The sequence below is a fragment of the Syngnathoides biaculeatus genome, chromosome 13 (genome assembly GCF_019802595.1).
Source record: "Syngnathoides biaculeatus isolate LvHL_M chromosome 13, ASM1980259v1, whole genome shotgun sequence".
Lineage (NCBI taxonomy): Eukaryota > Metazoa > Chordata > Actinopteri > Syngnathiformes > Syngnathidae > Syngnathoides > Syngnathoides biaculeatus.
Window position 1 is genome coordinate 27,730,834 of NC_084652.1, and position 72,089 is coordinate 27,802,922.

A 72,089-nucleotide genomic window follows, 5' to 3' on the forward strand; every position below is an offset into this window, starting at 1 on the left:
CCAGTCCTGTTGAGAGGGGTTGGGCTCTCTTAAACTCTGGAGTTGCATATGATGAGAGGCGCTGATTAGGTATGGGTATATTTATTGCTCCCCAGATCAGCGCCTGTACATTAGGCTTCGGACTGGTGGACGAGAGGGTCGCCACCCTGCGCCTTCGAGTCGGGGGACGGGTCCTGACTGTTATTTTGTGCTTATGCACTTATGCCCTGTGGGACTCCTGAGACAGTGATTTGTATCACCTGACCAATCAGAATGCTGCTTTGGTGGTCGCTGAAGCAAAATCTTGGGCATAGGAAGAGTTCGATGAGGTGGCTTTGAGGAAATTCTGGTCCATCATCCGGCATCTCAGTAGGGGGAAGCGCTGCATCGTCAATACTGTGGATTGTGAGGATGGAGTGCGGCTGACATCGACTTGGGCCGTTGTGAGTCCGTGGGGAGAATGCTTTGAAGACCTCGTAATTTCCACTGACATGCCTTCCCATGAGGAAGCAGTGTCTGGGTTCTCTGAGGCGGGCTCTCCGATCTCTGCGGTTGAGGTCACTGAGGTGTTAAAAAGCTCTTGATGTTATGGGGCTGTCCTGGTTGACATGCTTCTGTAACCTTGCAATGACATCAAGGACAATGGCTCTATATTGTCAGACTGAGGTGGTCATCCCCCTTTTTAAGAAAAGGGACAGGACGGTGTGTTCCAAGAACCGGGGGATCACACTCCTCAGCCTCCCTGGTAACATCTATACAAGGGTGCTGGGGAGGAAGGTTCGTCAAGATGATTGATCTCAGAAGGAAAAATGTGGCTTTCTTTCTGTCTGTGGAACAGTGGACCAACTCTACACCCTCAGCAGGGTCCTCGAGGATGCATGCGAGTTCGTCCAACCAGTCTACATGTGTTTCATGGACTTGGAAAAGGTGTTTGACTGTGTCCCTCGGAGTCCTGGGAGCAGCGGAGGGTCCTCCTGGAGTATGGGGTATCAAATCCCCCGACAGGTGTTATTTGGTCCACATTGCTGGCAGTAAGTGGGATTTGTTTTCCGATGAGAGTTGGACTCCACCAAGGCTGCCCTTTATCACCAATTCTGTTCATAACTTTTTGGACGCGTCCCTGGTGTGGTGTTCAGGACACCTTCCACTGGTAGGAAGCCCTAGGGACGATTTCCCCTCCTTACGTATCACCCCTTCACCAGGGTATGCCAAGGAGGAGCTGATACTTGGTGCCATCTGAGAGTGAACTGGAGAGACCGCCATAAGTCGCCTCGTTGCGGACACAGACAACCGAGGAGAAAGTCAGTGCGTCCACCAGACGGCCCTTTTTCACGTCCACCAGCAGCCCGTGGGCACAAAAAAAATCAGCGCCGAGGAGAAAAAACGAGACATCGGCAGTGAGCAAGTCCCATATAAAGCGCGACCCCTGAAACACAAGTCCACAGGCATTATGCCATATGTGCAGATAGGGGAGCCATTAGCGGACAGTAGGGGTGCCCCCTGAGTCCCGCCAGCAGCGTCATCCGCAGTGGCGGTCAGGACACTCCTCTGGGCGCCAGTGTGAATAAAGGAATTGGTGCCCAGAAAGGGTGTCCATGACGAAGACCACCCGGTTCTTCCCGCCCACACTCACGGCCGCAACGGAGCGTGGGCTTCGTCAAGGGGCGTGGCACCTCTTGGCTCTCGCACCAAAACGGGCGTGAAAGTAACACAAGCCTGTGCCAGCGCGGCCGTCGGTGGCGATGCGGCCCCTGCTGGATGGCACCCCCGAGCCCGGGGGAGAGTAACTGCCCGCCGGGGCCAGAACCTCAGGGGAGAACCACTGGGTGGCCAGGAAGAAGCGGTCGGCCTCCTCAGCCATGGCATGGGACTCAGTGATAGAAGTTTAGCGAGTGCTGTCTGAACATGCGGCGGCATGTGTTTGAGAAACCCTAGTTCCATGAAAAGGAAGTTGGGCTCCTCCGCCCCCAGCAGGTTCAGCATCATTTCCATATGTTCGGAAGGTTTGCTGTCCCCCAGTCCATTAATAGCCAAAAGACGTCGGGCTCGCTCTGGCTGTGAAAGCTCGAAAACCTTGAGGAGGTGAGCCTACAGCCCAGCATATTTATCTCGGGCCAGGGGAGATGGGATAAAACTCTCTGCTCTGGCTGCCGTTGAGCTCCCAAGGGCTGAGACGACGTGGTAATAGCGCTCGGTATCATCCGAGATCCTGTGGAGGACGAATCGAGCCTCCGTCTGTGGAAACCACGCTGCCACGGACGTCTCCCAAATCTCTGGCAATTTGAGGACGGCAGTTGCCATGTTCGGTTCAGTATTGGAAACGCCGGGACTGACGTCGGGGTCACCACTGTAGCACCGAAGAAAAAGAGTTGCAGGGGAGAGCTGAACACAGGCGCAAACCTCTTTTTTAATGCAGACATTAACAGAGTGAACCCATTGCGGCGAGAACTCTCCAACACACAAACACCGGAAGGGTAACCACCAATCACGTCCGTGTGGAACCTCGTAACCGAACTCGAAGTCCCGTAGGTGAATTATGCACAGCACCACAAGTTCCTATAAACAGAATATCTCTTGTTCTTTGTTCTGAATGTCGTCAGCATCAACTGCCTTAGAAAAATTGTGTTTTTACACACTTGGCCAATAAATCCTGTTTAAATTCTGATTCTCATTCCAATTTGTTTGTGTACGCTTTGCCACATCCAATATGGAAGATTGGCAAAATGGAAGCAATGGACACAAGGCGGAATCATCTATATAGTTATACCTACGTACTAATGTGCGCAACTACGCACACTTATGCTTTGCCCAACGTTGGCAAAGACAGTGCAGATTTGCAAAAAATAAGTTGTAAAGTACTGTTTGTTAAAATGAGGGACATCATTGTATCGCGAATATTTGTAATCGTCGTATGTGCGGTGGTTTTCGTTGGAGTTTTGGTGGTGAACGGCTTTGCAGGGGCTGGAAGCGGTGAGTAACGTTCGCCACTCCACTTGACTAACTTTGATTTACAGAGGTTCATATGTTTCAGCGGGATTACTACGTACAGTTTTGCTCCATATGAAGAGTTACACTCGTACCCCTTTGGATCATACTTTGGGGACTTCGAAAAGAGAATTAAAGCACGGGCACATTATGTAAAGCCCCAAAATGGAATTTCCGAGTCCCAACATTTTTTTCCCCACTGCAGGGTGAGGCCAGTTCGAAATTGGGGCCAGCCTTCACAAAAAAAAAAAAAAAAAATCAACTAGCTTTCACAAATAAAACCAGATCTACTTCACAGAATTTGTCTATCACCAATTATCGTCATCTCCTGTGACCTTATACTACCACTAACTGTTCTTCGCTTGATCGGAGGGTAATTTAAACACCCTTTTTGAGTAAAAACTTGTAGTTAAATTGTTCTTGTAAATATTAGGTAACTGCAGCTGTATAAAATGGTCATATGACCCTAACATTTATGTTTATCCAGATGCATCGTGGAAGCTACCACAAAAGATTATATGGTTTGCTGCCTTTTTATGGCCAATTATCAATCGAGTTCCCAACTCCCTGAAAAATACATCAGGGACACCTCACTGGGCAAGCCAGGCAGCCCAGTAACCTTCACCTTTGCTGGTGCCGGAAAACTGTTATGCTCTTTCTTTAAGTAATTTCATTCCTACCCCCCCCCCTCTTTTTTTTTTTGACTCAAACCTGAATTCGAAAAAGTGCATATTTGAGTGATATGAACATGTTGAAAACCATCCATCCATTTTCTGAGCCGCCTTGCCTCATGAGGCACGCGGGGCGGGAGTTCTGGACCCAATCTCGCTGTCATCGGGCAGCAGCCAGAGTATATTCTGAACTGGTTGTCAGCCAATCACAGATGAACATGGAGACAGACAGTCGCACTCATAATCACACCTAGGGGCAATTTTGACTCTCCAATTTATGCATGTTTTAGGAATATGGGAGGAAACCAGGGTAGCCGAAGAAAACCCACGAAGGCACGGGGAAAGCATGCAAACTCCACACAGGCGGGGTTGGGATTTGAACCCTTGTCTTCTGAACTGAGGCCAATGTGCTACAGCTGCCACACCGTGCTGCTACATTGAAACCAACAACTATCAATGTATACTTAGTCCAAAATGACAAGAATAAAATAATTATGTCCTGAATAATTTAAAGCTGTGTAAATTCGTATCTAAAGCAGAGCATATGCACATTTTGTGCAGTAAGAAAAGTGCAAATGCAGTGTGACGCATAATGGTTTCCTATATTTGTAGTAAACTTACTTGTTTTGTTTTGTTAGATTATTTAACAAATAAATGAGGCAGATTTCAAAGCATTCAATCCTTACTTTCACATTCTGGAACACATATCAATAAAACCGCTCTCTTCCCGATCTCTTTTATCCGGCTACTGAGCATCCTGGGTATTGTAATTGTTTTCTATCTAACCTATAACACCACATCTTCCCCCCATAAAGAAATATCTACCACTGACACAAAAACTTAAAATTAACCTATGGTTCCTGTTTTAAATTTACTCTTATTATCTATCAGACACGGCGTCACGCAATCGACCAAAACTGCCTCGTGATACATTGAGCACCCTTGATCTAAAGAATCCCATACCAGATTGGTCGTGCCGGGGGTTAACAACACCCGCCCCCGACACAGTTAACCAGTAGGGCGTCGGCGGAAATTCAACTACTGTGGGTTGAAGACAAAGAAGAGGAGTAAAATTGTTTCCCACCGTTTCCCAGGACAAAAATCAACGGAACCGAAAGATCGAAATCCTCATGCCTGGGTACCTCTTCTTACGTAAGTCTCTACTCATAAAAGATTCTGGTTTTTAATGGTCTCCCTGGAAATTTTTTGTCTGTAGTTACCAAAGAAATTCAGGATATGAAAAGAAAAAAATGGCGCTGGATTCCACCAAACATAAAAATCCTGTACTGTATCTAGGTTTGAAAATGGTGCCATCAAGCTGCTCCACCATTGGCCATCACCTGAGTACATTCCTAGGATGTCAAAGTATAAATGGTGCAATAGAGCAGCTTCCCTTATTGGCTAGGACGTTGCATCTTGCCCCGCCATTGGCTCAGCGCGATTTTAATCTTTTTTTTTGGTCTGGGGGATTCAATCTTACCCGTGACGCACTTCCTGTCTGTTCGTCACCGAATGTATTCTCATACGCTCGCGCAAACTCAACAGCTTCTTCGTGGATTTATTCATCCTTTTTTTTTTTTTTTTGGGTCTCCAAGAAATGGATGGCCATTGCCATCATGCTGCTGCCATGGTGCCTCATGCTGTTGCTGCAAGATTTGAGAGGTTCGAAGTGGAGGTTGAACCTGAAGTTGAGGAAATAGTTTAGCTGGGAAAGGCTCAAGAGGACATTGAGTTGGTTCACCATTAGGATCTTTAGATGGAGAAGCAAGGACACCGATGAGCTGGTTCACCACGAGGATCTTTGGATGAAGAAGCAAGGACATCAAGAAGTTGGTTCATACACAACAATGCAGGAGCAGTTTGTGGTTTAAAGGAGGAGGCAACCACTATTTCGTCAGCCAGAATAAAAGACGTGTTGACGAAATTCCATGACATTTCCGAATTTATTCAAAAGAATCATCCGTAAAATGTGTTAGCTAGTCAGCCGATTGCTCACTTTGATGACTTTTGCCTTGCACATTTCTACAAGATTGTTAAAAGCCATCAAAGGCTAACACCCTTGGAATGGTACTGCAGGAAACATTGAAAGTAATTGTTAATGTTTGTTTTGAATTTATAGTTTATGGAATTTATTAATTTCAGTTGAATTAAGTTGTGTGCGTGCCTCTGACTCGAATGACGCCACGTTGCCTTTTTCTTCGCTACGCACACAACACCAAAGGTAAATTAACATAATTTTTTTATTATTCTTTACATCATGCACACTTTGAATGCTCATTTATAAGGTAAATGAAAGTAATTTTAGATTATTCTTTACATTATGTGGACTACTTTTGGTGGAGAGGGGCGGGGCTTGGAACAGATTAGGCTACGTGAAAAATGCATTTCTATTTACGAAAGTTTTACGTTTCAAGCGACTTCCGTAAGTACAGGTAACACTGTAGATATTGCATCCAAGAAACCAGGTGGAAAGGTAGTAAGGCTAGAAGTTTATAAGCGGGATTTAAATTATTTTACCATTGAGTAGATGGGAAAAGAAATGGAGTGAGGTTTCTTTTAAAGAGCTGGCTAAAAAATGTCATGGAGGTGAAAAGAGTGTCAGATTTAGTGATGAAGCTAAATCCTGAATTTGAGGGTGCTAACTATAAAGTGATGAGCAGCTATACCCCACAGATAGGATGTAACCGAGAGTTGAAAGAGAAATTGTGGAAGGAATTAGATGAAGTAGTAGCTAAACCTATCCCAGACACAGGGGTGATGAAAAATTGATGGGTAAGTACGTTATTCAGGAAACTAATTTTCAGGGACAGATGGTGGTGGACTTTCCAAAATGGATGGAAATGGCAGTAGTGAACATCTTTTACCTCAAGAGGGAAGAACATAGGGTGACCCACAAGAGCAGAGGTAAAAGCACGCAGGTAGATTACATTTTGTGTAGACGATATAGTCAGAATTCAAATAAAAATTTAAGAACAAAGAACAATTACAATGAATGTTACACAATAAGAATTAGTTCATGCATTGCTGAACTATGCATAAATCATTTAACATTTCACCAAAAGACTTAATAGTAACATTTAAATGAAACTTCCAAACTAACCTCTCTTAATATCTCTTGGATGTCAGTGGAATATCGAAAAGAATGGTGTGAATTTTGTGCTTCCTTGTTTCAGTGTCTCATGGAATATGCAACTTCTTTAAGAAAGCAATCACAGTCATCCTGATTATCATTCACCAATTTGGAAAGGTGGTGCTTTACAGTCTGGTTCATCCATTCATCTAAACCTTTACATTGTGGATTATAGGCGCTGATGATTGACCGCTTGATGCCGAACTTCTTAGACTTTGTCATTTATCTGTTAAAAGAACAAACAAGCTATCGTTGCAAAATGTTTCCTATGCAGTTTTTAGCAATACAAATAATATATTTTTGACGTGGCATTGTTTGACATACTCTTTAATCCACAGATGAATTATAATATGCTTGTGTTCGGGCAAGTAGCCATGTCTTGTCATTACTTCTCTATATCATGTCCACCGTTAAATGAAAACACCCTTTTTTTGGGTAGGACGGCGCAGTAGCTCCGTGCCACAGGTTCAAATTCTGTACATTCCATTAAAAATGAAAATTAAGTTTTACCTTTACCACAAACTCTTTTCTCTGATCATACAGCAAACGTTCTGGGGTACCCCATCTACAATAGAATGAAAATGCACAAGGAAAACAACACTTTTTATACCTCGCGGTGTTTAATAGATGTATGGAAGGTCATTGTGAGCAACTATCAAACAATGAAGACCTCTTATCATATTATTACAAACAATAACAAATACTCTTATGAGATTCTATATTGACAGTTTGTGCTTACACAAACGTTTACAGCATACAAATATTGAACAGTTAAAAATAGCATTGAATTTGACAATAGTCACATATGTGGAATGAAATATTGGTTAACTGCACACAAATGACTTTCTGGCATCTGACACCGCCTGTGCTGGTTTGTCCTTTAGAGGGAAGAAATCCACAAACTTAGTGTAGTGTAAATGTGCAGACGTACTTTTTTCCATCGGCAGTCATTGGGAGTGGACCTAAAATGTAATACCCATATTAGTTAATGTCAGATGTATGAGTTACAAGTGTTTAACATTTTTGACAAATCACTTATGTTTATAACACTTTGAAAATTAAATAGTATGAAAGACGACCTGTAATTAATCTGAAAATGGCCCAACGTAAAAAGTTTTCAATACTAATAAAAAAAAAAACTCAAGTTACCAATTAAGTTCATCCCCACCAGTTCTAAAGGCTCCTTAACTTTGATGGGTATAAGTTGTGGAGTTTGAGTCTTTAATTTGGGAAACCGCTGACACCGATCACATGACATAACCTTTCAAGTACACTTTATATGGATCAAGGATAAGTTTCTCATCATCATCATCGTAGTTTCTCATTATATATATATATATATATATATATATATATATGCATATTCATAAGCTACTAAATATTTAGAATTTTTTTATCGCATGACAGAAGATAAATGAATATTAAAATGTATTTCAGAACATGTCCTCACAAAGTCTTTCACGTCCTCCTTCATGCCATTCCATGTGTACAGACAACTTATCTTGACCAGTGTTAGATTTATGCCACTGTGACCTCCAACAGCTTCACTATGATAATGCTGAATGATGTAGAGGACTTCATCTTCAGTTGTTAAAGGTTTTTTGTTCCCTTGTCCTTGCTCACCACAAACAAATAAATGTTGTTCTGAAATAAATATTTACAAAATAAAAGAATTAAGTTTAATAAAATGTACAAAACTGAATAGAAATCCCCTATAATACTGAAGAAAAAAACTTAATTCATAAATTTAAGTTGATAAAGTACTGATAAAAAAATACAAACATTACAAATCCTGTCTTAATTAAAATATGCACAGGATGGCAAATTATTAGCAATTGCATGTCGAAAAACAAGTTAATCAACTAACAGCATGAATACATTGTAAACAATGCCATTGTTGATGGATTATCTTGCTATTTACACATATTCTAATTAAATATAGCTCTGCATGCTGCTAACAATATAAGGTAATTTCAGCCCGTGAAAAGGATTAGACACTTACTATCACTAACCCAAATGTGTCTTAATGACTGAGCCCGAACAATACTCTGATTCTTGTTCAACGCTGGAACCTGCTTTCCAGTTGATAAATATACAATATGTTCGCATTTGTTTCTGTATTCTTTCATTCGCTGTGTTTGGCTTTGTGAGACATCCATAGCGAAATGCACGTGGAGCGAAAATGAACACGCGGAAGAAGCATGGATGGGGAAGTTTCAGACTGGCACAGAAGTAGAAGAAGTAGAAAAATTCAAACAATATTCTACGCGCATGCACATTAATCCCAAGGGTCTTTTCAGCACGGGGGAGTGCTCAGACCGTCACAACGGCTTGGCCTTGTCGACAACTAACACGACTAACGGCTAACGCGAAGGAACGACAAGCTACCTTCCTGCAGGTAAGTCTAGTATAAACAGACGAGACCACTTGAGTGTGCTACTGCCCTGTACGCCACTTCCTCCTTCTTCTCGAATACAAATCTCGAGAGGATTTTCATGGCGGGAGTTACAAAAAGCCATATGCGTCAAATTCATGTTTTGTGGTGAAAAAAACTGAGTCCATACCGGCTGCTATTTTTTCATTAATAACATACTAAAAATCATGCATTTCATGACACTAGACCTTTAAGAAGACAAATAGTTCAAATAGTTGGTGTCAATCCAAAGCAATAGTGTCTGTGCTCAGGAAGTGAAGAAACGGGTCCAAGCAGGTTGAAACAGCTGGCGGAAGGTGGACACGGCAGCCTTCGCTGGCGAGGCGACACAGCCCCCTCCGCCAGCAAGCCCGACGCCGTCTGACGTGCACATCGACACATTTAGCACGCCTGTCATACATACCTGGATCTTTTGTTACGTTATGACAGACCGATTACATGGTCCACCCTAAACTATTTTTTTTTTTTTTTTAGTAGCTGTATACACACACCTTCCTGTCATTTGGAACACAAAGCTCTCGTCCTTTGTACCCGTGCAATCCATTTTTCACGACGATCCGGGTCTCTTGCAAACTTATGAAGGGTAAATCCATCCTCCCAAATGTTGAACAATGTCCAGCAATGCAAAGAGCCAGCATTTTGGCTAACACGAAGGAACAATGAGCTACCTTCCCGAAGGTAAAACTAATAGAAACAAACGAGTCCACTTGAGGGCGGTCCTGCCATGTATGTCCCTTCTTTCTTCTTCTTGAAAACAAATCCCTTGAGAGGATTTTCATGGCGGGAGTTACAAAAAGCTGTGTATGTCAAAATCATGTTTTGTGGTGAAAAAACACATGGGTCCATGTCTGCTGCCGTTTTTTCATTCATAACTGTCATGGTCCTGCCGGTCCCAGCCCTGGCAGTGCAGGTCACCTACACACCTGCGTTGATTAAGAGGTGTACACCTGTGCCTCAGTACTTATAGGACCCAGCGTGCTTTGCCAGATCATTGCCATCCATACCTCGTTCTTGATACTGCTACTCTCGCTGACTGAAGTCCCGGCTTACGACCATGGAACAAATAAAGACCTTCTTTTAACTGCCTCCCTGTGTACCGAGTCGTGCATTTGGGTCCACACTAGAGTTCTGGTTATGACAGAACGATCATGAAGCATGAAGGAGCGCAAACGGAAGCCGTAAGTATCCCCATACTTACGGAGGCCTGCTTCGTGTTCAGGTTCACTTGAGAGAACGAGACACGGGTAAAGGATTCCCGAAGGGACTCTCCCGGTCCTTCCAGTTGTCTGTTTGTGGTACCCTCGCGACGGGGAGATGTCATTGATTGGGCGCTCACGAACAAGACCGTCTGCCATCCCGGCGTTGTAAAGACACGCTCAGTAATCGAACACCGGTTTTGGTGGCCAAAACTGGGAAGGGACGTGATGGAGTATGTCAACGCACGCCTGATCTGCATGGCTAATAAGACCTTTTCCCTGCGACCAATGGGGGAGCTGCGCTCGCTACCAATTCCCTCTCGCCCTTGATCACACATCTCTCTAGACTTCGTTACAGGTCTACCCTGTTCCCAGGGGAACACGGTGGTACTCTGTTATTGATCGGTTTTCCAAGATGGTTCACTTCGTACCAGTTCCTAAGATTCTGTCCGCCAAGCAGGACTGCTCAGCTCCTGCTCGATAGTCATTCAATATCATGGTATGCTAGTGGACATAGTGTCGGACAGAGGACCACAATTCATGTCTTGGTTCTGGAAGGAGTTCTACCCCCTCACCGGGGCGGAAGTAAGCCTTAAGTAAGCAAGCTACCTGCCAGGTTCGTGGGTCATTTTCCCATCACCAAGATCATTAACCCTATCGCTGTATCCTTGAAGCTTCCCAGATCGATAAGGGTTCATCCCACGTTCCATGTGAGCCGTCTCCGGCCAACTCGTCCATTGCCATTAGTCCCTCCAGCCAAGCCCCCTCCGCCGCCCCGCATGATCGATGGAAGCCCTATGTAGTTGGTACGTCGGCTTCTATCATCCCGCCGTAGAGGGAGTGGGTCCAATACCTGGTGGACTGGGAGGGATATGGCTTAGAAGAGCGTTCCTGGATCCCGTCCCATTTTAGTGTGGATCGTAGTCTTATCAGAGACTTCCATGCATCCCTGCCTGGGGCTCCTGGGCTGTCTGGAGCCGGCCGTTGGGGGAGGGGTGGGGGGTACTGTCATGGACCTGCCGGTCCCAGCCCTGGCAGTGCAGGTCCCCTACACACCTCCGTCGATTAGCCGGCACACTCCTGCGCCTCATCTACAATAATGGTTCCCACTACTGATAGGACCCAGCGGCTTTGGCTTTGCCAGATCGTTGCTATCCATACCTCGTTCCAGCACTTCCTTGCTTCTGATCCCTGACCAACTCAGTTAGCTTAACATCCTTGATACTGCTGCTCTCTCTGACTGGAACGAAGACCTTCTTTTAACTACCTCCCTGTGTACTGAGTCGTGCATTTGGGTCCACACTAGAATTCTGGTTATGACAATAACATACTAAAAATCATGCATTTCATGACAGTGGCCCTTTAAATAACACAGAATAAAAAGCCATACTAACGCGTCACATTGCAGTAGTGTGACGCGTTAATATGGATTTTTTGATTGCCACAGCCACACTCGCTCAATTCCTATCAGTGCCGTTGCCGGTAAATGTGTACATCAGCCATTCATAAATACAGTACTCAAATGCATAAAGAGCCAGTTTTTATTTCTTCCCTGGAAAGCATAATCTGGGGTAAAACGGATGAGTCCCGACCCCTTTATGCAGCTGGTTGACTTTTGGCTCCGCCACCCATCATAATGATTGTTAGCCCAATGTAATTCTGTAACCAAAACAGCAATTTGTAACGCTTAAGATTCCCATTTGTGTATATCAGAGTTAGTATTGGCTAGACAGCAACACTTTTCTGAAAACCGTCGTAACATGTTTTTGCAAACTCACAATGAAACAGAAAATACAGATTTTTGGAGACATGCATTGCATTCACATACGAGTATTGTGCTTTGCTGCTTGATAAAAAGTTTCTTTCGGCGTCGACACAGTGTGTCATCTCAGATGAGTATGTTTGGCACAATTTTTACACCGGATGCCCTTCCTGACACAACCCTTCTCAGGGAGTGTAGGCCCCAGTGGGATATGAACCCACAATCCCTGGTTTACCAAAACAGTGCTCTAACCACTGAGCTATAGGGCCTCGCTTGGCTGCTTGATCAGCTCTGCTAATACGAGACAGCGACAATCGTCGCTGTTTGGTTGATAAGTGCTGTTTTCTCGCAGTGGTTCTTGATCACAGTTGGCACTCAAAAGAAAGATGCTTTACAACGTCCGTTTGAGCAACTGATAACATACAGTAAAGAAAACAAGTATTTGAACATCAGCAGACGCACCTCAACCATCAGAGAAGGACCCGCTCCTGCTCTCCCAAAAACTGGCAAAGGACAGTTCACCAACACACACAGATAGAAATCAAAGAATGTGCCTTTGTTGACTTGCTTGCGCCACTCTTTCTTGACCTTGTGTGCTTTCGAAAGACAGGAAAAAATAAAAGTACGCAAGAAGCTGGTTCAGAATACTGTTGGAGATTATTCCTGGCCAGTCTCTCACATTCTCCTCATCGCATCAAACGTTTCTTGTAGTTGTTCACCAGGTTTGCACACACTGCAAGAGGGATTTTGGCCCACTCCTCCACACAGATCTTCTCTGGATCAGACAGGTTTCTGGGCTGTTGCTGAGAAACATGGAGTTTCAGCTTCCTCCAAAGATTTTCTATTGGGTTTAGGTCTGGAGACTGGGGAGGCCACACCAAAACCTTGATTTGCTTCTTACAGAGCCACTCCTTGTTTTCCTGGCTGTGCTTCGGGTCATTGTCATGTTGAAAGACCCAGCCACGACCCATCTTCAATGCGCCGACTGAGGGAAAGACGTTGTTCCCCAAAATCTCACAATACATGACTGCGGTCATCCTCTCCTTAATACAGTGCAGTCGCCTTGTCCCATTTGCAGAAAAACACCCCCAAAGCATTATGCTACCACCTCAATTCTTCACAGTAGGAATGCTGTTGTTGGGATGGAATTCACCATTCGTCTTCTTCCAAACACAGTTAGTGGAATTATGACCAAAACGTTCCATTTTGGTCTCATCTGAGCAGAAAACTTTCTCCCATGACTCTTCAGTATCATCCAAATGGTCATTGGCAAACTTAAGACGGGCCTTGACGTGCTGGTTTAAGCAGGGTAACCTTCCGTGCCATGCATGAGGTCAAACTATGACGTCTTAGTGTATTACCAACAGTCACCTTGGAAACAGTGGTCCCAGCTCTTTTAAGGCCATTGACCAAGTCCTGTCGTGTAGTCCTGGGCTGATTCCTCACCTTTCTAAACATCATTGAGACCCCACAAGGTGATATCTTGCATGCAGCTCCACTCTGATTGAGATTGACTGTCATGTTTAGCTTCTTTCATTTTCTAATGATTGCTCCAACAGTGGACCTTTTTTCACCAAGCTGCTTGGCAATTTCTCCATAGCCCTTTCCAGCCATGTGGAGTTGTACTATTTTATCTCTGGTATGTTTGGACAGCTCTTTGGTCTTGACCATGTTACAAGTTTGAGTCTTACTGATTGTAAGGGGTGGACAGGTTTTTTTTTATGCAGCTAACGACCTCACACAGGTGCATCTGATTCAGGATAATACATGGAGTGGAGGAGGACCTTTTAAGGCGGACTAACATGTTTTTGAGTGTCAGAATTCTAGCGAATAGACAGGTGTTCAAATACTTATTTGCAGCTATATCACACAAATCAATCGTTAAAAAAAATCATACATTGTGATTTCTGGATTTTTCTTTTTAGATTATCGCTCTCACAGTGGATGTGCACCTCCGATGAAAATTTCAGACCCCTCCATGATTTCTAAGTGGGAGAACTTGCAGTATAGCAGGTTGTTCAAATACTTCTTTTGTTCACTGTAGCTGCACGCCCCCAATCATACGCCTTTCTGAAATGATTCTTGTTTAGTTACGTGTGTTTACGTGAATTCATAAAACCAAGATGGCGCCCACGTTCTAAATCGAAAGGTGTGTAACATCAGTCGAAAACACTCTATTCCTCTAATTCTAAAGTCTTTACCCTGCCTTCCAGTCAACTTTAGAATAGATTCTGCTCCTGGTCTATAAATCAAGAAATAGTTTAAGTCCTCAATACATGGAAGAAATGCTTATGGAATACAAACCCAGTTGGGCCTCAGATCAACAAACTCATATATTGGAGCGCAAAGTCCAAAGCAAACATGGTCAAGTAGCTTTTAGCTATTATGGTGCACAAAATGCAATAGGTGGCTAACAGAGGTGATGTCACCCCAATCCAGATTAAAAACTATTTTTTTTCCCCCTCATGCCTTTTCCTGTACTTCCACTATTCAATATTTCTTGTCCTGTACACTGTTTTAAATGTAGTTTTATTTTCAAATGCTTTTATTTCTTTGTATTTTAATGCTTTTAATCATGTGAAAAACATTACAAAACAGAAAAATTGGCGTTACCAATAAATGTGCTTTGCAACGGAGACTAAGTCTCTTGGGTGGTCTGGGAACGCCTTGGGATCCCCCAAGAAGATCTGGATGAAGTGGCTGAGGAATGGGGAGTCTGGGTGTCCTTGCAACAGCTACTGCCCCTACGACCCGCCCCCAGATAAGCAGTAGAGGATGGATGTATGAAATATCTCACCTGCTGAAACAGCCATGGTTCTGGTTCTATTCAAAAGAAGTTATTGATTTTTAAATGTCAGGTACTCGTGATGAAAGCAATCCTTATTGACTGAGCAAAAACGTCTGCTCACAAATCTCTGGTTTATTGCAACAGCATAATAATGGTCTCTCCAGTGACATTTTTGCTAATGGTAGCATGAGTGAGAACCTTTTATAATAAAAAAAAGGAAATTCCAAGACAGTAAGACGCAACTGATGCAAATCGTTGTTTTCTGATTTTGTGTTTAACACACTTCCCAACTTCATTGAAATTCGGTTTGTAGTAAACATCTTCAGAGAACAATATTGCAAATGAAACTTAATTTTGGATACCTAAGCATAAAAAAGAGCTTGTGGTTCAGATTTCCTGTTTGAATCTAAAAATTCTCACCGACCCTAACATTTTTACACCACGTAATAAATATTAAGGGGCGTGGATTTCCACGACCCCATGCGCATTCGCAGTGAGTTAATTCAGGTTTTTACAACAGCTGTGGCGGGCGGCAACATGGCCGTGTGCCATTTCCTCGTGCGTACTGCTGCACCCTTATTATGTTGTGTATTTAAAGGGTATGTACAGTCTTTAATGCACCTTTTGCTTTGTTTTTGTTTTTTTATGATGAATTCAAATCTGAAATTCGTGATGAAGGAACCATTTTTATTTTTAGATTATTAGCAAAAAATTATCGCACATTGCTGGATTAGCTGGAAAAATCCGAGAAGTAACATGATGTCAGAACTGAGCATAAACATCATTTCAGGCATTAGACTGCATTGAAAGAACGATGATGAATTTTTATATAATTTGAGCGATGAACATGATTCTGAAGGGTCCCATGAAGACAGTGAAGAATACGAGCTTTATAAAGGTGTTAAAGGCTATCAATTTGAGCCAGTCAGACAGCACACACATTCAAATCTTCTTCTTCTTTTCCTCTGAGCTTGTCCCGTGGGGGGGGGGGTCATCTTTTTCCATCTAAGACTATCTCGTGCATTTTCTCTAACACCCACTTTCATCATGTCCTCCCTCACAACATCCATCAACCTTTTCTTTGGTTTTCCTCCTGCTCTTTTGCCTGGCAGCTCCATCTTCAGCACCCTTCTCCCAGTATACTCATTCTCTCGCCTCTGAACATGTCCAAACCATCTAAGTCTGCGCTCTTTAACCTTGTCTTGAAAACATCCAACTTTGACTGTTCCTCTAATGAGCTCATTTCTAATCCCAGCCAACCTGTTCAATCCAAGCAAGAACCTCGGCATCTTCATTTCTGCTACCTCCAGTTCTGCTTCCTGTTGTTTCTTCAGTGCCACCGTATCTAATCCTTACATCATGGCCGGCCTCACCGCTGTTTTATAAACCTTGTCCTTCAGCCTAGTGGAGGCTCTTCTGTCGAATCGAACATCAGAGACCTTCCGCTACCTGTTCCACCCAGCATGGACCCGTTTCTTCGCTTCTTTACCACACACTCCACAGCTCTGTATTGTTGACCCCAAGTATTTGAAGTCATCCACCCTCGTTATCTCTTCTCCTTGGAGCTTCACTCCTCCTCCTCCGTCCCTCACATTCATGCACATATATTCTATTGACGAGACAAAGAGCAGACTTTGAGGTAAGGGCATTAAAGCAAAATGGTGATATAGATGCCAGTTTCCACATTCTGAGATGTGAAAAAGAAGTAGCAACAACGGAGGCTGAAGCTGCAGCGTATGAAGAAGTGGCAAGTCAGGGCGGGGAGACAGACTTGGAAACCCCCATTAAAGCTGAGCCCTTTAACGCTGCACAGCGCACCAGGGAATATGTCAAACATCAAGGTGTGCTACTCAGACCCTTGAAAAGAAATGACAATGTATTAGACAGGCAAGTTATCAACCAACCTGTTGACCAAGTTATAACTGCAACTCCACAAGCTCCGCCACCAATGAACAGCAACATCAAACATCAACAAGTCCTATGCTAGAGACTTGAAAGGTTTGGACCTTGGAACAGATCCTCTCCCACTACAAAGAAGTTTAGGACTCTGTTGGAACCTACAAACTGACAGTTTTACCTACCTTGTATCAAATGAGACAAAACCATTAACACGTCGGGTAGTACTGTCAACAGTCTGTATGAACCCTTGGGTTTTGCTGCTCCCGTTGTCATGCAAGGCAAGGCACTACTCCGAGAACTGTCATATGAAAAGAGAGACTGGAATGCGCCTCTTCCTCCAGAAAAAAAAAGAGGAGATGTGGGTCTAATGGAAAGACTCGTTAAAAGCTCTTGACGATCTACAAATATAAAGTCAAGCACAGTTTCTGGTCCATCTGGAAACTTCTCCTCTGGACAGTTGTATGGCAAACAATGGAAACATGTCCAACAGGAAGCAGAGGTTTTGGAAGAGGTGGAAAGGTGAATATTTGTCTACTCTGCAGAATCGCACAAAATGAACTGAAAACTGGACAAATGTCAAAGAAGGAGATGTTGTCCTTTTAAAGGATGCTCAGGCACACAGGAATGAATGGCCGATGCGACTGATAGTGAAAACTCTACCCAGCAGTGACAAGAAAGTCTACAAAGTGGAAATGCGGATTGTTAAAGAAGGGAATGTGAAGGTGTTCTTGAGATCTATTTCAGACATTGTGGTTTTCCTTTCAGAGACTGGTTGAATATTCCTTGCAATGTTTCATGAATATGTTGGTATTTTAAGTGGTATGATTATCACAAGCGGGGAGTGTAATGTCTTTTGATGAAAGATTTGTATATTTCGTAAGATAAAAAAGTTGGTTAAAAATATGTTTATTTCATGATGCGACGCGTTAAAATGTTTTAAAAGAAAATGCGTCAGAATGATACCTCTTGACCTGTGAGGATCATTCAGTTTCTTTGTGGAGTCAGTGCTTCGTAGTTATAGAGGATCTTTGACGTGTCTCCGGTGAGAATATGAGCATGGCGGACATTAAGTCTGAAGGCAACTCATAACTACGTTGAATGTGTTCTAAACGTTTGAACCTTGGGAAACCTTCGTCTTTGTAAGTATTGTATGTTCGCAGACATTGGGTTGACGTCACAATTGTGTTTTATTTAAGAGCTCGATGTAAACGAGTGATTGTTGATGCAGCTATTGTTATGTTGACCATAAATAAGATAGCTACCTGTACTTTGCACAATGGCACACAGTGCACAGTGTAATATATATTTTTCTGTATCTTTCAGGTACAAATTTGTTAATTCATTTACCAGAAGAAACCTCCATAAAAGCAAGAAAAGAACGCCTTGTGTACGGAGTTTCTTTAAGTTCACTGGCTGTCTGGCTTCACATAGTAACGTGTCATGAGGATAGCACACCTTCCTAAAATCCATGTTTATTTGTCATCACTGCTAATATTCCAGTGTTTCGCAATGTGAAATGTCATCATGAATTTTGATCCTGTTTTACACGAAAGAGAATTAACTGGCAAAAAATAAAATAAAATGGACTATGTGCTGGAGATTGAGTAAAACTTAAAAAAAATAAATAAATACCAATCAACCCGAGTTCTGAAATGGAGGAAATCGGAACCACAGCTTTTTTAGGCCCCATGGGGAAAGACATTTTTGCATTCAAAGTTCGAATTTCTTTTCAGCAGAATACCTTTTATTTGGAACAATTGACCTTTTGATGAATAACTGTCAACTCATATACTCATTATTAAAATAATGAACTTTGAAAGATTCAGTGGGCCATGTCGTTACCATATATTCTATTTTTGATCAAATTATTTGAAAATGACAAGACAACTAATTGAAATTATTGACTGCTTTGCAGGTTTCTTCCATTCCTCAACAGGTAATGTGTCAGCCCATTATGAGACAGACATCACTCCTGCTGGCTGGACTTTCTCCATTTGGGGTGTTATTTATACCTGGCTCTCCTTAATGGTCATATATATCACTTTATATGTGTTCAGAGGGTAAGCACATATCACATTGTACTGCAGTCGAATTCATGCTCATCCTAACAAAAACATTTTTTTCTTTTTGAATAGATCATGGGCTCAGTGTCTCCTGCCATGCGCCTTTTATGTCTTCTGGCTGTTCAGCATGGTGCTAAATATGATGTGGCTGCTCTTGTGGGATAGAGAGTAAGTTGTTTTTCTTTCTTAGTTTCTTTACTGAATTTATGTTAATACGAGGGATATCGCTATTATTTTTTTATCTCCGATTTTTTTCAGTTTTTAAAGGATCTGCTGATACGGAATCGTAATCTAATACCAAAACAGTGCATTAAAGAAGGATGTGCATCCAAATTGTCTGTGTATAGCTGTGCATGTGTATAAAATGTGTATACATCCACATGCAAAGCATTTGCCATCGATCCATACATCTGTTCATTTTCTACCCCTTTTCCGGGTTGGGTCACGGGGGAAGTCGCTTCATTCAGCAGGGATAGCCAGACTTCCCTTTCCCCAGCCACTTCTTCCAGCTCTTCTGGAGCGATTTCAAGGCGTTCCCAAGGCAGCCGAGATACATAGTCTCGCCAGCATGTCCTGGGTCGTCCTCGGGGTCTCTTTCCAGTGGGACATCACTAGTGAGGCGTCCGGGAGGCATCCGAATCTGATGCCCCAGCCACCTCATCTAGCTCCTCTTAATGCGGAGGAGCAGTGGCTCGACACTGAGCCCCTCCCGGATGACCGAGCTTCTCAACTTATCTCTAAGGAAGAGCCTGGACACCCTGCAGAGGAAACTCATTTCAGCTGCTTGTATCCGGGATCTTGTTCTTTCAGTCTCGACCCACAGCTCCTGCATATAGGAGAGGGTAGGAACATAGATTGACTGGTGAATCGAGAGCTTCGCCTTTCGACTGAGCTCCCTCTTTACCACAACGGACCGATACAAAGTTCGCATCACTGCAGATGCTGCACCAATCCATCTGTTGAGGTCACTGCTTGATGAAGCCAACAGAACCACATCATCTGCAAAGAGCGGAGATGAGATGCTGTCTAACATTAACGCTCCTCCGCTCGCATTCTCTCAAGACGTTGCTTATTTTGTGTAGTCTTTACATTAATTTATGTGTTTATTTCATAAACGTTAACTAAACAAGCCTGCGCCAAAACAACTGGTATTCACCCAGAAACAGGAATTACAAGTTAACCGTACTGAGCATGTACGGAAGTTAGGCCGAAAGCGCATGTTCAGAGCTGCTTCACGTACTGCGAGCGCATTTACGTCGAAAGTCATCAACATCATGAGCCATGTCAAAGGAAATTCATTTACACCAGGGGTGCTCATTGGGTCGATCGCGAGGCAGTGTGACGGCGTTAAAAAAAAAAAAAAAAAAAACCTCGTCGCTTGATTGAGGTATGGCAGATACGTTGAGCACATCCACATAAAGGCACATTCTAGCAAGCTAGCTTCCTATTTACAGCAATCGCGGGGATGCGTGCTCCCCCAAACCCCCCTCCCACAACAATACATCACGATTGGCGACAGGAATGTTTGTTACAATGTATCGCTAGCTTGTTGCCACGAACGCCGATTATGTTGAACTAAACTTTCAGCATTTTCAAAACATTCCGGGTATAGACCATTCATGTTTATTCCTTGACAGGCCAGTGCATTTAACTTTTCTTCAGATAAAGTTTGTCAGATTAAGAATTTTTATTAATGAAAAATTTTACATCATGTTCTACTAATATCAGTTGAAATTGGAAATGATCATTTCTGAGTTTGAAATTTTATATTTATATTTTAGTTATGTATTTATTTTATTTTTAATTTTCAGTTATGTTAGGGAGACTTAAACTTTTATAGTAATTACTACAGATCAACTTCTTTAACATGTTTTGCTGTACGGTGTAGAAATTCTAGGATATATTTTCGTGTATATTCTACAGCTATACTATAATATGTATAATTTGGGGAAAAGGACAATTTTAGATGTCCTTTTACTGAATAGTTCACTTAATTCATTTGTCTCGAGATAAGATGCCATGGGAGAGAAAAAAAAATGTTTTTTTTTTTTTTTGTCAAGACTGAGAAATTTTACTTTCAATTTTTGTCTGAATTTTGTTCACGGATATCGCCAGAATGCACCACAACCATGCATTTTTTTTCAGGGGGCATGCTGCCAGAACCCGCGAGCAGGACTTCACACCTTCAGTGCTCGCATTTGTATTTTCAGGAATTTTCACAAAAGTCCACTTTCATCTCTACTTTAAAATAACCCCTACTCCATTTCTCTTCCCATCTACTCCATGGTAATATTTAAACCCTGCTCCTAAACTTCTAGCCTTAATACCTTAACACCTGCTCTCTTGAATGAACAATACATCAACCTTTCTGCTCATCATGTCAACCAACTCCTGTCATAGTCCCAACATTCAAAGTCCCAACACTCAGTTGTACGCTTTGTGCATTCCTCTTCGACCCACAGTAGCTGAATTTCCACTGACTTGCTGCAGGTTTATGGTGCCGGGGGCGGGCATTGTTAACCAAAGGCACAATCCGGGATAGTATTCTTGAGATGAACGCTCATATTTGTTAGGCGCAGTTTTACGCCAGATGCTCTTCCTGACACAACCCTCTGCATTTATCCGGGATTGGGTCTGGCCTAAAAATTAAAGTAATTGTAATCCCTTTTACATTAATTTAAACTTGACTTATATCGGTTGTTTTTATCTAGTCATTTGCTCAATCATGGTAAAGTCGTAAAAAAGTTGGTTTAAGATGTCTTTTTGTTCCCTGTTTCAGAAGGATGCTGTCAGCACTGGTTTTATTGAGCCTTATTGTGATTTCCAACTCCAGTGCCTTGAGTATCTGTTGCTTTGCAACAGATTTCTATGGACTCTGGCTAAAGACATACTATCCCAAAGATCTGACCTGTGTCATAATTTTGGTAGGTAGAGTTTTGTGCTAAAAAATCTCAAACGTTTACTTTGAAAATTTACCTTCAACCAATTACCACCCATGGTGCATGGATAAAAAAATGTGTGTGTGTGTGTTGTGTAGTTTGTATAAATGTATAATACAATCCCAATTCCAATGAAGTTAGGACGTTGTTAAAAGTTTGCAAATCGTGTTCACGCAATTTATATTCTCCAAACAAGATATTTAATGTTCAAACTGATAAACTCTGTTTTTAGTAAATTATTGTTAAATTAGAATTTTATGGCTGTAACACATTCCAAAAAAGCTGCTACAGGTGGCAACAAATACTGACAAACTTGAGAAATGCTCATCAAACGTTTTTGGAACATTCCACAGATGAAGAGGCTAATTGGGAACAGGTGGGTGCCATTGTTGGGTATAAGATGAGCTTCCTTGAATTGCTCAAACATTCATAAACAAAGATGGGGCGAAGTTAACCTCTCTGTGAACAAGTGCGTGAGAAAAGTCAAACAGTTTAAGGACAATGTCCCTCAACGTACAATTGCAGAAATGTTGCTGGGTTCTCTGGGCCCAAGCTCATCAAAGTGGAAAAAGTATTCTGAAGTCCAACGAGAAAATCTGACATAAATGGACGCAGTATGAATACACAATTGTTACACTGTCAGTATACATGCCAGTGTCTGTTTTTGTGAGTATGTAAGGTCCCATATGATGGCGCTCACAAGGTAGTGAGGAACATCTGCATTTCACACCTGTAAGCACAAGAAGCTTGCATTGCCCTACGCACTGCCTGTGTCAGGAGGTCATGACTGACGATGCTATACGCTGTCGCGGGTCGGGCTGCAAGGAGGACCCAGATGGAGAAAAGACAGGAAGGTACGGTTGTAAATTAGGTTTTATTGACCAGGAGGCAAATCAAGGAACCCCAATGATAGGTTCGGGACTTGTAGCGTTCCAGTGAGAATTAGGCCGGCAGAGTGGGAGGCCAAGTTGTCAGTGAGCTGCATGCGGTGAGAAAGTGGTTTCAGAGATCCAGGGCAGACTGGAGACAAAAGAGACAAAAAGAATGAGGCTGCAAAAGTTTCAAGAAAGAAGCAAAGTTAGGTTGGCTAGGCTATAAACTTGTCATGGTTGATAGTTTGGTGAAGAGTTGGAGTTCCGCAGTGTCTTAAAATCAGTCTGGTTGATTTGGCTGACAAAGCAAGTTGCTGTCTTTGATCATATCCAAAAGTTTTACGTTTTCACCAATCGTCATCATCTTCCTCTTCCTCGTCACTGAGCCATTTTTGTGCAATCCACTTTCCACAATGCAAATGCCACTCCAATTTCGAATAATCCTCTCTTTTCGCAGCGTCATCACATGTTTCGCTTCTTTATTCAACGTTATTGAAGTGGTTTTACGGATGTTTACCACATAATTCTTTTTGTAGTTTATCGCTGTAACAGTACAGCATTTATACTTTGCATCCTTAAACAATAACAATAAAATAATGTTTTTATTGCAGTACAGAAAGTCATAAACAAAGCAAAGTATTCTCATGTAGAACACCAAATGCCCCCAACGCACTGTTGTGTCGTCACTTCGGGCTCACCGATATTATTTCACTTTCATTTCCCCAATGTGACGTTTACGTTTCGTGTTGGGGTGGCGCCCACTCAGTCAAGAGGGCCTTTTTCTCCCAAGAAGAATGCAGGTTGTGTCTCTCACACCTTCTACAGGCCGTTCTGGCCACATCTCCACAAATGACACCACAGTCATCGGCCTCATCAGAGACGGTGACGAGTCTGCGTATTGACAAGAAGTGGTGAGACGAGAGCTTAGGTGTGACCAACACAACCTGGCGTTGAACACTCTAGGATTAGGTGGACAGAATGAAAAATGGAAAGACAGTTTGTCCTGATGACCGACCAGTGGAAGTATGGAAGCAATTTGGAGAGGTGGCTGTGGAGTTTTTGACCAACTTATTCAAGAGAATACTACCAGGAGAGAAGATGCCAGAAGAATGGAGGAGAAGTGTGCTTGTCCCCATTTTTAAGAACAAAGGTGATGTTCAGGGCTGTGGAAACTATAGCGGAATAAAGATGAGTCACACAATGAAGTTATGGGAAAAAGTAGTGGAGGCTAGACTCAGGACAGAAGTAAGTATCAGCGAGCAACAGTATGGTTTCATTCCTAGAAAGAGTACCACAGATGCATTATTTGACTTGAGGATGCTTGTGGAAAAGTACAGAGAAGGTTAGAAGGAGCTGCATTGTGTCTTTGTATTCCTAGAGAAAGCCTATGACAGAGTACCAAGAGAGTAACTGTGGTACTGCATGCATAAGTCTGGTGTGGCGGAAAAATATGTTAGAGTAGTACAGAGCATGTATGAGGGCAGCAGAACAGCGGTGAGGTGTGCCATTGGTGTGTCAGAAGAATTTAAGTTGAAGGTGGGACTGCATCAGGGATCCGTGCTGAGCCCCTTCGAGTTTGCGGTAGTAATTGATGGGCTGACAGATGAGGTTAGACAGGAATCCCCTTGGACTATGAGGTTCGCAGATGATTTTGTGATCTACTGTGAAAGCAGGGAGCAGGCGGAGGAACAATTAGAAAGATGGAGTCATGCAGTGGTAAGGAAAGGTATGAAGATTAGCCGAAGTAAAACAGAATATATCTGCATGAATGTGAGGGGCGGAGGAGGAAGTGTGAAGCTTTAGGGAGAAGAGATAGCGAGGGTGGACGACTTCAAATACTTGGGGTCAACAATACAGAGCAATGGAGAGTGTGGTAAGGAAGTGAAGAAATGGGTCCAAACGGGGTGGAACAGTTGGCAGGAGGTGTCTGGTCTCTGCTTGGACGAAGGGCAAAGTTTATAAAACAGTGGTGAGGCCGGTCATGATGTACGGATTAGAGACGGTGGCATTGAAGAAACAACAGGAAGCAGAACTGGAGGTAGCATAAATGAAGATGCTGAGGTTCTCGCTTGGAGTGAACAGGTTGGATAGGATTAGAAATGAGCTCAGGATATGAAGACAGTGGGTGCTAGAGAGGAAGATGCACGAGACAGGCTTAGATGGAAAAAGATGTTGATCACGTTGTCCTGGTCCCTGCAATTGTCAGAACAGAATCCCTCAACGAACTAAAATAAATGCTCAACGATGGCATAAAATTTTATTAATACTGTTGATCACACTTATTACAGTCTTATTTTGATTGTTTCTAATATTATTTTTGCCTTTTTGTGTGGAAATTATCAAGGTCCATAATGGTTTGGCTCTCTACACCACATGGACATCGATTGCTTCGTTGATCAACTTCACTTTAGTTCTTCAATTGTGGGGTGTGGTCAGGAGCACAGCAGCAACAGTGTCCCTTTGCCTCCTCTTTGCAAAGCTCGTGGCATGGTAAGCTTTAAAAAAAAATATTTAGGGAACATTTTCACAACAGTATGTTCCCGGCAGCAATAGCAGCCCTGTTTGCCAGAAACCTAGTGCGCTGTCAGATTTTGGCCTTTTTTGTTTCTTGTTCTCGTGGTCTATTACGTTTTCTGTGGTGCTTTTAAATTAACGTTTGATAAATCAGTTTTCTTTCAACAACTAATTTACTCATCCAACTCTTGTATCAAAACATGCAAAAGAGGCTATTTTTCATTTACACACTGCATAGTACACTTGTAAAAGTGACTCTCACTCTCATGCATATTCAACATTAAGCGTTATGATCACATATGGCACAGCGTGCATTGTTTGTAGATTAAAAACATTGCTTGCCTTATATATTTATTTATTTATTTATTTATTTATTATGATGAAGCTGTATTTTGCTATGGTGTGGAGCTGAATCGCATGATACTGAACATTGTCACATTTTTGTAGTTACCTCATTTATTACATGAACACCAATAAGAGCTCTCTGTCCAGGTTTATGCTTGAAAACTGGGTACTGGATCGCTGGGTGCGCAACATTATGACGGTGTACCCTGTTGTGATCGTGGCGCTGTTTGGAAATGTTTGGAAACATTTTGACCCAGTGGACCCCACCCCGAATGCCATCTTTATGGGTGAGTTGAACATGATTTCAACTTGACAAAATTTCAATTCAGTATGTGATGGTGAGAAAGCAAGACTGACGTCTTGTGAGAAGGACAAAGTAAATATCGCTTTTTTTTGTTTGATGCAACTCTGAAACCTGAACCACCCAGAAAAGGGTAAATACTATGTCATATATGAGTATAAAATGTAGTTGGTCCTGATGACGTAACTGGAAATATGGAAGCATTTTAGCACTCCCCTGACCCTTGTGAGGATAAGCGGCTCATAAAATGGATGGATGTACAGTGAAGAAAATGGATATTTGAACACCCTGCTATATTGCAAGTTCTCCCACTTAGAAATCTTGAAGGGGTCTGAAATTTTCATCGAAGGTGCATGTCCACTGTGAGAGAGATAATCCAAAAAGAAAAATCGAAAAATCACAATGTATGATTTTTTTTTTTTTTTTTTTAACAATTTATTTGTCCCCTCCTCGAGCAGTCACCTTATCATGGTGGAGGGGTTTGTGTGTCCCAATGATCCTATGAGCTAAATTGTCTTGGGCTTCATGTCACTGGTAGCGTCACCCATGGCAAACAGCTCCAAGGTGAGGGACCAGACAAAGTACGACTTCAAAACCCCGACGATGACTACAAAAATTGGATCTTGGTTTCCCTTGCCCGGGTGCGGGTCAGCAGGGGCCCCCCCTGGAGCCAGGCCTGGAGGTGGGGCTCGAAGGCGAGCGCCTGGTGGCTGGCCCTGTACCCATGGGGCTCGGCCGGGCACAGCCCCAAAGGGTAGCATGGGTCCCCCTACCTATGGGCTCACAACCTGTGACAGGGGCCATAGGGGTCAGGATATTGTGAGGCGGTGGGGAGAATACTTCGAAGACCTCCTCAATTCCACCAACATGCCTTCCCACGAGGAAGCTGAGTCTGGGTGCTCTGAGGCGGGCTCTTCTATCTCTGGGGTCGAGGTCATCGAGGTGGTTAAAAAGCTCCTTGGTGGCAGGGCCCCGGGGGTGGATGATATTCGCTCGGAGTTCCTAAAAGGCTTTGGATGTTGTGTGGCTGTCCTGGTTGACACGCCTCTGCAACATCACGTGGACATTGGGGACAGTGCCTCTGGATTGGCAGACTGAGGTGGTGGTCCCCCTTTTCAAGAAGGGTGACTGGAGGGTGTGTTACAACTATAGAGGGATCACACCCTTCAGCCTCCCTGGTAAGGTCTACTCAGGGTGACTGGAGAGGAGGATCCGTCGGGAAGTTGAGTCTCGGATTCAGGAGGAGCAATGTGGTTTTCGTCCTGGCCATGGAACAGTGGACCAGCTCTACACCCTCGGCAGGATCCTCGAGGGTGCATGGGAGTTCGCCCAACCAGTCTACATGTGGTTTGTAGACTTGGAGAAGGCATTCGATCGTGTCGCTCGGGGAGTCCGTGGGGGGTTCTTTGGAAGTATCGGGTACCGAATCCCCTGATATGAGCTGTTCGATCCCTGTACGACTGCTGTCAGAGTTTGGTCCGCATTGCTGGCAATAAGTCGTACTCGTTTCCGGTGAGAGTTGGACTCCGCCAAGGATGCCCTTTTTTCACCAATTTTGTTCATAACTTTTATGGCCAGAATTTCTAGGCACAGCCAAGGTGTAGCGGGTGTCCGGTTTGGTGCCCTCCGCATCGCATCCCTGCTGTTTGCAGATGATGTGGTTCTGTTGGGTTCATCAAGCTGTGATCTCCAGCTCTCACTGAAGCAATTCGCAGCTGAGTGTGAAGTGGCTGGGATGAGAATCAGCTCCTCCAAATCCGAGACTATGGTCCTTAGTCGGAAAAGGGTGGGGTGCCCTCTCCAGGTCGGGGATGAGATCCTTCCCCAAGTGGAGGAGTGCAAGTATCTTGGGGTCTTGTTCACGAGTGAGGGAAGAATGCAGCGGGAGATAAACAGACGGATCGGTGCAGCATCTGCAGTGATGCAGACTTTGTATCGTTCCGTTGTGGTGAAGAGGGAGCTAAGTTGAAAGGCGAAGCTCTCAATTTACCAGTCGATTTACGTTCCTACCCTCACCTATGGACATGAGCTGAGGGTCGTGACCGAAAGAACAAGATCCCGGATACAAGCGGCCGAAATGAATTTCCTCCGGGCTCTCCCTTAGAGATGGGGTGAGAAGCTCGGTCATCCGGGAGGGGCTCAGTGCTGAGACACTACTCCTCCGTATTGAGAAGAGCCAGATGAGGTGGCTGGGGCATCTGATTCGGATGCCTCCTAGACGCCTCCCTCGTGTGGTGTTCCGGGCATATCCCACCGGAAAGAGACCCCGAGGACGACCCAGAACACGCTGGAGAGACTATGTCTCTCAGCTGGCTTGGGAACGCCTCTGGATCCCTCCGGAAGAGCTGCAGGAAGTGGGTGGGGAAAGGGAAGTCTGGGTATCCCTCCTGAAGCTACTTCCCCCACGACCCGACCCAGAAATGCAGTAAATAATGGATGGATGGATTTATTTGTGTGATACAGCTGCAAATAAGCATTTGAACACCTGAGAAAACCAATGTTAATATTTCCTGGCTGTGTGCGTCGGGTCATTGTCATGTTGAAACACCCAGCCACGACCCATCTTCAATGCTCTGACTGAGGGAAAGACGTTGTTCCCCAAAATCTCACAATACATGGACGTGGTGATACTCTCCTTAATACAGTGCAGTCGCCTTGTCCCATTTGCAGAAAAACACCCCCAAAGCATGATGCTACCACCTCAATTCTTCACAGTAGGAATGCTGTTGTTGGGATGGAATTCACCATTCGTCTTCCTCCAAACACAGTTAGTGGAATTATGACCAAAACGTTCCATTTTGGTCTCACCTGACCACAAAACTTTCTCCTATGACTTCTCTGTATCATCCAAATGGTCATTGGCAAACTTAAGACGGGTCTTGACATGTGCTGTCTTAAGCAGGGGAACCTTCCGTGCCATGCATGATTTCAAACCATGTCCTCTTAGTATATTACCAACAGTCACCTTGGAAACGGCTGTCCCAGCTCTTTTCAGGTGATTGACTAAGTCCTGTCTTGTAGTCCTTGGCTGATTCCTCAACTTTCCAAGGATCATTGAGACCCCACAAGGTGATATCTTGCATCTCCGATTAGGATTGACCGTGATGTTTACCTTTTTTCTAATGATTGCTCCCACAGTGGACCTTTTTTTCACCAAGCTGCTTGGCAATTTCTCCGTAGCCCTTTCCAGCCGTGTGGAGCTGTACAATTTTGTCTCTGGTGTCTTTAGACAGCTCTTTGGTCTTGACCATGTTACAAGTTTGAGTCTTACTGATTGTAAGGGGTGGACAGGTTTTTTTTATGCAGCTAACGACCTCACACAGGTGCATCTGATTCAGGATAACACATGGAGTGGAGGTGGACTTTTAAAGGCGGATTAACTGGTCTTTGAGGGTCAGAATTCAAGATGATAGGTGTTAAAATACTTATTTGAGGGTTAGAATTCTAGCTGATAGACAGGTGTTAAAAAAGTTATTTGCAGCTGTATCAAACAAATCGTTAAAAATCATACATTGTGGTTTCTGGATTTTTCTTTTTATATTATCTTTCTCACAGGGGACATGCACCTACAATGAAAATTTCAGACCCCTCCATAATTTCCAAGTGAGAGAACTTGGAATATAGCAGTGTGTTCAAATGCTTATTTTCGTCACTGTAGGAGTGGTGGCTGAGTTTTTGACTCGCTCGATCAATAGAATTCTAGTGGGGGAGTGGAGGAAAAAAGCTAATAGACAGGTGTTTAAATACTTATTTGCAGTTGTATAACACAAATAAATAAAAACAAATCATACATTGTGATTTCTGGGTTTTTCTTTGTAGATCCTCTCTCTCACGGTGGACATGCACCTACGATGAAAATTTCAGACCCCTCCATGATTTCCAAGTGGTAGAATTTGCAATATTGCAGGATATTTTCGTCACTGTAGGAGGGGTGGCTGATTTTTTTAGTTTATATATATATATATATATATATGTGTGTGTATATATATATATATAATATATATATATATATATCCATCCATCCATTTTCTTTGCTGCTTATCCTCACGAGGGTCGTGGAGAGTGCAGGAGCCTATCCTAGCTGTCAAAAGGCAGGAGGCGGGGTACACCCTGAACTGGTCGAACCAATCGCAGGGCACATGTGAAGACAGGCAGTCCCACTCACAATCACACCGAGGGGCAATTTAGAGTGTCCAATTAATGTTGCATGTTTTTGGGATGTGGGAGGAAACCAGAGTGCCCGGAGAAAACCCACGCAGGCACGGGGAGAACATGTAAACTCCACACAGGCGGGGTCAGGATTGAACCAGGACCTCAGAACATGATACATTTCCCAATTTGTTTCCAGTTCCCATCAATTTGATTCATGTGAAATTTCCTGGTGATACGTCATTAGAAAACAATGTTTTTTGATTTTCAAAAGAAGTTAATTGATACACATGGTCTAGGACACCTGCAAACAACAACCTTTTGAAGAAGCTTGTGCTGCTTGTTTTACCATAAGAAGCCAAGTATTATCGTGTTCGGAAATGCCTCTTGCAATTTGAAACATTTTTTTCTTCATCTAATTTCGTGTTTAAATAAGCAATCGTTCCCTTTAACCTCAAAACTGTTTCAAGGGCAGGTTATTGTAATTTGGAAGCTGCACAAATATCCACAGGAATTTAAGGCTTTTTGGAAGACACATAAGCCCGAGTTACATTCGCAGGGACACATATTGTAATACTTGCAACTCTCATGGCCTGATTATTGTCTCAAGAAAGTGGTTTTACATTTCCGGTTCTACTATGTTATTTTAATGAACACCAATTCAGTTTTTTGTATGGAGTTATCCGATTTGTTTTCTGGGACCTTTGGTGGTTCCCACAGGTACCACTCAAACAGAAAAATTCTTCAAAGCACCTTTTGATTATATTAAACTTTTTTATAAATCCTGTATTCGAATCTGAAATTCCTGAGAAGGCATGTGATGTCAGAACTAGAGAACTAGATAAACATGGCTGCCGTTCGACTCCAATGTGAGAATGACAATGAATCTTACGATAATTCGAGCGATCAACATGATTCTGAAGGGTCCTATGAAGACTGTGAAGAATATCAGCTTTATAAAGGTCTTAAAGGTTATTAGTTTGAGCCGGTTAGAAAAAAACACACGTTCAAATGCAGACGAAATAGCTGGCGATGAAGGTGCCGAGCCAGCAGTCAGACCCAGGGAGTAGGAAATGCCTCGTATTGGAAACAGACTGGTAAGCATTTGTGAATTTTTTTTTTTTTTAGCCATAAACTGATAAATAGAAATGGCTTTGCTATCCTATATGAAGTTTTCTGTCTTGTTTTAAAATTATGCAAACGGTGTGTATTTAGTCTAAGTTGGTATATTTTAACAAATAAGGAGTTTAATGAAAAGTTGTCACGTTAATTTGAGACTAATAGCTGGTTATAACTTGCTTCACTATAAATATAATTTCATGTGGTAAACTGATGCCAGCTTGCATGGTAGAGCAGCTGGAAAGCGTTGGCCTTGCAATTCTGAGGTCCCCGGGTTGGATCCTGGCCCTCCCTTGTGGAGTTTGCATTTCCTCCCCGTGTCCGCGTGCGTTTCCTCCCACATCCCAAAAACATGCAACATTAATTGGGTACTCTAAATTGCCCCTGGGTGTGATTGTGAGTGTGGCTGATTGTTTCTATGTGCCCTGCATTTAGTTGGTTGTAAGCCAGTCTCTGGGCACATAGAGACAGACAACAGTCGCGCTCACATTTTGGGATGTGGGAGGAAACCGGAATGCTCAAAGAATACCCACCCAGGCACGCAGAGGACATGCAAACTCCACACAGGGAGGGCTAGCTGTCATTAAATTGTTAAATAATAATAAAAGGTTTGTATATATCCTGTTTTTCTAGTTGAGAATGGTCACACCATTTGCTGGAATAAAACATTTTTCGCCAAGAACCACATATGCATGTTTCATTCAACCATATCAACAGTGTTCAAAGTTTTCAGGTAATGAAGATGATTAACATACCTCCGCACCTTGTCTTTTAAAAGCTCTTCGCAGTTTTGGTACTTTCTGTGGGGGGGCTTCTGAGCTTGTCGGACCATGTCCAGGTTCAGCGGCTGATCCAAGTTTGCATTTGGTCCCTTTAGTAACACCGGTCTGTTCAGGTGTCAGAACTGGCTTTATGGTAGGCACTGACCCAGGTTTTAATATTTAAAACCCATCTCAGACATTAGTTCACCACGAAAAGAGACCAGAGTTAAATGCTCACTGCATATGACAGACTACCGACTGGGTTTGGAAAAACTAGCTCTCGTTTGCACAAACCTGAAAGTCTTCTGAGGCTGGGGTCTTTGGAGAAATAATGTAAACTGTCACCAGAATGATTGAAATTGCAACAAAACTGAACCACACACGTCTTCCCCATTGTTAAGGATTTATTTTAGTTTACAATCACTGAGAAATTCTCGAAACAAATGTTTTTTTGGCGTCGACAAGCAATGCTACGAGCGATAAAGCCATGACACAGACATGAGTCCTAGTTGTGATGTCAGAGGTAAACCACATGAAAGGGGGCGTTTGTCAGATACGGGAAACTAGGTCAAATTTCGCGGACTTTAATTCATAAATACTTGTATTTTTTTGTAAAAAGATCAAACAAGAACTGTGTTTTATGGTACAGTTGAACATATATTTTCATCTCGATAAAATAATTTGAGGTCGTTAGCTGCATAAAAACAACTGTCCACCCCATACAATCAGTAAGACTCAAACTTGTAACATGGCCAAGACCAAAGAGCTGTCCAAAGACACCAGGGACAAAATTGTACAGCTCCACACGGCTGAAAAGGGCTATGGAGAAATTGCCAAGCAGCTTGGTGGGAAAAAAAGGTCTACTGTTGGAGCAATAATTAGAAAATGGAAGAATCTAAACATGATGGTCAATCTCAATCAGAGATGCAAGATATCACCTCGTTGGGTCTCAGTGATCTTTAGAAAGGTGAGGAATCAGCCAAGGACTACACGACAGGACTTGGTCAATGACCTGAAAAGAGCTGGGACCACCGTTTCCAAGGTGACTGTTGGTAATATACTAAGAGGTCATGGTTTGAAATCATGCGTGGCACGGAAGGTTCCCCTGCTTAAACCAGCATATGTCAAGGCCCGTCTTAAATTTGCCAATGACCATTTCGATGATATAGAGGAGTCTCGGGAGAAGGTTTTGTGGTCAGATGAGACCAAAATGGAACTTTTTGGTCATAATTCTACTAACCATGTTTGGAGGAAGACGTATGATGAGTTCCATCCAAAGAAGACCATCCCTACTGTGAAGTATTGGGTTTTTTTTCTCTGCACATGGGACAGGATGACTGCACTGTATTAAGGAGAGGATGACCGCAGCCATGTATTGTGAGATTTTGGTGATCAACGTCTTTCCCTCGGTCAGAGCATTGAAGATGGGTCGTGGCTGGGTGTTTCAACAACACAATGACCCGACGCACACAGCCAGGAAAACCAAGGACTGGCTCCATCAGAAGGTTATCAAGGTTCTGGCGTGGCTTAGCCAGTCTCCAGACCTAAACCCAATAGAAACTCTTTGAGGGAACTGAAACTCCATGTTTCTCAGCGACAGCCCAGAAACCTGTCTGATCTAGAGAAGATCTGTGTGGAGGAGTGGACCAAAATCCCACGTGTAGTGTGCGCAAACCTGATGAACAACTACAGGAAACGCTTGACCTCTGTAATTGCAAACAGAGGCTAATGTACCAAATATTAACATTGATAACATCAGATGTTCAAATACTTATTTACAGCTGTATCACACAAATAAATTGTTAAAAATCATCCATTGTGATTTTTGGATTTTTCTTTTTAGATTCTCTCTCACATTGGTTATGCATCTACGATGAAAATTTCAGACCCCTCCATGATTTCTAAGAGGGAAAACTGCAATATAGAAATTGCACTTGCACTTAGAAATTATGGAGGGGTGTGAAATTTTCATTGTAAACAACAGACTGAATGAAGTCGAACAGAATCGCAACCACAGAGGAATGAGTGCAAGGACTCGAGGAAACTATGTGGGAGCTTGAGTTGCAAGACAAACTAAATGACCAAGAGGGAAGAGCCAGACAGGAAAATATAAGAATTCATGGCGTAGCAGAGGGGTCGGAGAACAATTCTGGATCGACGATTATGTTCGTGGAGAATCTTTTCAAAGAACACTTGCATTTGCCACACCTCGAAGAGCTGAGGATCGAACGGTCTCACCGCACGCTGGGACCAAACCCTCACCAGACGCCCCACCGAGATCTATTGTCGTGAAATTCTCAAGCAGCAAAACTTAGGAGGAAATCTTGAAACAAGTGTGGCAAAAGGGAGGACTTTTACATCAAGGTAAAAAAACGTGTTCATGGACCATGCTTATGCACCAGAGATACTCAGGAAGTGCCGGGAGTATGTGGAGGTGAAGAGGGTGCTTAAGGAGAACAATACACGGTTCCAAACTTCTTTCTCAGCGAGAATGAGGGTGTTCTACGTGGGAGAAACATGCACGTACAACTCAGCAGAGGAGGCTACGAAAGACATGGTGAAGAAAGGTATGTCCGTGGCGATATATCAACCTCCAGTAAACTGTGCTGACAGAGTCAGCAACTTGATGTGGAGCAGACCTCGAATCCTGAGAGAAGGGACACCGCAAGCAGAGATGCCATGGGAAGGCTTTAAAAAGAAATTGGACATCTTCAGACGGACTGACTGGTAAATTTTATTTTATTGGGACGAAGAATTGTTTATGGTAAAGAGGCAAGGTGATGGCAATCGGGGGAAAAATATAAAATGGAAAATGTAATTGAAAAAAAAAAATCAACATCACTATAAGATTTGGGTTACTTCTTTGACATTATGAACAAAGTGTATAGGACTGGGGAAGATCTGAGTAAAGATAAATTATCGACTGTTCAGAATACTTAAAGGAGGGCTCTCTACAATCAGTGACGCGTAGAGTCTTCCCAACTGAGCTGATAAAACATCACGGCACCTAAAGGGTCATAATCATGACCTCAAAACAGGAAGTTCAAGCTGAGACACTGGCGAAATCTTTTCAATTTACAATCTTTGGGTTTTATTTATGTTTTGTCTCCTTTATTTATTTATTGGAGGGTTTCTCTTTTTACTTTCCTTCTTTTTTCATTTGCTCATGCGATTACTGTGTTTGAGGGGAGGGGTAATAACTCAAGAAGGGATATTTGAATCATGATGGATAAGAATAAGGAAAAAGAATAGCATCCTATAATGTAAAGGGTGTCCCTAACTCAATAAAAAGGAGCAAAATGAAAAAAGAAAACATATCAGAAATTATAGATAAAGAAGGAATATATAATGTGGTTGTGGGGAGGTTGAAAGGGACAGAAATTACTTTTATAAATATTTTTGCTGCCCCAGGTGCAACATGGGAATTTTACAGACAAATCTTTGATTTGATGATTAGCAAAGCCCAAGGAATTGTGATTTGTGGTGGGGATTTTAATTTGAGATTGAATCCAAAATGGGATGTATCAAGATTAAGTCAGACACAAAACAATATCCAAAAAAGTGGAAAAGATTACAACAGAGATGGGCATTTGCAATGTATAGAGGGAGTTAAACCCCACGTCCAGAGATTATACCTTTTATTCTCCACCACATAAAACATACTCAAGAATTTATTATTTCTTTATGTATCATAAAGATATTGGTAAAGTCCTGTAAAATTGGGTTATTGGATCTTTCAGACCACAGCCCAGTTTATGTGGATTTAAATTTTTAAAAAAAAGTAAAAACCCGTTTTCTTGGAATCTTAATTTAAATATACTTAAAGGAAAAATGAAAGAAGAACTCTAAGAAGACATCAAATTATACCTGTCTCCCCTCTCATGATTTGGGATGCAGGTAAAGCTGTCTTGAGAGGGAAGATCATTGCTAATCTGGCACTTCACAAGAAGTTAAAACAACAATAATTGGGGGAAAAAAAGAAGTGAAAGAATTTTTTTTAAAAAAGATACTAAAATGGAAATTAGTCAGAGAATCAGGGAAATTTAAAAAAAACAGATAATGGAAATCTGTGTTATAGAGATTCAGAAAAATCTTTTTTTTTTAAACAGAGGCATTACAAAGTAGGTAGTAAAGCAGCCAAAATTTTGGCATAGAGGTTGAGAAAAGTAGAAAGGGAAATATACAAAATTAAAGACCCAATTACTAAAGAAATGAAATACAGGATATTACTAATACCTTTGAAAAATATTACCAAAAAGTCTATTTACAAATGGACTGCAAAGGTGACAACTCACCTGAATCTCTGCTTCCACCACTCTGTCTCCCAACAATCACAGAAGACCAGAATAAAATATTAGTGGCTGATATATCCATAGATTAACTTCAAAAGGCAATCTCTAGATTAAAACCCAACAAGAACCCAGGTTCTCATGGGTTTACAGGAGAGTGGTATAAGACCTTTAAAGATTTGTTATCCCCACTGTTGCTTACAACATTTAACTGGATCTTCAGGAAAGGAGAGATTCCTCCATTTTGCAGAGATACAATTATTACAGTAATACCAAAAGAAGGGAAAGATATGATGGAATGCTGTAATTATCAGCCAATCAGCTTGTTGAACATGGACAATAAACTTTTGACTTCAGTTTTAGCAAAACTCCTTGAAATAATACTCCCAGATAATATACAGTTGGATCAAACAAAAACAAACACGAGACAATGTCAGGGGGACATTACATGTAATTAACCACATAAACAAGAATAGACTAAATGCTGTCCTATTTGGGCTTGACGTGGAGAAAGCGTTTGATTCCATCAATTGGCATTTTTTATATAAGATACGTAAGCGATTACAATTCCATAATGATTTTACTAAGACCATATCAGCCTGATATCACAAACCAATTGCTAAAATACGACTCAACGGAGGACAATCCAGTAGTTTTGAACTGGAGAGGGGTTGTCGTCAGGGTTGCCCACTCTCACCTCTCTTTTTATCGAGCCACTGAGTTATTGGATCAAACAGAATGAGATTAATGGCATCAAGGTGACGGATGAAGAACATAAAATTGCTCTGGTTGCAGATAATATTCCGATATATTTGGGACACCCATCCAAATCCCTCCCAGAATTACTTACGTATCAGGTTATAAATTGAATACACACAATTACACCTTAAATTCCTCTGTCACACCAAAGGGACACCTCACCATTGTTCTGCTGCCATCATACATGTCCTGTACTATTTTAACATACTTCTCTGCCACACCAGACTTACGCATGCAGTACCACAGTTCCTCTCTTGGTACTCTGTCATAGGCTTTCTCTAGATCCACAAAGACACAATGTAGCTCCTTCTGACCTTCTCTGTACTTTTCCACAAGCATCCTCAAGGCAAATAATGCATGTGTGGTACTCTTTCTAGGCATGAAACCATACTGTTGCTCGCAGATACTTACTTCTGTCCTGAGTCTAGCCTCCACTACTCTTTCCCATAACGTCATTGTGTGGCTCATGAACTTTATTCCTCTATAATTCCCACAGCTCTGAACATCGCCTTTTCCTCCATTCTTCAGGCATCTTTTCCCCCGTTAGTATTCTCCAAATTGCTTCCATACCGCGAATGGTATGTCATCAGGACCAACTGCCTTTCCAATTTTCATCCTTTGTAGTGCCTTTCTAACTTTACCCTTACTAATCATTGCCACTTTCTGGTCCTTCACACTTGCCTTTTCAAATCTTCCTTCTGTCATTTTCTTCATTCATCAACTTCTCAAAGTACTCTTTCCATCTGTTGAGCACACTACTGTCAACACATTTCCATCTCTATCCTGAATCACCCTTACCTGCTGCACATCCTTCCCATCTCTATCCCTCTGTCTGGCCAACAAAGCCGCACAACATTCTTCCATTCTCAGCTTCCACCACATGGTTCTCTGCTCTACCTTTGTATTCTTAATCTTCCTACCCACCACCAGAGTCATCCTACACACCACCATCCTATGCTGTTGAGCAACACTCTTCCCTACCACTACTTTACAGTCAGTAATCTCCTTCAAATTACATCGTCTGCACAAAATATAATCCACCTGCGTGATTCTATCTCTGCTCTTGTAGGTCATTCTATGTTCCACTCTCTTCTGGAAATAAGTGTTCACCACTGCCAATTCCATCCCTTTTGCAAAGTCCACCACCATCTGTCCCTCATAGTTCCTTTCCTGGATGCCGTACTTATGTCTTCTGGTAGGAAAAGGAAGGAGACTTGGTGGTGGAACCCCAAAATACAAGAAGTCATCCAAGGGAAGAGATTAGTGAAGAAGTGGGACACGGAGAGGACTAAGGAGAGGCATAAGAAATACATTGAGATTGTAGAGGTGGCGAAGGCTAAACAAGAGGCATATGACAACATGTTGGACAAGAAAGAAGGACAAAAGGACCTCTACAGGTTGGCCAGACAGAGGGATAGAGATGGGAAGGATGTGCAGCAAGTAAGGGTCATTGAGGATAGTGATGGAAATATGTTGACTGGTGCCAGTAGTGTACTAAGTAGATGGAAAGAGTACTTTGAGAAGTTAATGAATGAAGAAAATGGGAGAGAAGGTAGAGTAGAAGAGGCAAGCGTGAATGACTGGGAAGTGGCATTGATTAGTAAGGGAGAAGTTAGCAATGCACTGTACAGAATGAAAGGTGGAAAGACATTTGGTCCTGATGACATACAAGTGGGGGTATGGAAGCAATTTGGTGAGTTGGCTGTGGACTTTTTGACCAACTTATTCAATAGAATACTAGCGGGAGAGAAGATGCCTGAAGAATGGAGGAAAAAATGTGCTAGTCCCCATTTTTAAGAACTGCAATGTTTAGAACTGTGGAACCTACAGAGGAATAAAGATGATGAGCCACACAATGAAGTTATGGGAAAAAGTAGTGGAGGCTGGTCTCAGGACAGAAGTAAGTATCTGCGAGCAACAATATGGTTTCATGCCTAGAAAGAGTACCACAGTTGCACTATTTGCTTTGAGGATGCTCGTGGAAAAGTTCAGAGAAGGTCAAAAGGAGCGACATTGTATTTTTGTAAATCTAGAGAAAGCCGATGACAGAGTACCAAGAGAGAAACTGTGGTACTACATGCGCGAGTCTGGTGTGGCAGAGAAATATGTTAGAATAGTACAGGACATGTATGAGGGCAGTAGAACAGTGGTGAGATGTGCCGTTGATGTGTCAGAAGAATTTAAGGTGGAGGTGGGACTGCATCAGGGTTTCGCGCTGAGCCCCTTCTGGTTTGCGGTAATAATGGCTAGGCTGATAGATGATATTAGACTGTATTCCCCTTGGACCATGATGTTCGCAGATGATATTGTGATCTGTAGCGAAAGCAGGGAAAAGGAGAAGAATGAAGATTAGCCGAAGTAAAACAGAATATATGTGCATGAATGAGAGGGGCGGAGGAGGAAGGGTGAGCTCCAGGGAGAAGAGATTGCGAAGGTGGACGACTTCAAATACTTGGTCAACAATACAGAGCAATGGAGAGTGTGGTCAGGAAGTGAAGAAACGGGTCCAAGCGGGGTCGAACAGTTGGCGGAAGGTGTCTCTTGTTCTATCTCTGTGACAGAAGAGTATCCGCCAGGATTAAGGGCAATGTTTATAAAACAGTGGTAAGGCCAGCCATGATGTACGGATTAGAGACGGTGGCTCTGAAGAAACAACAGGAAACAGAACTTGAGGTAGCAGAAATGAAGATGCTGAGGTTCTCGCTTGGTTTGAACAGGTTGGTTAGGATTAGAAATGAACTCATTCGAGGGACAGCCAAAGTTGGATGTTTTGGAGACAAGGTTAGGGAGAGCAGACTTCGATGGTTTGGACATGTTCAGAGGCGAGAGAGTGAGTATGTTGGTAGAAGGGTGCTGAGGATGGAGCTGCCAGGCAAAAGAGCGAGAGGAAGACCAAAGAAAAGGTTGGTGGATGCTTTGAGGGAGGACATGAGGACAGTGGGTGTTAAAGAGGAGGATACACGAGATAGGCTTAGATGGAAAAAGATGTGACACGCTGTGGCGACCCCAAACGGGACAGGCGAAAGAAAAAGAAGATCTTTCCTTTTTGTTAGCGTGTTGTGCAGTGCATTTTTTAACTCTTGATTATTGCATCTTGTCCTGCTGTCAGAACAGGTATCACCCAAGGGTTCCGATACCAATAAAATTTGAAACTTAAATTTTTTTTTACTTAAGGCGGATATGTAAATCATTGTACATAGTTTTTGGAACATTTGTTGTAAAGTGCTTTGAGGTGATATCATTTTTCTTCTTTTTTTTTGACATCTATGATTATCATTATTTCTTTCCCTTTAAGGTTAATTTCTTCTCTCACTTACGGCTATGAACTTGGTTGAGGATGACCTACTAGATCAGATAATTGAAGATGAGAGAAACTTTCATATTCTGTCATTTATAAAGGTACTATTATCCCACTGTTAAGTGATTTTTTTTCTCCCCGTTTTTCTCTTTTCTTTTCTCCCTTCTTTCTTTCTTTCTTTCTTTCTTTCTTTCTCAGTTTTCATATAAAAGTGTGGAAAAAATAAATTATGAAAAAAAATCATACATTGTGATTTCTGGATTGTTCTTTTTAGATTATCTATCTCACAGTGGATATGCACCTATGATAAACATTTCAGACCTCTCCATGATTTCTAAGTGGGAGAACTAAATAGCAGGGTGTTCAAATACTCATTTTCTTCACTGTAACTGCTGGAATAATATTCACAGAATAAAGGATAAGAAGTCATCTTTTTCGTGAGGAGAATGTGAGAGACTGGCCAGGAACAATCTCCAACCGTATTCTGAACCAGCCTCTTGCGTACTTTTCTTTCGAATGCACGCAAGGTCAAAAGAGAGAGTGGAGCAAGCAAGTCAACAAAGGCATATTCTTTGATTTCGATCTGTGTGTGTTGGTGAACTGTCCTTGGCCAGTTTTTGGGAGAGCAGGAGCGGGTCCTTCTCTGATGGTTGAGGTGCATCTGGTGAGTGCAGGCCACACATCCCATTCATGTAAAGAATATTTGAAGCAAGGATAATACTTTGGCTTTGTAGCAAATCCATAAAAAATATATCAACAACAATTCTAACATATCCTGTGTGTGTATATATATATATATATATATATATATATATATATATATATACTTTTTTTTTTTTTCAAGCAGTGATCCTCAGATCTAGTAGCGTTTTATTTCCAGTGCCTTCTGAAAGTATTTGGCCCCCTTGAACTTTTCAGCCTTTCGCCACATTTCAGGCTTCAAACGTAAAGATATATATTTTTTTCAAGAATCAACAAGTGGGACACAATTGTGAAGTGCAATGAAATTTATTGGATATTTTATACTTTTTTAACAGATAAAAAAACTGAAAAGTAGGGCATGCAATATTATTCAGCCCCTTTGCTTTCAGTGAAGCAAACTCACTCCAGAAGTTCAGTGAGGATCTCTGAATGATCCAATGTTGACTGATGATAATAAATAGAAACCACCTGTGTGTAATCAAGTCTCCAAATAAATGTACTTGCTCTGTGATAGTCTCTGGGTTCTGTTTAAAGTGCAGAGAGCATCATAAAGACCAAGGAACACACCTTGTAGGTCGGAGACATTGTTGTGGAGAAGTGTAAAGCTGGATTTGGATACAAAAAGATTTCTGAAGCTTTAAACATCTCAAAGAGCACTGTGCAAACAATCATATTGAAATAGGAGTATCAGACCACTGCAAATCTACCCGACCATCCCTCTAAACTTTCACGTCGAACAAGGAGAAGACAAATCAGAGATGGAGCCAAGAGGCCCATGATCACTCTGGATGAACTGCAGAGATCTACAGCTGAGGTGGGAGTGTCTGTCCATAGGATAACAATAACTCGTAAACTGCACAAATCTGGCCTTTATGGAAGAGTGGCAAGAACAAAGCCATTTCTCAAAGATAACCATAAAAAGTCTCGTTTAAAGTTTGCCACAAGCCACCTGGGAGACACACCAAACATTTAGAAGAAGGTGCACGGGTCAGATGAAACAAAAATCAAACTTTTTGGCCACATTGCAAAACGATATGTGTGGCATAAAAGTAACACAACTCATCACTGAGGTGAAAGCCTCAGGGTTTGGGCCTGCTTTTCTTCAGCAGTTACAGGGAAGATGGTTAAAATTGATTTGAAGATGAATGGCGGACCATTCTGGAAGAAATCCTGTTGGAGTCTGGAAAAGACCTGAGACAGAACGGAGATTTATCTTCCAACAGGACAATGATCCAAAACATAAAGCCAAATCTACAAAGGAATGGTTCACAATTTTTTTTTTTTCCAGGTTTTAGAATGGGCAAGCAGTCTAGACCTGAATCCAATTGAGAATCTGTGGGCAGAGCTGAAGACTGCTGTTCACAAACGCAAGGAAGAATTTGCAAGGAAGAATGGGCAAGAATTTCTGTCTCTTGATGTGCAAAACGGATAGAGATGAGATAGGTATGCCCCAAGGCACTTGCAGCTGTAATTGTAGCAAAAGGTGGCGCTACAAAGTATGAATGTTAGGGGGACTTACCAGAGCGAAATTAAATAACCAACAACGAGCTAAGGCTCGTGACAACCTAACGATCGCGACGATCTGACGCAAGCAACACGCTAACACTAGCGAGGCCTACATTGGACCACAAAGAAGAAGACTACAATGAGGACCGTGAGGATTTAGAGGACCCTGGATAAGTGGACACAACCCTCAACTTTAACTTGCTCCACTCTTAATGGGAGAAAAAAACTGCAGGGACATTATGGTTTAAATCTCTTTTGTCTCTCTTTTTCTTCTATCTTCAAATGGGTTCGGACCCTTAGTTTAACTTAGCCGAGATAGTATGTGAATTGTGTACCCTGTGTGTTGACTGTCTATTTGACTGTTTTTTTTTTTTTTACTATCTGCAGCCCTATGGGGAGCACAAGTGTTCATAAATCGAATCCCATACTGCATCGGTCGTGGCCCGGATTAACAACGCCCGCCCCCGGCACCATTAACCTGCAGGGTGTTGGTGGGAATTCAGCTACTGTGGGTCGAAGACAAAGAAGAGGAGGAAAGCAACTTAGTTGTCAGAAGAAGAGGAGGAAGGCACAGTAGGGACTTTGAATGTTGGGACCATGACAGGAAAATCTAAGAAGTTGGTTGACATGATGATTTGGAGAAAGGTTGACATATTGTGCGCCCAAGAGTCCAGGTGGAAAGGTAGTAAGGTTAGAAATTTGGAAGCTGGATTTAAATTATTTTACCATGTAGTAGATTGCAAGAGAAATGGAGTAGGGGTCGTTTTAAAGCAAGAGCTGGGTAAGAACATCTTGGAGCTGAAAAGAGTATCAGATAGAGTGATGAGGCTGAAACTTGAAATTGAGGGTGTTATGTATAATCTGATTAATGCAGCCCTATGGGGGCACAAACCAGTGCAATCTGTAGGCCGGTCCCAAGCCCGGATAAATGCAGAGAGTTGCGTCAGGAAGGGCATCCGGCGTAAAAACTGTGCCAAACAAATATGAGCGTTCATCTAAAGAATCCCATACCGGATCGGTCGTGGCCCAGGTTAACAACGCCCGCCCCCGGCACTGCTAACCTGCAGGGCGTCGGTGGAAATTCAGCTACTGTGGGTCGAAGACAAAGAAGAGGAGGAAACCGGATCCAGCGTCAGAAGAAAAAGAGGAATGCACAGAGCCTACAACTGAGTGTAGGGACTTTGAATGTTGGGACTATGACAGGAAAAGCACAGGAGTTGGTTGACATGATGATTAGGAGAAAGGTTGATATTCTGTGCATCCAAGAGAGCAGGTGGAAAGGTAGTAAGGCTAGAAGTTTGGGAGCAGGGTTTAAATTATTCTACCACGGAGTAGATGGGAAGAGAAATGGAGTAGGGGTTATTTTAAAGGAAGAGCTGGCTAAGAATGTCTTGGAGGTGAAAAGAGTATCAGATCGAGTGAGAGACTAAAATTTGAAATTGAGTGTTATGTATAATGTGGTTAGCGGCTATGCACCACAGGTAGGATGTGACCTAGAGTTGAAAGAGAAATTCTGGAAGGAACTAGATGAAGTAGTTCTGAGCATCCCAGACAGCGAGAGAGTTGTGATTGGTGCAGATTGTAATGGACATATTGGTAAAGGAAACAGGGGCGATGAAGAAGTGATGGGTAAGTACGGCATCCATGAAAGGAACTTTGAAGGGCAGATGGTGGTGGACTTTGCAAAAAGGATGGAGATGGCTGTAGTGAACACTTATTTCCAGAAGAGGGAGGAACATATAGTGACCTACAAGAGCGGAGGTAGAACCACGCAGGTAGATTATATTTTGTGCAGACGATGTAATCTGAAGGAGGTTACTGACTGTAAAGTAGTGGTAGGGGAGAGTGTAGCTCGACAGCATAGGATGGTAGTATGTAGGATGATTCTGGTGGTGGGTAGGAAGATTAAGAAGACAAAGGTAGAGCAGAGAACCATGTGGTGGAAGCTGAGAAAGGAAGAATGTTGTGCGGCCTTCCGGAAAGAGGTGAGACAGGCTCTCGATGGACAACCGAAGCTCCCGGAAGACTGGACGACGATAGCCAAGGTGATCAGAGAGACAGGCAGGAGAGTACTTGGTGTGTCATCTGGTAGGAAAGGGGAGAAGGAGACTTGGTGGTGGAACCCCAAAATACAGGGAGTCATACAAGGAAAGAGATTAGCGAAGAAGAAGTGGGATACTGAGAGGACTGAGGAGAGGCGAAAGGAGTACATCGAGATGCGACGTAGGGCAAAGGTAGAGGTGGCAAAGGCTAAACAAGAGGCATATGAAGACATGTACACCAGGTTGGACACGAAAGAAGGAGAAAAGGATCTCTACAGGTTGGCCAGACAGAGGGATAGAGATGGGAAGGATGTGCAGCAGGTAAGGGTGATTAAGGATAGAGATGGAAATGTGTTGACTGGTGCCGGTAGTGTACTAAATAGATGGAAAGAATACTTTGAGAAGTTGATGAATGAAGAAAATGAGAGAGAAGGAAGAGTTGAAGAGGCAAGAGTGAAGGACCAGGAAGTGAAATGATTACTAAGGGGGAAGTCAGAAAGGCACTACAAAGGATGAAAAATGGAAAGGCAGTTGGTCCTGATGACATACCAGTAGAGGTATGGAAGCAATTTGGAGAGATGGCTGTGGAGTTTTTGACCAACTTATTCAACAGAATACTAGCGGGCGGAAAAGATGCCTGAAGAATGGAGGAAAAGTGTTCTAGTTCCCATTTTTAAGAACAAAGGGGATGTTCAGAGCTGTGGAACTATAGAGGAATAAAGTTGATGAGCCACACAATGAAGTTATGGGAAAGAGTAGTGGAGGCTAGACTCAGGACAGAAGTAAGTATCTGCGAGCAACAGTATGGTTTCATGCCTAGAAAGAGTACCACAGATGCATTATTTGCCTTGAGGATGCTCGTGGAAAAGTACAGAGAAGGTCAGAAGGAGCTACATTGTGTCTTTGTGGATCTAGAGAAAGCCTATGACAGAGTACCAAGAGAGGAACTGTGGTACTGCATGGGTAAGTCTGGTGTGGCAGAGAAGTATGTTAAAATATAGTACAGGACATGTATGATGGTAGCAGAACAATGGTGAGGTGTGCCTTAGGTGTGACAGAGGAATTTAAGGTGGAGGTGGGACTGCATCAGGGATCAGCTCTGAGCCCCTTCCTGTTTGCAGTGGTAATGGATAGGCTGACAGATGAGGTTAGACTGAAATCCCCTTGGACCATGATGTTCGCATATGATAATGTCATATGCAGTGAAAGCAGGGAGCATGCAGAGGAACAATTGGAAAGATGGAGACATGCACTGGAAAGGAGAGGAATGAAGATTAGCCGAAGTAAAACAGAATATATGTGGCGTAAATGAGAAAAGTAGAGGGGGGAAGAGTGAGGCTACAGGGAGAAGAGATAGCGAGGGTGGACGACTTCAAATACTTGGGGTCAACAATACAGAGCAATGGAGAGTGTGGTCAGGAAGTGAAGAAACGGGTCCAAGCAGGTTGGAACAGCTGGCGAAAGGTGTCTGGTGTGTTATGTGACAGAAGAGTGTCTGCTAGGATGAAGGGCAAAGTTTACTAAACAGTGGTGAGGCCGGCCATGATGTATGGATAGAGACGGTGGCACTGAAGAAACAACAGGAAGCTGACTGGAGGTGGCAGAAATGAAGATGTTGAGGTTCTCGCTCGGAGTGACCAGGTTGGATAGGATTAGAAATGAGCTCATTCGAGGGACGGCCAAAGCTGGATGTTTTCGAGACAAGATTCGAGAGAGCAGACTTCGATGGTTTGGACATGTTCAGAGGCGAGAGAGTGAGTATATTGGTAGAAGGATGCTGAGGATGGCGCTCCCAGGCAAAAGAGCGAGAGGAAGACCAAAGAGAAGGTTTATGGATGTGGTGAGGGAAGACATGAGGGCAGTTGGGGTTAGAGAGGAAGATGCAGGAGATAGGCTAAGATGGCAAAAGATGACACGCTGTGGCGACCCCTAACGGGACAAGCCGAAAGGAAAAGAAGAAGAAGATGTATAATCTGATTAGTGGCTATGCCCCACAGGTAGGATGTGACCTAGAGTTGAAAGAGAAATTCTGGAAGGAACAAGATGAAGTGATTCTGAGCATCCCAGACAGCGAGAGATTTGTAATTGGTGCAGATTGTAATGGACATGTTGGTGAATGAAACGGGGGCGATGAAGAAGTGATGGTTAAGTACGGCACCCAGGAAAAGAACTTTGAGGGACAGATGGTGGTGGACTTTGCAAAAAGGATGGAAATGACAGTAATGAACACTTTTTTCCAGAAGAGTCAGGAACATATAGTGACCGACAAGAGCGGAGGGAGAAGCATGCAGGTGGATTATATTCTGTGCAGGATCTGAAGGAGGTTACTGACGGTAAAATAGTGGTAAGCGAGAGTGGAGTTCAACAACACAGGATGGTGGTGTGTTTGTTGACTCTGGTGGCGGGAAGGAAAATTAAGGTAGTGCAAAGAACCAGGTGGTGGAAGTTGAGAAAGGAAGAATGCCGTGCGGCCTTCCGGAAAAAGGTGGGACGGGCTCTCAATAGGCAGGAGGAGCTCCCGGAAGACTGGACTAATACAGCCAAGGTGATCAGAGAGACAGGCAGGAGAGTACTTGGTTTGTCGTCTGGTAGGAAAGGAGAGAAGGAGACCTGATGGTGGAACCCCAAAATACAGGAAGTCATACAAGGAAAGAGATTAGCAAAGAAGAAGTGGGACAGTGAGAGGACTGAGGAGAGGCGAAAAGAATACATTGAAATGCAATGTAGGGCAAAAGTAGAGGTGGCAAAGGCTAAACAAGAGGCATATGAAGACATGTACACCAGGTTGGACACGAAAGAAGGAGAAAAGGATCTCTACAGGTTGGCCAGACAGAGAGATAGCGATGGGAAGGATGTGCAGCAGGTAAGGGTGATTAAGGATAGAGATGGAAATGTGTTGAGTGGTGCCAGTAGTGTGCTGAATAGATAGAAAGAATACTTTGAGAAGTTGATGAATGAAGAAAATGAGAAGGAAGAGTAGAAGAGGCAAGTGTGAAGGACCAGGAAGTGACAATTATTAGAAAGGGTGTTGGAAAGGCACTACAAAGGATGAAAAATGGAAAGACAGTTGGTCCTGATGACATACCTGTAGAAGTATGGAAGCAATTTGGAGAGGTGGCTGTGAAGTTTTTGACCAACTTTTTCAACAGAATACTTGCTTGCAAGAAGAAGAAGAATAGAGGAAAAGCGTGCTTGTTCCCATTTTTAAGAACAAAAGGGGATTTGCAGTGCTGTGGCAACTATAGAGGAATAAAGTTGATGAGCCACACAAGGAAGTTCTGGGAAAGAGTAGTGGAGGGTAGGCTCAGGTCAGAATTCAGTATCTGCGAGCAGCAATTTGGTTTCATGCCGAGAAAGAATACCACAGATGCATTATTTGCCTTGAGGATGCTAATTGAAAAGTACAGAGTAGGTCAGAAGGAGTGTCTTTGTGGATCTCGAGAAACCCCATGACAGAGTACCAAGAAAGGAACTGTCGTACTGCATGCGGAAGTCTGGTGTGGCGCAGAAATATGTTAGAATAGTACAGGATATGTATGAGGGCAGCAGAACAGTGGTGGGGTGTGCCGTAGGTGTGACAGAAGAATTTAAGGTGAAGGTGGGACTGCATCAGGGATCAGCGATGAGCCCCTTCCTGTTTGCTATGGTAATGGATAGGCTGACAGATGAGGTTAGACTGGAATCCCCTTGGACAATGATGTTTGCAAATGATGTTTTGATATGCAGTGAAAGCAGGGAGCAAGGTTCAAGAGACCAGACTTCAATGGTTTTGACTTGTCCAGAGGCGATGATTATATTGGTCGAAGGGTGCTGAGGATGGAGCTGCCAGGCAAAAGAGCGAGAGGAAGACCAAAGAAAAAGCTGATGGATGTTGTGAGGGAGGACATGAGGATCGTGGGTGTTAGAGAGGAAGATGCACGAGATAGGCTTAGATGGAAAAAAATGACACGCTGTGGCGACCTAACGGGACAAGCCGAAAGGAAAAGAAGAATCAGATATAATTTTTCCGTTTGTGGACGGAGTTCTGGCTTTTTAAATTCCATAGATTTAAAAAAAAAATCTATTTTTCTGCAATCTTCCAACCGCAACCCATGCCAGAATCCACACTTGTTCATTTTCCGATCTGACTTTTTCAAGCGAGGGGGAAAATGTCAACCTGTCATTCGGGCTGAATTAACACAAGAAAGTTAATGATGATGGAAATACAGTGTATACGTTTCACTACTTAAAGCAAAGTCCCCACTCAGAGTAAAAACAGAATATAGAAACACAAAGCACAAATATTATTCGCTGGTGACACAGAGGCAAGCAATTTTGTTTTTTTTTTATTTACCTCTGAACAATCATATTTTTAATGGTGTGGTCAGACGATGTATGTGATCTCCTAAATCTAAAGAAATTACCAAACAGGGTTACAACAAAATGCATGTCTATATGATCCGCATTGTTGTATCATAATGACTTTTGACAAATAATCTGCATGTCCTTTTTTTTTTCCTGTTACTGTAGTTAATCTCCTGGTGTTGACATGTATCCTGCTGGTTTTCCGAGTCTGTAATGTCATCTGGAGAAACAGAAGGAGACCCCTCTTCTCCCCGGGCTCAGCACGGATTCTGATTTCACCCCTCGATGGAAGCAAATTTAAGATGTTATCCTAAAGATGGAATCTTCTGGTTTCCTTCAGACCTCGAGAGACAGACAACCCCTTTTTTGACATACCAATGATACGCACCTCCAATTAAATAGCATTCGCTTGACACATCTTTGACTTCAAGATCTTATAACGGAAAAAACAGTGTCTTAAAATGGGATCACCAAGGAGGTGGATAGTCATATTTTTTTTTAATAAAGTTGGCAAATACATTTAAGTAATAAGATCAACATGATAGTATTTTCTGACAAGCTGTTTGCCAATGCTCAGATTGCATTACTACCACCAAAGTATTTTTTAAATGGTATATTTTGTCTTAATCCATTCCAATTGTACAGTATTGTTCTGATTGAAAGTACTGTAACATTGTGTCACTTGTATCATGCAATACTCTTATGATCGGTACCCCAATAAAAAAAGGATCCCAGTATGATATGGTTTTGCGGCACCCTTTTAGCAATAGACAAGATTACTCAATGGTGACCCAAACCAGCTTGAATTTATTCCACTTAGTTCAGTGTGTGTATCTATATATTCTTTTCCTTTCGGCTTGTCCTGTTTGTGGTCGCCATAGCATGCCATTTTTTTCAATTTAAGCCTATCTCCTGAAACCTCCTCTGGAACACCCACTGCCCTCGTGTCTTCCCTCACAACATCCATATGCCTTCTCTTTGGTCTTCCTCTCACTCGTTTGCCTGACAACTCCATTCTCAGCACCCTTCTACCAATATACTTACTTTCTCGCCTCTGGACATGTCCAAATCATCGAATTCTTCTCTCTTGAACCTTGTCTCTAAAACATCCAACTTTGTCTGTCCCTCTTATGAGCTCATTTCTAATCTTATCCAACCTGCTCACTCCGACAGAAAACCTCATCATCTTCATTTCTGACACATGGCTGGTCTCAAAACTGTGTGTGTGTGTATGTGTGTGTGTGTGTATATATATATATATATATATATATATATATATATATATATAATATTATATATATATATAATATATATATATATATATTATATATATATATATATATAATTTTATTTATTTTTTTTTCTGCGAAGATGAGTATTTGAACACCCTGCTATATTGGAAGTTCTCCCACTTAGAAATCATGGAGGGTCTGAAATTTTCATCGGAGGTGCATGTCCACTGTGAGAGATAATCTAAAGAGAAAAATCCAGAAATCACATTGTATGATTTTTTTTTTTTTAACGATTTATTTGTGTGATACAGCTCCCAATAAGTATTTGGACACCGGTCTATCGGCTAGAATTCTGACCCTCAAAGACCTGTTAGTCCACCTTTAAAAGTCCACCTCCACTTCATGTATTATCCTGAATCAGATGCACATGTGTCAGGTCGTTAGCCGCATAAAGGCACCTGTCCACCCTGTACAATCAGTAAGACTCAAACTTGTAACATGGCCAAGACCAAAGAGTTGTCCAAAGACACCAGAGACAAAATTGTACAAGTCCACGTTGCTGGAAAGGGATATGGAGAAATTCCCAAGCAGCTTGGTGAAAAAAGGTCCACTGTTTTTATGTGCCCTGTGATTGGCTGGCAACCAATGCAGGGTGTGTCCCGTCTCCAGCATTCCTGTGACCCTTGTGAGGATATATATATATATATATATATATATATATATATATATATACACACACACACTTTGGATAAAAAAAAACAAACAAAACAAATACATTCAAATCAACAGATAAGATGCTGTACTTATCATTGTTGCTGAGAGGTGGATGGAGAAGAAGAAGGGGAGGAGGCTGTGCTTAGCGATTGCGTAGGAATCTGGTTATTAAAGAAATTATGACCACACGTGTATTCAGCAATCTTCCTCACATGCACACGCACAACTGTTTTGCTTGTCGTCTCCTTTTTGTAACATCCATGTAAATAAGGGGCGTCTTAAAACTAAATAAATAGAGGTGCTGAGGAGAGGATAATCAGAGAGTGCAGTGGTGAATTGTACGAGACAGTTCCTCTCTTCTCTCCTCGCGAGACTTGAACTGGTGTCTTTGCTTCCTTTTTTGTCCTCTTTAATGAATGTCTGATTGGTGAACGTGACATTTACTTGGTACTTCGAGCCGGATCTCAAGATACCTGAGGTTTCCAAGGGCTGAGTTGACATCCAGGCAAAGACCGTGGCCATGGCACTTGAGACCCTTTCCGGGACTGGGCCTCGACTTTGCATCTGGAGGCTGAGGGTTGACGAGAAGCCGAAGGAAGTAAAGGCATCTCTGGTGAGTAGGAAACTCCCACACTCATGAGGAATGAGTGAATGCGCGTCTGGGTGACTGCGGCAGAACCAAACCTCGAGAATACTAGTCCTTATCGAATAAACTAATTAGTCTATAAAAGTGAGAAAAGGGCAAGGTGTGTCCTATACGTGAGCTCCGTGAAACGTGTGCATGTGTAAAAGTGTGAGTGGAGGTTCGCTACCTCATTTGAACAGGAAATTGATTGACAACTGTTTGAGGATACAGAGGGAAGAATTTTCCGCCACTTGTGGTAGAAGCTTGAGAATGACCTCAAACCGAAAGTAATTGTCACCCTGTTCAGGGGGAAGTCAGTATAGTCACCCGAGGTGAATCACGAATCAAGAGGGGAAAAACAAATAGCAAAATAGTTGATAAATAGCAAAATAGTTGAAACAGAACATCTGAAAAAAAAAAAAACAATAATGTGTAAGGACTAGAAGTTTGTAGAAAGCAAATGTCCTACTAAAATAAAACATCTACATTTGTGGATAACACAATATGACTTTGCTGGCCAGCTCAACATACACAAAAAATATATATATATAGTTAACCTGCATGATAAAATTAGAGAAACACACACACAAAAAAACAACAGCAAAAAAAGCTGGACTGATAAAGTTGATGTAACATAATTCGTCCAGGGAACGCAAGACTTGAGAAAATCTTACCACTTAAATGATGTGGAAGTACAATAAATTTGGATGACAGCAAAGTACTTTCTCACAGCAGCAGGGAGTTCGAGGGTTAATATCGCACACCTCTGGTAGATTGAGAAAAAAAGCAAATTGTTCTGCCATTGGAAGAGCAAAATAAAATAATGAACCATTTGAAGAATATAGAATTGGAATGACTGCATGTTTTAAAGCAAACAGTGGCATTCCTGAAGGTCACACTCCAGGGAGTGTGTATCAAGGGCAAATAAAAAATGCTCTTCATGCAAATTCAAATAATACTACAAAACAATGGATTGAAAAACATTGGGTTGACAAACCGACTGGCAACCTGTAACATTACATTAACCAAGCACTACACGCAGAAAGAGTGCTACAAAATAAGACAAGAAAGTTGACACCTTTCTGACAGAGGAAGGAGAAATTTATGGAGCTTTATGCGAAACATTTAATAATTGTGGCCGCAGATGAGGAAGAGAGCAACCATCTCCCGATCAAAAATGTCACAACTAATGCTCCCAAAATACAACTTTTTAATTTGCCCCGTACGTTTGTTGGGAAGAGATGGCTTGCTGAAACTAGGACTGGGCTTAATTCCCTCTCTGACAGGAAAAATAGAAGTAAAAAGAAAAAAAGGAATTACTGGGAGGGCAGTTAAATATCTTACAAAATAGGAATCCAGCGCTCTATTATTACACCTTAGATATTCCAAACAAACCTCCCACAAGAAAAGGAGATTTCTTGCTCCAAACAGCTCAAGACGTGATTGGACAACCACAAAATGACGTAGGAAGTGACTCATTGCATGTGACTATGTAGTATAAGATACTGTAAACTTATAACAGCCCACACCAGACAAAATCATGATTATCTGTCCTCAGATGGTATATCAGTCGTGGTGACAGGAACAAGACTGACTGACAAACTAAATGCACTAAACAAGGAATGGACACCACCACACACGTCATTACAACAGGAGTGGGAGAGTTTCGGACAATTTGTTTTGGTAGTACGAATTGTTCCTCATTGGACAGAAAAAGAACCAGATTTGGATTGGGACAACTGAACTGTACAGACAATATATTATTGGACAGTCTTAAACAATCTGAGACCAGATGCTTCTGTATTCACGGTGGTATCACAATCTACACAGACAATACTGGAAAAATAGAGGAATAGCGACAACCACAGGGAACACAGTGACATATGCAGAGCTACTACAAAATTTGCTCATAGCAGTTCAATTACAAAAGAAATAGCCATATGTAAATGTGCAGTACACACATCAAATACAGACAAAGAATCATTAGGAAATGGATTTACAGATAAAACAGCAAAAGAAGCAGCAAAACCTTTATGGGATTAGCTGACCATGTAACAAATGAAGACATACTTTGAGATGATGTGTTAAACAAAATGCAACAACAAAGCTGACCAGCAGAACTAAAAATGTGGAAAAAAACAAGGTACTACATGACAAAATGGGAATTATGTCAGCACAGATACAAAAAAAAAAAATTCTACCAAAAACATTTTTTAAGTGGCCAGCAATCTTGAGCCATGGGAAGTCTCAGGTCTCAACAAGGGGAATGGTAGCCCTGGTACAAGGGCATTACATGATCCATGGATTTAACTTGTATGCAAAAAATGTTTTCGTAGGGCTTGTTTGATCTGTGTCGACATAATCCACAAGGGAATGTGCATCCAAAACGTGGTCAGTTTCCTCAAGCTACTCATCCATTCATCCCTCCATCCATTTTCTTAGCCACTTATCCTCACAAGGGTCACGGGGAGGCCTGGAGCCCAGCTGTCAACGGGCAGGAGGCAAGGTACACCCTGACCTGGTTGCCAGCCAATGGCAGGTCACATGGAGACAAACAGCCGCACTCACAATCACACGTCGGGGCAATTTGGACACAATGATAGATTTAGTCTAACTATACATACATTACAAGCACGTAAGGGTCTCATTCCATTCAAAACACTGTTTGGGACACCATACAAATACCAATAATTTCCACACAATGAGTGACAGACGAATGTTGAAGGAAAAAAAACACACAAGTGGGTCCCTTTCAGGAGTTATTAAGAACCCAAAACAGATTGTGTTGTTTGCACAGATCCAGAGATAATACCAATGCTATAAATTGATAACGAATGCCAAAAAAAAAATCAATTGGAGGATTCTGTGTATCCATTAACTTCTTTTGAAAAAAAAAAAAACAATAATGTGTAAGGACTAGAAGTTTGTAGAAAGCAAATGTCCTACTAAAATAAAACATCTACATTTGTGGATAACACAATATGACTTTGCTGGCCAGCTCAACATACACAAAAAATATATATATATAGTTAACCTGCATGATAAAATTAGAGAAACACACACACAAAAAAACAACAGCAAAAAAAGCTGGACTGATAAAGTTGATGTAACATAATTCGTCCAGGGAACGCAAGACTTGAGAAAATCTTACCACTTAAATGATGTGGAAGTACAATAAATTTGGATGACAGCAAAGTACTTTCTCACAGCAGCAGGGAGTTCGAGGGTTAATATCGCACACCTCTGGTAGATTGAGAAAAAAAGCAAATTGTTCTGCCATTGGAAGAGCAAAATAAAATAATGAACCATTTGAAGAATATAGAATTGGAATGACTGCATGTTTTAAAGCAAACAGTGGCATTCCTGAAGGTCACACTCCAGGGAGTGTGTATCAAGGGCAAATAAAAAATGCTCTTCATGCAAATTCAAATAATACTACAAAACAATGGATTGAAAAACATTGGGTTGACAAACCGACTGGCAACCTGTAACATTACATTAACCAAGCACTACACGCAGAAAGAGTGCTACAAAATAAGACAAGAAAGTTGACACCTTTCTGACAGAGGAAGGAGAAATTTATGGAGCTTTATGCGAAACATTTAATAATTGTGGCCGCAGATGAGGAAGAGAGCAACCATCTCCCGATCAAAAATGTCACAACTAATGCTCCCAAAATACAACTTTTTAATTTGCCCCGTACGTTTGTTGGGAAGAGATGGCTTGCTGAAACTAGGACTGGGCTTAATTCCCTCTCTGACAGGAAAAATAGAAGTAAAAAGAAAAAAAGGAATTACTGGGAGGGCAGTTAAATATCTTACAAAATAGGAATCCAGCGCTCTATTATTACACCTTAGATATTCCAAACAAACCTCCCACAAGAAAAGGAGATTTCTTGCTCCAAACAGCTCAAGACGTGATTGGACAACCACAAAATGACGTAGGAAGTGACTCATTGCATGTGACTATGTAGTATAAGATACTGTAAACTTATAACAGCCCACACCAGACAAAATCATGATTATCTGTCCTCAGATGGTATATCAGTCGTGGTGACAGGAACAAGACTGACTGACAAACTAAATGCACTAAACAAGGAATGGACACCACCACACACGTCATTACAACAGGAGTGGGAGAGTTTCGGACAATTTGTTTTGGTAGTACGAATTGTTCCTCATTGGACAGAAAAAGAACCAGATTTGGATTGGGACAACTGAACTGTACAGACAATATATTATTGGACAGTCTTAAACAATCTGAGACCAGATGCTTCTGTATTCACGGTGGTATCACAATCTACACAGACAATACTGGAAAAATAGAGGAATAGCGACAACCACAGGGAACACAGTGACATATGCAGAGCTACTACAAAATTTGCTCATAGCAGTTCAATTACCAAAAGAAATAGCCATATGTAAATGTGCAGTACACACATCAAATACAGACAAAGAATCATTAGGAAATGGATTTACAGATAAAACAGCAAAAGAAGCAGCAAAACCTTTATGGGATTAGCTGACCATGTAACAAATGAAGACATACTTTGAGATGATGTGTTAAACAAAATGCAACAACAAAGCTGACCAGCAGAACTAAAAATGTGGAAAAAACAAGGTACTACATGACAAAATGGGAATTATGTCAGCACAGATACAAAAAAAAAAAATTCTACCAAAAACATTTTTTAAGTGGCCAGCAATCTTGAGCCATGGGAAGTCTCAGGTCTCAACAAGGGGAATGGTAGCCCTGGTACAAGGGCATTACATGATCCATGGATTTAACTTGTATGCAAAAAATGTTTTCGTAGGGCTTGTTTGATCTGTGTCGACATAATCCACAAGGGAATGTGCATCCAAAACGTGGTCAGTTTCCTCAAGCTACTCATCCATTCATCCCTCCATCCATTTTCTTAGCCACTTATCCTCACAAGGGTCACGGGGAGGCCTGGAGCCCAGCTGTCAACGGGCAGGAGGCAAGGTACACCCTGACCTGGTTGCCAGCCAATGGCAGGTCACATGGAGACAAACAGCCGCACTCACAATCACACGTCGGGGCAATTTGGACACAATGATAGATTTAGTCTAACTATACATACATTACAAGCACGTAAGGGTCTCATTCCATTCAAAACACTGTTTGGGACACCATACAAATTACCAATAATTTCCACACAATGAGTGACAGACGAATGTTGAAGGAAAAAAAACACACAAGTGGGTCCCTTTCAGGAGTTATTAAGAACCCAAAACAGATTGTGTTGTTTGCACAGATCCAGAGATAATACCAATGCTATAAATTGATAACGAATGCCAAAAAAAAAATCAATTGGAGGATTCTGTGTATCCATTAACTTCTTTTGAAAAATAAAAAAACATTATTTTCTAATGGCGTGTCACTAGGAAATTTCACATGCATCAATTTCATAGGACTAGAAATAAATTGGGAATTTTATCAGTATTTATGTGTAAAGCCATTTTTGTGCCATTGTCATGGTGGTGCAGCAGTAACTGTCTTTTTGATTTTTTTTTACGCCGGATGCCTTTCCTGACGCAACCCTTCTGCATTTAATCGGAGAGAGAGCTGGAGCCAATCCCATCTAACTTCGGGCAGTCGCAGTGCAGATGTCGACACCATCACTCAGCGGGAATCGATCCCACGCTGCCTTCACTCGAAATGTCCCTCTGAAGGAAACCCGAACTACAACGTGGCCCGCAAGAGAAATGAGTTTGACATCCCTGCACTACACCATCAGAAAAAAAAATGTAACAAGGTACTGTGCTTTAATAACTTTATTACTGCCATTTGTCTATTCATCCTATGTCTGTTTATGAATTAACATCTACTGTACATGCAGTTTTACTCGAACACTGGCATAGACTGAGCAAGAGCTGAATGACGTGGACAAAATAGCAGAAAGAAACACGTGGATACACCTTACACACTGTAAAAGGTCATCTCAGCTGAGTCACCCAAGGGGAAAGGTGAGCAAAGTCCAGCATATGGTGGGTGCAAATTTATAGTATCTGAAAATACCTGAAGGCTGGTGAAAATTTAAAAGACACTTGACTCATTTAGGGGTGACTTGGTCGACATGACTTCAAAATGGCTGAATAATATGATAGCATGTTGGGCTGCAACATTGGCAGCCGAAATGATATTTTTGTTCATATGCTACTTTTGGACACCTGTAAAGCTGACAAATATACATAACAGAACCAATAATTATACTCTGTCAACTATGCTTAGTACACAAAAGATAAAGAGGCGCAACCTCATTTCAAATAACATTGGTAAACAACTATGCGGGAGTCACCGAGGCATGAGAGGAGGACTCCATGTGTGCCTCCCAGTGAATCAGTTCAGCACTTTTTCAATTCCTTGGCAGAGTCTAATTGCTGGGGATTGCATCTATGGGCTTATGCTAAAGGAAACCCCCACTTTCTTCTCACCATTTGCCAATTTAATGCTACCTTAAACCCGAATGCCATACAAAAAGAGTACGTATACTATGGTGGGAGAATTTTAACTGAAAAAGCCTGAGGAACATTTTTTCATTATTATGATTGTCTTTTTTTTTTTACAAATAGGAAACAAAACTGGTTGTTATTGATGTAGAATGCAGCAAACAAGGTAAACTATAGTTACATCACATGCATGGGCCCTGGGCCACTAATGCGTGTAATTCCAACAGAAATCCCAACAATGTACCCTGGAGGTAATGACTAAAACAACTCCTAACACCACTTGTCAGAAATGGAAAAGTGTTTATCCAACAACTAAGGCAGTCAATGATAAACTGATATTTTCTACTAATGTTGCATTGGCAAATTTCTCCTGTGTTAGCTTTACAGGGACAGATTTTAAGGTGTCTCAACAAAACATGGTGTCATGATATCCATCTGCAAACTGCCCCACTGCTCCCATTGAGCAATTTGTTGTGGTGGTGTGTTGGTCAAAAGTTGTATGACACACTGATAAATGCAGCAGGAACGTGTACACTGGTATCACTGCTCTTATCTGTGACTGTGTTTCCATCCCAAGCAGAGGCTATACAATTGGCCGCATCCATCTTTGGACCTTCCCTTGGGTCCTCTTGGAAAGATGGAGATCTGACATACATTGATGCAAATGGCATCCCAACTGCATACCAGATGAGTATAAGTTGGTTCACGAGATTGCTGCAGGATGGGAATCCATCTTGTTATGGATAACTCTGAATAAAAACGTAGACAGAATCAACTACATACATTACAATGTACAGAAACTAGGTAATTATACGGAAGCAGGCTTTATTGCCATAAGGGAACAAGCAGCTGCAACCTCACTCATGACGTTCCAGAACCGCATAGCGGTGGATATGCTCCCAGCCGAGAAGGGTGGCGACTGGTCAATGTTCGGTGACCAGTGTTGTTTATTCCAAATATCACAGCACGTGATGGGTCATGCACAAGGGCCATTCAAGGCCTCCGCAACCTGAACCACAAGATGAAGGAGCACTCTCGTGTAAACACACCAGCCAGGTCTGAGTGGTGGGGGAAAAAAAAAAGTTTGGCAAATCTAAAAATTCAATAAAAATTAGTGCTATATTTTCCTCCGAGTGTAAGCCGAAAGGGTGATCTATTAGATGATTTAAGCAAATTGAGCAAATGTAGGATAAACAGGAGGATAATGTAGAAATTATTGTAAATAGTATTAAGTACGTGCTTCTGACTGCAATGAAGAAATGCTTTGCTCTGCTCCAATTCAGTTATTGCTCTGCCTGCAATGAAGAATGCTTTGCTCTGCCTGCAATGAAGAATGCTTTGCTCTGCCTGCAATGAAGAATGCTTTCCTCTGCTCTAGAAAATGTGGTAGCAAATGTAGGATGAACAGGGGGGAAATGTAGGAATAATTGTGATCATAATTATCATACATCTGCTTCCAATATAGAAATGCCTTGCTCTGCTCTAGATAAAGTGGCAGGCCCCTAGCAGGAGATAGCAAGAACAAAAACATCTAATCATCAGAACTGTTAGAACTGCTTCCTATTAAAGAAATGATGACCACACATGTATTCAGCAGTCTTCCTCACATGCACACGTACATGAACAAACATGTACACCTTGTTTCAAACTGTTTTGCTTGTCGTCTCCTTTTTGTAACATCCATGTAAATAAGGGGTGTCTTAAAACTAAATAAACAGAGGTGCTGAGGAGAGGATAATCAGAGAGTGCAGTGGTGAATTGTACGAGACAGTTCCTCTCTTCTCTCCTCGCGAGACTTGAACTGGTGTCTTTGCTTCCATTTTTGTCCTCTTTAATGAATGTCTGATTGGTGAAGCTGACATTTACTTGGTCCTTCGAGCCGGATCTCAAGATACCCGAGGTTTCCAGGGGCTGAGTTGACGTCCAGGCAAAGACCGTGGCCATGGCACTTGAGACCCTTTCCGGGACTGGGCCTCGACTTTGCATCTGGAGGCTGAGGGTTGACGAGAAGCCAAAGGAAGTAAAGGCATCTCTGGTGAGTAGGAAACTCCCACACTCATGAGAAATGAGTGAATGCGCATCTGGGTGACTGCGGCAGAACCAAACCTCGAGAATACTAGTCCCTATCAAATAGACTAATTAGTCTATAAAAGTGAGAAAAGGGCAAGGTGTGTCCTATACGTGAGCTCCGTGAAACTTGTGCATGTGTAAAAGTGTGAGTGGAGGTTCACTACCTCATTTGAACAGGAAATTGATTGACAACTGTTTGAGGATGCAGAGGGACGAATTCTCCGCCACTTGTGGTCGAAGCTTGAGAATGACCTCAAACGGAAAGTAATTGTCACCCTGTTCAGGGGGAAGTCAGTATAGTCACCCGAGGTGAATCACGAATCAAGAGGGGAAAAACAAGTAGCAAAATTGAAACAGAATATCTGGAAAAAAATAATAATAATGTGTCAGGACTAGAAGGTTGTAGAAAGCAAATGTCCTACTAAAATAAAACATCTAAATTTGTGGATAACACAATATGACTTCAAACTGTTCTTTTTCCTCTTCCTTTTTTTGTCCTGTTTAATGAATGTCTGATTGGTGAACCTGACAGGACCCCATAGGTCATTGCCATTTGCTGAGACCGAGCACCTCCAATGGTCACAAAGTAGCTCCTTTCCTCCAGGCAGGACCTAAACTATTTAAGGACCATTCAATTTAGTCCTAGTCACATTTCCAACCGGTTTAGCAGTATATTGTGATCTACCGGATCAAAAGCCGTGCTGAGATCCAATAAGACCAAAATTGACACCTTTCCTGAGTCAGCATTCAACCTTATTTCGCACTTTGATAAGAGCAGATTCTGTACAGTGATGAGTTTGGAAACCTGATTGAAATTTGTCAAAAATGGCATAAAAATTCAAGAAACTGCTGAGTTGATTACAAATATCTTTCTCAAGAATCTTGGATCTGAACGGGAGATTTGAGATGGGTCTATCGCTTGCTAACATGGAGTCTTCCAGTGCTCGGTTTTTTAGAAGAGGCTTCACAGCAGCGACTTTAAGAGCTTTGGGAAACTCGCCAGACTGAAGTGAGCAATTGATTACTTGCTGCAAATCAGGTAGCACTGACTTCACAATACTTTTGAAAAAATCGATGGTACTGAGTCGAGACAGCTTGTTGATGGTTTCAACTGCTGAACAGTTTTCTCCACAGTTTTTTGGTCAACTGTATCAAATTCTGACAAGTTAATAGTTTTCTCTGGGTGGCTTTGAATGTGAGATCATTCTATCTTTTTGCTGATTTGTGCTGACATTTGACCTGATTGTATTTTTTCACTAAAACAACAGGCAAACTCATTGCATTGGTCAGCTGTTACAAGTTCTGGATCTATCTGATTCGGGGGGTTGTCAGCAAGTCAACCAAGCAAATAGAGCACGAGTATTGTTGAGGTTCTTACTGATGATTTCAGAAAATAGTTGCTGTCTAGCTCAAATTAACTCTTGTTTAAAATTACAAAGACACTGTCCATAGAGGTCATAGTCAATTTGGAGTTTAGTTTTTCTCCACTTGCGTCCAATTTAGATCTCTTGACCATCATTGTGCTCCTCCACGGTGTTCTAGGTCGCCTCAGGATGGTCTTAGTTTAACAGGAGCGACAGCATTCATGCCATTTGTGATTTTCGAGTTGAACCTCTCCAAAGGTTGTCTCAGCATTCACAGTCTGTGGCACAGCCACAGTCTCCATCAACTTCGTGGCAGTACTCTCATTTATGCACCTTTTCCTAATAGAGATAGAGGTTACCTGAACTTTTGGAAGAATCTGTAATTAAAAAAATACACAAAAATAGTCAGAAATAGCCACATCCTTAAAGTCAAGCGATAGAATTTCAACTTCCTGAGAAATGAACAGGTGTAGGATATGACCTTGAGTGTGAGTTGGACTCTCAATATGTTGAGAGAGGTCAAACATGTCTAGTCTTGCAGAAAGTTTTTGGGTGTTATTTCCACGTTATTGTCAACATGAATGTTAAAGTCCGCTGTTATGACTAAATAGTTTTACCCAGTCCAAATATCTGACAGCAGTTCTGAAAAATCCTCCATAAATTTTCCATTGTATCTTGGAGGGCTATAAATGATTAAAATTATCACATTTGGGTCACCCTTGAACTAAAAAACACAGATATTCAAAAGAAATTCAAATGGAATAATAATTTAAAAATAACAGCAATACCATCAAATTTTTCTTGGATTATTTAATTTCATACCTTTCAGTGGTGATGGAGGATGAGCATTTTTGGCCTGGGTCTTGTAAGAGAGAAAATCTATTTGCAAGTCTGACATCAATATTTTGCACTGACTCACATTCTTTTATCTTGCTTTTTGCGGTAACAACCGTCTATGACCGCTCACTTGGTGTTGAGACGGCATGCAATGCAGCCAGTCAGATTCTTCAGTAATCTTCTGGTGCTGTTTTGTCTTCCTTTTTAAATGTTCCATATTTTTGGGCTTTGCTCCCAGTAAATTCCAGGGAGAACTGCTGGGGTGTCAATTATCCTTTCCACAGTTCACTTCAGTCCTCGTTGTTGAGCTAGGTGGTTGTCTGTTAGCATACCTCTGCTCACCATTTTGAGACATCTGTAGAGTTGTTTAATTTCCCACCTGTCCATTTACATCCATATAGACTTCAAGACGGCAGATTTTCGATTCCAGAATGGACACCCGTCTTGTGCTAATTAGCAGGCCATGCTCACGTAATGATGAAGCATCTGATTATCCACAAAAAAGAAAAATACAGTCCCATAGATTTAAAAGAATCTCGGAGTCGCTTCTTCGAAATAAATATTTTAGACGAAAACAAGCTCATCAGCAAGAAAAAAAAAAGTCAACAGAGGCAAATCAAGCAGAGCAAGAGAAAATAAAAAAGCGTCTGCACTGGATGAGAAGCCAGAGAGCCAATAAGAAGTTGAACTTCTGGAGATCAAAACGACAGTGACAACAACTCTGCCAATGTTCTGGATTAAAGTCATAGCAGAATACCCAGAGATCACCACCAAAGCACCGAACACCAAGTTGCCATTTCTGAAACTCTATCTCTATGAAGCACGGTTTTGTGGAGTGAAAGCAACCCAAACAAAAAAAAAAGTGAATAAACTGGAGATAAGCAACCCACTTCGGGTATCATTGTCTCCCCTTACCCGCAGATGACACAATCTCGTTACAGCGAAACAAGCTCAGGTGTCAGTGTTGTGGTGGGTTAAAATTTTCATGCACTTTAAATTCATTTTCATGGCGTATCTGTGTCTTATTTTGAAGGCATGTTTAAACGTTATTGCAGCAACCAGTCAGAGAGGTTAGGGCTATTGTTGCCAACAGAGTGAGGTGAGGCAGAGGGGAGAGGAGATAGTTGAAAATGACAAATTTATTTCAGCTGTTGAAAAATAACATTCATAGAGTGTTTGTTTAATTGACAGTGAAGAAAATAAGTATTTGAAAACCCTACTATATTGTTCTCACACTTGGAAAATCCATAAATCCCAATGTATGATTTTTTTTAACGATTTGTGATAGAGCTGCAATTAAGTATTTGAACACCTCAGAAAACAAATGTTAATATTTGGTACAGTAGTCTTTGTTTGCAATTAAAGAGGTCAAACGTTTCCTGTAGTTGTTCACCAGGTGTGCACACTGCAGGAGGGATTTTGGCCCACTCCTCCACACAGATCTTCTCTAGATCAGACAGGTTTCTGGGCTGTCACTGTGAAACACAGAGTTTCATCTACCTCCAAAGATTTTCTATTGGTTTTAGGTCTGGAGACTGGCGAGGCCATGCCAGAACCTTGATCTGCTTCTTACGGAGCCACTCCTTGGTTTTCCTGGCCGTGTGCTTTGAGTCATTGTAGTGTTGAAAGACCCAGCCACGACCCATCTTCAATGCTCTGACTGAGAGAAAGTTCCCCAAAATATCACAATACATGGCCGCGGTCATACTCTCCTTAATACAGTGCAGTTGTCCTGTCCCATGTGCAGAAAAAACACTCCCCCAAAACATGATGCTACCACCTCCATGCTTCACAGTAGGGATGGTGTTTTTGGGATGGGAGTCATCATTTGTCTTCCTCCAAACACAGTTAGTGGAATTATGACCAAAAAGTTCCATTTTGGTCTCATCTGTCCACAAAACTCCCATGACTTCTCTGTATCATCCAAATGGTCATTGGCAAACTTAAGACGGGTCTTGACATGTGCTGTCTTAAGCAGGGGAACCTTCCGTGCCATGCATGATTTGAAACCATGACGTCTTAGTGTATTACCAACAGTCACCTTGGAAACAGTGGTCCCAGCTCTGTTCAGGTGATTGCCCAAGTCTTGTCGTGTAGTCCGGGGCTGATTCCTAAGATTTCTAAGGATCATTGAGACCCCACGAGGTGATATCTTGCATGGGGCTCCACTCCGATTTGACCTCTGTAATTGCAAACAAAGGCTACTGTACCAAATATTAACATTGGTTTTCTCAGGTGTTCAAATACTTATTTGCAGCTGCAACCCACGAATAAATCGTTAAAAAAATCATACATTGTGATTTCTGGATTTTTGTTTTTAATTATCTCTCTCACAGTGGACATGCACATACGATGAAAATTTCAGACCCCTCCATGATTTCTAAGTGGGAGAACTTGCAATATAGCAGGGTGTTCAAATACTTATGGCCTTCAGTGTATTTCATTATTATATTTTATAATTCATGATCATGTTTATTATATTCTATTTTAGGTCGAAACTATATTAAATAAAAACAACCTACGTGGGATGCGCATTATACTTAAGGGCGCATTATACTTGAGAAATTACAGTAACTAAATGCCTCTTTTTGTCTCAAATAAGAAAAGTACAAAAACGTACACATTTTAAACATTCTGGTACCTACATAAACATACATCTTCCCTACTTTGGGGTTTTTCACTTTTCGCAGGTAGTCCTACTCCCAATTAACTGCAGAAAATGAAGAATTACTGTATATATAAAACCCTAATGGTTGAGAACCATATCTGTATGGAATCTATTATGTCCCCTATGCTGCAAAAAGTGAAGCGCAAAGTAACGAGTGAACCCTGTACTCCCAACCCTGCTCAGCACCTCTCACCGTGGACAACTCCAGAGTGGAACAGAGTCTAACCCCTCTTAAGAGGACCGGTACCAGAGCCCAAGCAGTGTGTCGAGGCGTGTCTGACTATGTCTAGTTGGAACTTCTCGACCTCACGCACCATCTCGGGCTCCTTTTCTACCAGAGAGGTGACATTCCATGTCCCGAGAGCTAGTTTCTGTAGTGCTGTATTGGCTCACCAAGGTCCCCACCATGTGCTCCCACCCAGCTCACATTGTACCTGACCCTAATGTCCCGTCTCATAGTTGGTGAACCCATGGGAAAGGGGATCCATTTTATCCATTCAGACTAAGCCCGGCTGAGTCCCATGGGTGCAGGTCCAGCCACCAGGCCCTCGCCTTTGAGCCTCACCTTCCGGCCTGGCTCCAGAGGGGGGCCCAGTAACCCGCGTCCAGGCAAGGAAAAGCTGAATCCATTATTTGTCCTCATCATATGGGTTTGTGGTCCCTCACCTAGAACCTGTTTGCCATGGGTGACCCAACCAGGGGTACAAAGCCTCAGAGAGCTCCTCGGATCATTGGAACACACAAACCCTTCCACCACGATAAGGTGACGGTTTGAGAAGGGACAGATAAATACTGTTTATTTCTATTTAGTGATTAACTATTGGATAGAAGAGGGGAAATAGGAGGAGGGGGAGGAAGAACAGGATGCTGCTGCCTCACCCCCACCACAGAGACTGCCTGGGTGTCTATACAGTAAATGGTTGGATGTCGGTCTATGACAGAGATCCATTCTTGCACTCGCGATTTCAGCCACACTCACAATCACACCTCGGAGCAATTTAGAGTGTCCAATTATTGTTGAATATTTTTGGCATGTGGAAGAAACTTGAGTGCCCTTGAGAAACCCACGCACGGGAGAACATGCAAACTCCACACAGGCGGGTCCGGGATTGAACCGGGGACCTCAGAACTGTGAGGCCAACGCTTTACCAATTGAACCACCGTGCTCCCTATTATTAATTATTCATTATTAATTATATTGAACTGCCTAAATTTGAGAAGTCATTGATATCAGATTGTTCATGCCTCATATGAGTTATTGAGAATAAGAGATAAAGAGAAAAAGAGAAGAAGAGATAAAGAGATAAAGAGAATAAGAGATAAAGAGAAGTTGTATATCCCGTCGTAGCTGACGTATATTGTAGACATACAATTGCACTGTGAGGTTTATCTATTACACCTAAGGGGGATGGGATCCCTTAAAAACAGAGGGTTTGCCATCAGTTTGAGCCTGGGATGTCGAAGGTGGCGTACGAAAAAACCCAATAGTATCGGCTAATTTGTTGCGCTGACCACTAAATTAAATAAATAATCATGGATGGTGAATTTGATCATGAATGTGCTGAATACAATCCAACTAAAGATGAAATGTACATTGAAATTGAGTGGCAAATGATGCCTAATGTTGACAAAAATAAACAAGATAAAGAAAGGAAGCGCGCATTAAAATAATGGCAAAAGCACAATTTGGGTAAAATTGGGACAAACGATTGGGACAAACTGACGATGAAGTTATAGGAAATTGACAGAGACTATGTAAATATTATATAAATGTATAAGACTATGGAAGAAGTAAGAGACTGACTAGATAAGGGCTCAAAGAGGTGAACAGAGAAAGGCGCACTGCTGTGCATCCTTCCCATCTCTATCCCTCTGTCCACCCAACCTGGAGAGATCCTTTTCTCTTTTGTGTCCATCCTGGTGTACATGTCATATGGTTCTTGTTTAGCCTTCACCACCTTTACCTTTTCCCTACGTTCCATCTCAATGTATTGCTTTCGCCTCACCTTAATCCTCTCGGTGTCCCACTTTTTCTTCGCTAACCTCTTTCCCTGTATAACTTCCTGTATTTTAGAATTCCACCACCAAGTCTCCTTCTCACCTTTCGTACCAGAGGCCACACCCAGTACTCTCCTGCGTGTCTTTCTGATCACATTGGCTGTAATAGTCCAGTCTTCTGGGAGTTCCTCCTGTCCATCGAGAGCCTGTCTCACTTCTTTCCGAAAGGCTGCACACTATTCTTCCATTCTCATCTTCCACCACATAGTTCTCTGCTTTACCTTTGTCTTCTTAATTTTCCTACCCACCACGAGAGTCATCCTACACGCCACAGTTCTATGCTGTCAAGCTACAAGCTCTTCTGGGAAAAAAAAGTGTTCACTAGTGCCATTTCCAACCTTTTTTTTTAAAATACTACCACAATCTGTCCCTCAAAGTTCCTTTCCTGGATGCCATATTTACCCATCACCTCTTGATCGCCCCTGTTTCCTTCACCAATCAAAACTTTCTCTGTGTCTGGGATGCTCAGGACTACTTCATCGAGTTTCTTTCAGAAGTTCTCTTTCAGCTCTAAGTCACATCCATGTCTCAGTCGTGCTCGACTCGATCCGCCTTTCGACTCAACTTCCAGCAGCAGCTGGCCCTGCTTCTCGACCACGCCTTAGCTGTCCTCAACCTGCAACATCCACTGTCTCTCGACCACGCCTCGGCAGTGCTCGACCAGCAGCAGCAGCCGCCGCCATCTCTTGACCATGCCTTGGTGGTGCTGGACCAGCAGCAGCAGCTACATTTCACTCCTGCCTTGGCAGTGCTCCGGTCGCAGCTGTCACGTGCTCCTGTTTGGTTCCTGCTTTGCCATTTGGACCCTTCTTGCTGACGTCTGCATGAGTGTATGTAGGGGCCCTGGTGCTTGATGTCCTGGCCAACCTCCTGAACTGCTCAGCCAAGCTCCTCACTTTGGGTGGCCTGGACGGCCACCAGACAGACTGGGTGGGGGTCATGATTTCACTGTTCCGTCTCTGACTGACATTTTCCTGCTTCTTCCCTAAGCCCGGTAGGCTGGGCGATGTCAACAATCTGCTACATACTTGACAATGACCCACTTATGATCTTCTTCTTCTTTTCCTTTTGGCTTGTTCCGTTAGGGGTTACCACAGTATTTGAGATCATCCACCCTCGCTCTCGCTTCTCCCTGTAGCCTCACCATACTCCCTCCTCCCCTCTCATTCACGCATATATACTCTGGTTTACTTGGCTAATCTTCATTCCTCTCCTTTCCAGTGCATGGCTCCATCTTTCTAATTGTTCCTCCAGCTGCTCCCTGCTTTCACTCCAGATCACAGTGTCATCTGCAAACATTATGGTCCAAGGGATTGCTGTCTCTGTCAGCCTGTCAATGACCACAGCAAACAGGAAGTGGATCAGAGCTGATCCCTAATGCAGTCCCACCAACACCTTAAATTCTTCTGTCACACCTTCAGCACACTTCACCACTGTTCTGTTCTCTTCTGTTCCTCATACATGTCCTGTACTATTCATATTTCTCAGTGACACCAGAATTATGCATGCAGTACCACAGTTCCTCTCTTGGTACTTTGTCATGGTCTTTTTCAAAGTCCGGAAAGACATAATGTAGGTACTTCTGACCTTCTCTGCACTTTCCTGCGAGCATCCTCAAGGCAAATAATGCATCTGAGGTACTCTTTCTAGGCATGAAAACACACTGTTGTTCGCAGATACTTAATTCTCTACTGAGTTTAGCCTCTACTACTCTTTTCCATTACTTCATTGTATGTCTCATCAATTTTATGCTTCGAGAGTTCACATTGCACAGGAAGTCGCGTTTGTTATTAAAATGGGAACTAGCACACTTTTACTCCATTCTTCAGGCAACTTCTCACCTGCTAGAATTCTTTTGCATTCTTGCACTCGCGATTTCAGCCACACTCACAATCACACCTCGGAGCAATTTAGAGTGTCCAATTATTGTTGAATATTTTTGGCATGTGGAAGAAACTTGAGTGCCCTTGAGAAACCCACGCACGGGAGAACATGCAAACTCCACACAGGCGGGTCCGGGATTGAACCGGGGACCTCAGAACTGTGAGGCCAACGCTTTACCAATTGAACCACCGTGCTCCCTATTATTAATTATTCATTATTAATTATATTGAACTGCCTAAATTTGAGAAGTCATTGATATCAGATTGTTCATGCCTCATATGAGTTATTGAGAATAAGAGATAAAGAGAAAAAGAGAAGAAGAGATAAAGAGATAAAGAGAATAAGAGATAAAGAGAAGTTGTATATCCCGTCGTAGCTGACGTATATTGTAGACATACAATTGCACTGTGAGGTTTATCTATTACACCTAAGGGGGATGGGATCCCTTAAAAACAGAGGGTTTGCCATCAGTTTGAGCCTGGGATGTCGAAGGTGGCGTACGAAAAAACCCAATAGTATCGGCTAATTTGTTGCGCGATAGGAATTTGGTTGGGTTTAGTCGAAGAAGAGTGACCACTAAATTAAATAAATAATCATGGATGGTGAATTTGATCATGAATGTGCTGAATACAATCCAACTAAAGATGAAATGTACATTGAAATTGAGTGGCAAATGATGCCTAATGTTGACAAAAATAAACAAGATAAAGAAAGGAAGCGCGCATTAAAATAATGGCAAAAGCACAATTTGGGTAAAATTGGGACAAACGATTGGGACAAACTGACGATGAAGTTATAGGAAATTGACAGAGACTATGTAAATATTATATAAATGTATAAGACTATGGAAGAAGTAAGAGACTGACTAGATAAGGGCTCAAAGAGGTGAACAGAGAAAGGCGCACTGCTGTGCATCCTTCCCATCTCTATCCCTCTGTCCACCCAACCTGGAGAGATCCTTTTCTCTTTTGTGTCCAACCTGGTGTACATGTCATATGGTTCTTGTTTAGCCTTCACCACCTTTACCTTTTCCCTACGTTGCATCCTGTACTATTCATATTTCTCAGTGACACCAGAATTATGCATGCAGTACCACAGTTCCTCTCTTGGTACTTTGTCATGGTCTTTTTCAAAGTCCGGAAAGACATAATGTAGGTACTTCTGACCTTCTCTGCACTTTCCTGCAAGCATCCTCAAGGCAAATAATGCATCTGAGGTACTCTTTCTAGGCATGAAAACATACTGTTGTTCGCAGATACTTAATTCTCTACTGAGTTTAGCCTCTACTACTCTTTTCCATTACTTCATTGTATGTCTCATCAATTTTATGCTTCGAGAGTTCACATTGCACAGGAAGTCGCGTTTGTTATTAAAATGGGAACTAGCACACTTTTACTCCATTCTTCAGGCAACTTCTCACCTGCTAGAATTCTTTTGAACTAGTAGGTCAAAAACTCAACAGCCACCTCACAAAATTCCTTTCATACCTCCAAAGGTGTGTCATCAGGACCAACTGCCTTTCCATTTTTCTTCCTCTTTAGTGCCTTTCCAAATCTCCCTTTGTAATTATTGCCACTTCCTGGTCCTTCACACTTCCCTCTACTACTCTTCCTTGACTTTAATTTTCTTCATTCATCAACTTCTCAAAGTCATGTCATGATCCAAGCTGCTTATCCTCACAAGGGTTGCAGGAAAGCTGGAGCCTATCCCACCTAGCTTCGGGCGGAAGGCGGGCTACACCCTAAACTGGTCGCTAGTCAGTAATAGGGAAGATATCGACACCATCACTGCGCAAGAATCAATCCCACAATGCCTGCACCAAAGCCCGGTGTGTACCAATACACCATCAGTGTAGTAAGTATTCTTTCCATTTATTTAGGCCAATATTCTTCCTTTCTCACCTTCGGCCACATGGTTCTCTGCTCTACCTTTGTCTTCTTAAACTTCCTACCCACCACCAGAGTCATCCTACACACCACCATCCTATGTTGTCGAGCTACACTTTCCCCTACCAGTACTTTACAGTCAGTAACCTCCTTCAGATTACATCGTCTGCGTAAAACATAATCCACCTGCGTGCTTCCACCTCTGCTCTTCTAAGTCACTCTATGTTCCTGCCTCTTCTGGAAAAAAGTTTTCACTACTGCCATTTCCATTCTTTTTGCAAAGTCCACCACCATCTGTCCCTCAAAGTTCCTTTCCTGGATGCTGTACTTACTCATGACTTCTTTATTGCCTTTGTTTCCTTCACCAACATGTCCATTACAATCTGCACAAATCACAACTCTCTCTCTGTCTGGGATGCTCAGAACTACTTCATCTAGTTCCTTCCAAAATTTCTCTTTCAACTCTAGGTCACATCCTTCCTGTGGGGCATAGCTGTTAATCACATTATACATCCATTCTTCCATCCATTTTCTTTGCCGCTTATCCTCATGAGGGTTATGGGTAGTGCTGGAGCCTATCCCAGCTGTCAACGGGTAGGAGGCAGGGTACACCCTGAACTGGTTGCCAGCCAATCACAGGGCACATGGAGACAAACAGCCACACTCACAATCACTCACACCTCGGGGCAATTTAGAGTGTCCAATTATTGTTGCATATTTTTGGAATGTGGGAGGAAACTGGAGTGCCCGGAGGAATCCCACGCGGGCACAGGGAGAACATGCAAACTCCACACAGGCGGGTCCGGGATTGAACCCGGGACCTCAGAACTGTGAGGCCAATGTTTTACTTGCTTATACCACATTATACACAACACCCTCAATTTCAAACTTCAGACTTGTCACTCGATCTGATATTCTTTTCACCTCCAAGACATTCTAAGCTAGCTCTTCCTTTAAAATAACCCCTACTCCATTCCTCTTCCCATCTACACCACTGTAAATTTATATAAACCTGCTCCTAAACTTCTAGCCTTACTACCTTTCCACGTGGTCTCTTGGATGCACAATATATCAACCTTTTTCCTCATCATCATGTTCACCCACTCCTGAGCTTTTCCTGTCATAGTCCCAACATTCAAAGTCCCAACACTCAGTCACAGGCTCTGTGCATTCCTTTTCTTCTTCTGCCGACAAATCCCGTTTCCCCCTCTTCTTTGTCTTTGACCCACAGTAGCTGAATTTCCACTGACGGCCTGCAGGTTAACGGTGCCGGGGGTGTGTGTTGTTAACTAGGGTCACGACTGATATGGTATGGTATTCTTGAGATCAACGCTCATATTTGTTTGGAACAGTTTCAGTTCTTCTTCGTCCCTGTTTCCCTCACCAACATGTCCATTACAATCTGCACCAGTAACAACTCTCTCTGTCTGGGAT

General features: G+C 42.3%; 1 protein-coding gene across 3 annotated transcripts; it reads left to right on the forward strand.

The window, feature by feature from the left end:
- The first annotated feature begins 2,687 nt into the window (after window positions 1–2,687).
- si:dkey-29d8.3 (uncharacterized protein LOC556220 homolog) lies at window positions 2,688–49,584 on the forward strand. Of its 3 annotated transcripts, XM_061839680.1 has the most exons (8): window positions 2,688–2,949; window positions 5,231–5,856; window positions 18,760–18,904; window positions 18,980–19,075; window positions 21,687–21,831; window positions 25,063–25,208; window positions 25,725–25,864; window positions 49,013–49,584. In XM_061839680.1, exons 2-8 carry the CDS (start codon window positions 5,811–5,813, stop codon window positions 49,159–49,161), a joined length of 867 nt encoding a protein of 288 aa, XP_061695664.1. In that variant the 5' UTR covers window positions 2,688–2,949; window positions 5,231–5,810; the 3' UTR covers window positions 49,162–49,584. The 3 variants fall into 3 exon arrangements, with proteins under 3 accessions (XP_061695664.1, XP_061695663.1, XP_061695665.1); XM_061839679.1 differs by lacking the exon at window positions 5,231–5,856 and having other exon boundaries at window positions 2,689–2,949; XM_061839681.1 differs by lacking the exons at window positions 2,688–2,949; window positions 5,231–5,856 and adding an exon at window positions 15,954–18,231.
- Window positions 49,585–72,089: the final 22,505 nt, after the last annotated feature.

Bases quoted from the DNA above. Each gene is read 5' to 3' on its own strand.
- si:dkey-29d8.3 (XM_061839679.1), top strand. From the start codon at position 2,703: ATGGAAGCAATGGACACAAGGCGGAATCATCTATATAGTTATACCTAC. The intron at 18,905-18,979 runs GTAAGCACATAT...CTTTTTGAATAG, and splicing joins ACTTTATATGTGTTCAGAGG to ATCATGGGCTCAGTGTCTCC. The intron at 19,076-21,686 runs GTAAGTTGTTTT...TCCCTGTTTCAG, and splicing joins CTGCTCTTGTGGGATAGAGA to AAGGATGCTGTCAGCACTGG.